We start from the raw sequence: 72,089 nt of genomic DNA, 5'->3' as shown, positions 1-72,089 counted from the left end.
GATCCCAAAGAACCACTAGAAGAAGCTCCAGAAGAAGCTGATCCCAAAGTATGATTCAGAAAAATTTGATGAAGCAAATAGTTCGCGACTGAAAAATTAGTTGTTCTGATACCATCCTAAAGAGCACAGCCGCTACAATATCACTTAGTACTTAGTAGTTGTCATTCTTCAGAAACAATGAAAATAGTAAAAACTGAAAATGTGAAATGGAAAGTATGATAAGATTACAAAGGCCAAAAAATTCGTGTTCAATTGTCAGTTATACAAATAAGCAGCAGGATGAGTATAACCTACACGTTAACTTGTTCCAGTGGTGCTAATTACAGTTCAGTATACCACTCCTTCAGGACATCATGCAGAAAAAATTAGTATAAACTAAACAGCATCAATGAGGACATTGTTAATTCCAAAGGAAAGTGTGCTTTGTTATAGCAAAGACCAGAGTTTCCAACAACAATGAGGGCCACAGAAGCTCCCAAGAGCATAGCCTAACTACATGTTGAACCAACATCTCACTAAAGATCTGTGTCCGCTAATAACAGAGCATGAGCTCACCGTAAACAAATTTTCACATGGTAAATAGACAATCATCTACGTTTACTACAACATTGTCCTGAGTTGTGGTGCTCTCATGGGCCAGCTAGTGAAATATCAATCATATAGGGGCAGGGAGAACAGTTGTAGCATCTGGTATACCTGGATGCAGTACAGAGACGATTTGGGAGTGGCGTCTTCTCCATGCCAAGGACGGTGACGCTGACGTCGATGGTGCTTCTTCAACACGTCATCTTCATAGCCGTAGCACTTGTGTCATGCAAGGAGAATATACTTCAACCCTAAATGATCGCAAGAATCCTAAGAAACACCACATGGTAGCAATAACATATTAGTTTATTTTAAAGTGGCAGAGCATCAAGCTTCTGGAATGAAAAGAGAATTAAGTAAATAGCACAAAATCATATTTCAAAGAGGAAAAGCATCAAGAAGGCAATTTAGACAACACAACAACATGAGTTAATATATTCAAAATGAAATCCTGGAAGACACAAATTGAATTTCACTATACAGTGAAATGTTGGACATAGACAAACATGCAATACTGTAAATTGGGTAAAACTCCAGCATCTTGTGTTTCTTTTTTAGTAGCAGTTTAGTTACCGCATTTACCTCGGCATTCTATCGATGAATCCATCCCAAAAATGGTTGCAAGCTAGCGTGACCTGCATTTCCCTCTTTCTCAGACTGGAGTCACCCAGGAGCATCACATGCGTATAGTTTCATTTTCCATCAGCGATGACAACTTCAGAATGCTATGTAAATAGTAAAAGAAAGATACAAATTAGGGTCTAAATACTCAGCGTTGTTAGTGTTGTGACCGACAGTAGCTAGTTGCATGCAAACGAAATAGTATCAACAGAGGCAAGAGGATACATTTAGTGTGAATACAAATTGATAGGCACAACTATAATCAGAAATTATGTACCATGAGAATCTACATATACATGGGATTTTTCTAAAGATAGTTAACAGTGCAAGCATAGAAGAATCCACCAGAGCAAACTGGTGACCATCAATTATAGCAGCATAAATACAAGATATCTTTGTTTTCAGACATTTTAAGCAGTCCTTGTACAGATACTGTGGCGGCGGAACGGCAAGCAAGATCTAGTAGTATAATTCATGGCTGCTCAAGCAAAGATCGCATCTATTCAAGAGTCCATTGAAAATCTTCTCTGAAGAGATATGATTTCTGAACTCCAGTACAATATTTCTTATCTGAAGAGATATGATTTCTTGTGGTGTTTCATGCTTGTCCCCATCATTTGCTGTTGCCTGGAGCCTTCTTTGTCCACATAGATTTGGCAGGTGAAGATTTGCTATGGGTTAATAACAGAGTAGTAGTGTCAGTTCAGCAGCATAGTTTTGTCGGCATAGACCGTGTGCCTTACTGATAGACAACAAGCATACCTGGTTCAAGCGTGCAACCTTGAGCTCGAAGGTCGAGATCTCGAAAGCCTGCTGCTCGAACAGGTCCGTCAGCTTGTAGGCCACCGTGCCCAGGTGGTCGACGGCGTTGACAACGGCCCTCACCGTGTAGTCCTTCAGGTTGTCCAGCACCCTGATGACAATTAGAGAGTTCAGTTTCATGAAAACATGCCATATTCTCAAGCAAGATTACAACACACGTTTGAAATCACTACACTGTTGACTGTTCATTCACCAAAAATTACCATACAAAATCGACTCTACTCCATGCTTCAGAACTTTGTTCTGCACTGTTAGACACAAGGAGGGTGAACCCCTTTGATATAATTCGAATGAAGTGACAAACTGACACCACATGACTAGGGAACAACCAGAACAAATCCAGTCGCCGGTACATGGTACATAGGCTGTTTGTCGTTCAGAAATCATATCTCTTCAGATAAGCTTTATCCAGTCATACCATGGAATCAGTTGAAAATAATAAAATAAAGACTTTTTAAGAATTTGATTAAAATGAGGGCATATGCATCATGATTAAAGGTTGCTCCCTATACTGTATAAAACTTTCAGTGCTAGTTAATATAATCACATAGCACATTATCCTTCCACTTTCAGGTTTACATTATCAAGAATATTAGTTAGATGGTAGGTGCAAGAACGTGTGCTTGTAAATCAAGGTTCAGGGAGATCACTGTCTGACTTACTGTATTGGAACCAACAAAAGACTGCACCAACAAGAGAAGTTGTGCACCCACTAGATCCCATGGACCACGCCCGCCGGAGAAAGAGAAGCCGCCCCATAGGCAGCACCACTTCATCGTCGATGGCCACCGCGAGGACACCCTTGACCAGAACCGCCCCTACGCACCTCCCCCTTGACGCCACATGCCACACCTCTTTAACACCATCCTATATAAATAGAGTAGCAAAAATCTCAACATTGTGTTCATACATGTGAGTGCCTGGTTGAGTCTCGGAGAGAGAGAGAGAGAGAGAGAGAAAGAGAGAGAGAGAGAGAGATCATACCGGATCCAAATCAACAGGAGCCAGGCTGCGAGAAATCCATCAACGGTGGCTCAGATCCCGCGCCAGCCCGACCAGCCCCTCGAACGGAACGCATCAAGGGCCCCGCCTCTCGGTCCACAGCTCGCGCCGCCGCGGACATCCCGAGCCCCGTGGAGTGCGCCGCCGGCCGCAGGCGCCGCAACGGCGGTGGTCCCGCTCATGGAGTCGTCCATGGCCGCCGCCGCGTGCATCTCCTCATTGACCCCGACTATCGACCACCGGAACGCGAAGAAGAGGGAGGGGCTCGCGACGCAGCAGGGCGGGCCGGTGGAGGAGTAGCAGCAGGGCGGCGGCGGGGCTCCTAGGGCGCAGAAGGAGGAGGAGGAGGTGGGAGGGAGCGGCGGCGGGTGAGGAAGGAAGGAGCGAGGGGCGTGGGGCTGTGGATTGGGGCTAGGGTGAGGAAGGAAGGAGCGAGCGGCGGTGGATGTTTTTTTACCTGGATGGGTGGGGGGAGAGGGAGGGGATAACCCCACAGTTTTTTTACCTGGAAAAAAATAACCCCATCTCTTTGCCAGCAGATGGCAAAGAATTTTTGCCGTCTGCTGGCATATGGAAAAGACGTGGGGCTGGTACGCCGGTACACTCTTGATGGACACAGGATTTGGCAACCTCTTTGCCATCTGCTGGCAGATGGCAAAGATTATTTGCCATCCACTAGCAGATGGCAAAGAATTGGCTGATGGCAACCGTGTTCTTTGCCGTCTGTCAGTTCTTTGCCATCTGTTTTTTATAAGCAGATGGCAAAGACGTTCTTTGCCATCAGCTGGCAGATGGCAAATTCCCTGTTTCCAGTAGTGTATATTGAGTTTCATGATTGTCATTTTGGATACACAAATGCTCTTCCTTGCAAAAACTAACCCATGTAGGTAGATGCACTCAAATTCCAAGTGGTGCTCCCAACTCTTGATGAGCTACATCAACCTTGAGGAACTCACACAAGTTCAACTACATGATCACGATCAACACCACCACCCAAGGTATGTTATTCTATCTTTGAGAAGCTTTACTCCAAGTCATTAGTCAAAGCACCTCAACAAGATCTGAATACATCAAAATGCTTAAATGAAAAATGGTAACCCCATTTTGAGCTTAAATGATGAGTATGACCTATGATCAAGTGATCTCAATTGACTCCTAAGTCAATATACTCTAACATAGGTGACTTTGTCGCCGACCAATTCTAGATGAAGTTCTCTTGTGTTCTTTTCTGTGCTCTTGCATTTTTCTCATGCATATTTGTTTCCCCTTTCAAAAAAACTTCATCTAGATTTCTTTTCTTTTATTTCTGTTCTGCATTCCCTGCATCCAATTATTTGCAAATCTTTCAGTTAATTCCTTGCAAATCCTTGTGAGATCTTTCTTGTCTAGTAAGTTGAGGTGACAAGTGTTTTCTCTGCGATGAACTCGATCTCACCGGTCTGTTGCCTTCGGTCCAACCGAATTCTTTCAGTGCAATCGAAGCACACAACTCGGTGCCACCGATTTCACCGCAGGAAAGATAGCTTGCCACTTGTTCCTGCATTCTTTCTGATCCAGCTCCACTCAATGATTCTTGTCCTCTACCAGCATCACATTCGACTCGCTGCTTTGCACTGTGACTCCAGGACCAAACCCATTTGTAACAAAAATCCAGAAGAACCCTTCTTGGAAATTGATGTCAAAGGGGGAGAGAGAGATCACATCAAAGCTTAATCATTTCTATAGGGGGAGAAAATACTCAGGAGGAGAGAGACCCCAGATGCTTGGTGTTCAAGAGGAGAGAAGTCACATGTCTTCAAGAGGGGAAAGACATGTTCATATTTGATTGATTGCTTTAGCTCTGTTTATCTTCTTTGCTCTGATTTTCTGTTCCCTATCTTCTCCCAATATCCCATGCTAGATTCAGGGGGAGCAAGACATCTAAGGGAAGGAAATCCTTGAATTCATTGCACATCTTTACCTTTGGGGACATGTCTATATCCAATGGGGTACTTAGTACTCACTCTCTACATGTCATCCCAGTCTTAGTACTCTTGTGGTTTGTTTTGTTTGCTCTGGTTAGTAGGTGTATCTGTGTTATCTAGCCTTGTTTACGCAGGTTCATTCCTTCCTAAGCCAACTCAAGACCACAAGGTAAGTATATGCATCACAGTCATGTGTATGAGGATTTCTTGCTGATGTACATACTGTTTGCAAGAAGGACTCATGAGCATGAAGGTACATTTCCTATATTCACACCATTTGCTCTGATGCATATAGCCAAGATACATATAACACATTGCTTACTCTGGCATGCTTATGCATTCACATGCTCCTATATTCCATATTTACATGATTGCATACATGTAGGGGGAGCCTATGCATGTTACATGTCTTTCCAAAGCTTTACTTGTTACTCTCTATATCTTTATCTGAAGACTTGATGTATGTTGTCATCAATTACCAAAAAGGGGGAGATTGAAAGCACAAGTGCTCCCTGGGTGATTTTGGTAATTAATGTCAACATATCTCTTGTTGGACTGATACTTTTACCTAGTATGTTTCAGATAAGTACAACAATGGAGTGGCATGGACTAGAGGATGTGGAACCCCTTCAAGATGCTAAGGACAAAGGATTGGCTCAAGTTCAAAGCACAAGACTCTACATTTCACTTTTAGTGATCCAAGATCACATTGAGTCCATAGGAAAGCCAATACTATTAAGAGGGGATGAGGTGTTGCTTAATGGCTTGTGAGGGAGTCCTGGATTAGGGGGTGTCCGGATAGCCGCACTATCACCTTTGGCCGGACTCCTGGACTATGAAGATACAAGATTGAAGACTTCGTCCTGTGTCCGGATGGGACTTTTCTTGGCGTGGAAGGCAAGCTTGGCGATGCGGATATGTAGATCTCCTACCATTGTAACCGACTCTGTGTAACCCTAACCCTCTCCGGTGTCTATATAAACCGGAGGGTTTTAGTCCGTAGGACGAACAACAATCATACCATAGGCTAGCTTCTAGGGTTTAGCCTCTTCGATCTCGTGGTAGATCTACTCTTGTACTACCCATATCATCAATATTAATCAAGCAGGAGTAGGGTTTTACCTCCATCGAGAGGGCCCGAACCTGGGTAAAAACATCGTGTCCCTTGTCTCCTGTTACCATCCGCCTAGATGCACAATTCGGGACCCCCTACCCGAGATCCGCCGGTTTTGACACCGACATTGGTGCTTTCATTGAGAGGTTCCTCTGTGCCATCACCTTTAGGCCCGATGGCTCCTTCGATCATCAACAACGACGCGGTCCAGGGTGAGACTTTTCTCCCCGGACAGATCTTCATATTCGGCGGCTTTGCACTGCGGGCCAATTCACTTGGCCATCTGGAGCAGATCGAAAGCTACACCCCTGGCCATCAGGTCAGATTTGGGAGTTTGAACTACATGGCCGACATCCGCAGAGACTTGATCTTCGATGGATTCGAGCCACAGCCAAGCGCGCCGCACTGTCGCGATGGGTATGATCTAGCTCTGCCGCCGAACAATGCCCTGGAGGCCGCACCAGCATCCGCTCCGACCCTTAGCTCGAAGCCGACTTCGCCGATCGAGGACGAGTGGCTGGACACTGTCCCGGGGGCTATGATCTCTATGGCGATTGAGCCGAACACCATCCCTGTCCTTTGTAAAGCCCGTGACTCCGAGGTGCCGGACTCCTCTCTGGACTCTGAACCTCCCGCGCCCCTGCCAATCAAATCTAATTGGGCGCCAGTTATGGAGTTCACCGCCGCGGACATCTTTCAGCACTCGCCCCTTGGCGACATCCTGAATTCACTAAAGTCTCTCTCTTTATCAGGAGAGCCCTGGCCGAACTATGGCCAGGAAGGTTGGGATGCGGACGACGAAGAAATTCAACACCCACCCACCACCCACTTCATAGCCACTGTCGAAAGTTTAAACGACGTGCTCAATTTCGACTTCGAAGACATTGACGGTATGGACAACGATGTAGGAGATAACCACAAACCAGCACCTACAAGGTACTGGACAGCCACCCCATCTCACGATGTATACATGGTGGATACACCTAAAGGAAGTGACGACGAGGAACAACGGGACGCTGCGAAGGATAAATCCCTCGAAAAGCAGTCAAGACAGCGACAAAAGCACCGCACAAAGTCCCGCCTCGACAAAGACGGCGGCCATACAGACCCAGCCATAGAGCAGGTCAAAACGGTGGACGACGAACATGCCATTGAACAACCGTCTGAATAGGACAACTTGGATAAACAATCCGTCCCCGGTGAAGATAACAGTCCGGACGATCTCACACCGGACAAGTTGTTGGAGCAGAAGAACCTCCACAAAAGGCTCGTCGCCACTGCGCGTAGCCTGAAAAAGTAGAAGCGGAAGCTCAAAACAGCGGAAGATACACTCAGAATCAGATGGAGCAAAGTACTCAACACCGCAAACAAATACGGTGATAGTCGCCAAACAAAGAGCTACCCGAAGCGCAAACTACTGCCCGAATTCGATGAGGAGGCCTTACAGCCCCCGCAATCAAAGAACAAAGAGGCCGCCCGGTCGGATGGACGACCACATGACAAGCATAGAGCGGCAAGCGGCACCACACACAAGCCAGCACGCGATCTGCATAAGGATTCGCATCAAAGGATGGCCTAGTTAGGTCCATCTACGGGCCAAGAAAGCAAGCTCTTCTAAGTAATGCAACACGCCAAATACCCGGACATCACGGCACACCCAAATATAGGGGAGCCGCACACCCCCTATGTTTCACCGATGAGGTGCTCGATCACGAATTCCCAGCGGGATTTAAACCCGTAAACATAGAGGCATACGACGGAACAACAGACCCGGGAGTCTGGATTGAGGATTACATCCTCCACATACACATGGCTAGAGGAGATGATCTCCACGCCATAAAATACTTACCCCTCAAGCTCAAAGGGCCAGCACGGCACTGGCTTAAAAGCCTCCCTGAAAATACCATTGGAAGTTGGGAGGAGCACGAGGATGCTTTTCGGGCAAATTTTCAAGGGACTTATGTCCGCCCTCCGGATGCAGACGATTTAAGTCACATAACTCAACAACCCGGAGAGTCAGCCCGCAAATTCTGGAACAGGTTCCTCACCAAAAAGAACCAAATAGTCGACTGTCCGGACGCCGAAGCCTTAGCAGCTTTCAAACACAACGTCCGAGACGAATGGCTCGCCAGGCACCTTGGCCAGGAAAAGCCAAGAACAATGGCCGCACTAACAAGCCTCATGACCCGCTTTTGCGCGGGAGAGGATAGTTGGCTGGCAAGATGTAGTACCAGCGACCCAAGTACATCCGAAGTCAGAGATGGAAACGGGAAACCACGACGCAGCAAGGACCAGCGCCGGACAAGGGGAAACAGCCCGAAGAGCACGGCAGTCAACGCCGGATTCAAAAGCTCTCGGCAGAATCATAAAAAACTGCCCCTCAAGGATAACAGCCACGAGCTATCCAACTTAAACAAAATCTTGGACAAAATATGCCAAATCCACAGTACCCCGGGAAGCCTGCAAACCATACCCACAGAGATTGTTGGGTCTTCAAGCAGTCCGGCAAACTCAATGCCGAACACAAGGGGCTCGACACACCAAGCGAGGACGATGACGAACCCCACAAGCAGAGCACCGGAAAACAAAAGAATTTCCCACAAGAAGTCAAAACAGTAAACTCACTTCAAGTGACAAAAGGGAAAATCAGAACGGCGCCCATAGAAATACGCGCCGCACGGCCTATCCCAGCGGAGTCCCGACATTGGTTGTCAAAACCAATCACCTTTGATCATCAGGATTACTTCCGGAAGTATCCGGAACGCAGGATGGACTGCCCTGATATTAGATCCTATAATCGACGGACTCCAATTCACAGAAGTCCTAATGGACGGCGGTAGTGATCTAAACCTGCTATATCAGGACACAATCCGCAAAATGGGGATAGACCCAACCAAAATTCGCCACAGCAACACCTCCTTCAAGGGGGTAATGCCAGGCCTATATGCCCATTGTACGGGCTCCCTACTGCTAGAAGTTGTGTTCGGCTCATCCGACAACTTCCGCCGCGAAAAGTTAACCTTCCATATCGCCCCATTCAAAAGTAGCTATCAAGCACTATTGGGACGTGAAGCTTTCGCCCGCTTTAACGCAATACCGCATTATGCATCTCTTACACTTAAAATGCCCGGTCCACGCGGCATCATCTCATTAAAGGGAAATATCAAGTGTTACTCGAGCACGGAAGAACGTGAGACTGCCTGGACAGTCACACACTAATCCGGCTCCGCTAAACCAAGCACCTGAACAGGTCATTCGGACCCCGGACACGGCTAGACGAGTCCGGCGTAAACATATAAAGGCCTACTAGCCGCACACCCCCGTACAAGGGGCTGCATGCATGTACAACAAGAGACAATAAAGCTCAATTTTATTCGCTTTTCGAATCGTACTCTGTTTATTTAATATAAAGTACATTTTTCGCACGATCTTTCTTCAACTAAGTTCTTCTCTTTTACAGATGAACACCGTGCTACACCCGTCCAGGATACGGCACAACGGAGACACAGGCGCAGACGTGCAGTAGGGACCCGTTGCAAGGATTCTTTTCAGATTAAGACCCTGCGTAAACCTTTTTTACTGTCTCTTGTTGATACACATCCCCCGGTTTCTTGCTATAACCGAGGAGGAGGCTGGCGTTTTGGCATCGGCCGCGTCAGAATTTTTGCGCGTACCTGGACACCAGGGGCTTAGGGCATTGTTCTGCCCGTTTTCATAAAGACCGAATACCTTAGGGAGTGTTCGGCGTCTCGAGTTAGGCCTTATATGCATCAGCTCCGAATCATGTCTTTGGTCAAATGTTGGGTTTGCCCGGCTCCTGTGTTTTGCTGCCTTACGTTCCGTTCTATCGGCTAACGCGGCACCAGGAGAACTACTGCGATTGTGCCCCGGTTCGGCCTGGTGAGCACCTCAGTAGAGAAAGCCGAAAACTGACTGTCATGATATAGCGTGAGACTGGTCAACCACTCGATGACCCACCGGAATGTTTAGAATTCCTCCGCATTAACGAAGGACCGTTTCCCGGTCAGGCACATACGCGCCCCGAATTCGGGAGAGCGCGGTGCCCCTAGGGGCTATATAGTAGCCCCACCATCGAACTCCTATGGCTAAGTGAAAGTGATAAAGCATTATAGTCCGGTTGCCTAGTTTGCTACGCTATCACCTCCTTTACAGGACCAAGACGTTGGATTAAGTGTGAAAATGCGCCTTTTTTGCAAACACCCCCGCACTATGTGCGTGGGGGCTGAAGCCGAAGACTGCCATCTTTCAGGTTATATACACATATACATTAACGGCCGCACAGGAGGTATTTTAATACTTGAACGCACAAGTATAAAAAGCCCTTATATTATATTGAAACATTGTTTCACAAATCATACATGTCATTAGAACATAATATCCTTCGAGCACTGCGTCTCTATTAAACGAGCGCCCTGCAGGACTTCCTCAAAATAGTGCTCGGCAGGTACTCGGCTTCTGTCCGAATCCTGGGATGCAACGTCGGTGGCCTTCATCTCCGCCCAGTATGTCTTGACACGGGCAAGAGCCATCCGCGCACCCTCTATGCATGCTGACCGCTTCATTGCACCAATATGCGGCACCGCACCAAGGAACTGCTGCACCAAGCCAAAATAACTCTTCGGCTCGGGCCTGTTCGGCCACAAATGAGTCACGACATCCTTCATGGCAAGTCCGGACAACCTATTCAGCTCAGCCCATTCGGCCAAACGATCGGTCAATGGAAGCGGACGCTCTGGACTATGGAACTGCGACCAAAAAAGCTCTTCCATTCCGTGATCCTTTTGGCCTCGGAAGTGTTCGGCCGCGTCTGCGGCACTCGCCGCCAAGTCCAGATAAGCATCCTCCGCACCCCACAGCTGGCCCAACTGAGCATACTTGGGATCCGTGAATTTCCTCCGCAGCAGAAAAGGCTTTCCAGCCGCAATATCTTCGGCCTGACGTAGCTCCTCTTTCATAGCTCTCATCGCAGAGCGAACATCCTTGGCCTCAATAGTGGCCTTTTTCAGGTCCTCTTGTTCCGCTCGACCTTCTTTTTCAAGAAGCTCGCAACGGTCGGTAGCATTCTTCAACTTTACGGCCATCTCGGCCATTTCTTTCTTGCTTCGGCAGTGAGCAGCCTGTTCGGCTCTCAGCTCTTCGGCCGCTTTTAAGGCAGCCGCATCACTTTTTCGGGCTTGCTCCTTGGCTCGGGCGAGTTCCGCCCGAAGGTTCTCCATGGCAGCGGCACCATCTGCGTCAAGCATACATGTTGTAAGGCACAGACATTAAGCTACCTTACCGGGTGTCCGCGGAGAAGCTGCATACCTTGTGACTCGTCAAGCCGCTTATTGACAAGCGCGATGTCAGAATCCGCCACGTCAAGTTGCCGCTTTAGTTCGGCAAATTCATCAGTCCGGCTTGCCACCGGACGCTTCGCCACCTACATAGGAAGAGCGCATATTATACCTGGGATTATGATCCTCGGCGCGCTGTCATTTTTGACAACGCACCGAGTCTCAGGGGCTACTATCTATACAGGGCGCATTCTATATGCAAAACTGTCAGAAGGTACATCATTTTGCGTACCTCAAAACCCGTCAGTAAACTTATGACGGCTTCATGCAATCCGCTTTCAGTGGATGAAATCCTTTCAATCACCATACCCATTAGCGCACGGTGATCTTCCGAGATAGACGCTCGCCCGAGCAGATCTTTCAGCTCCTCCGACCGTACACCAGTCGGTGCCGGACTCGTCCGATGGCCTTTTCGAAGGCCGGACGCGGAGGGCTTTGAGGGGACATACGACTACCTTCAGGCCCCGCCAGATTCAGAGAAACCCTCCGTGACAACACCTCAGGGTCGTCCGCCTCGCATGACGGTATGGCAGGCAGAGGCATTTCACTCTCCATCATCTCCGGATCAAGATCCCCTAAAGACGAGCTCTGCTGAGAAGGGCTGAGATCCAAACTACAAAGGAAAAATTTTCGGTTATCTTCAATAAAACAGGGATGTCTGTCATTTTAAGAAAACGCCCCTCTTTACTTACGGCTCGCTGGAGGGCTGATCTCCTTGGGGAAATAGTGTGGCCGGGGCATCTCCCGGCGCAGGACCCTCTGGCGAAGATTTCTTCCCCCGCTTCGAGGCCTTGGTCTCCGGATCTTCAGAAGCGGTCCTCTTCTCCCCTTGGAGGGAGGGATTCTCGATCCCTCCTTTCTTTATAAACTCCTTCGCGGAGGCAGTAGCTCCCCTGTTCCCCCCTTCGCCTTCTTCAAAAGGCGCAACCTCTAGCATCCTGGTTAACACAGGATCCGGCGTGGTCTCAGGGAGGGGGGCCGGACACCGGATCAGTTTTGCTTTCGCTATCCACTCCTATTCAAGGGATGACTCTTTTAAAGGCAAGTTTATGATAAGTATACGGATAGCATGTCCGGGTACAGGACTACTTACTTGAGTATCCGGGCGATTGCAGCTCAGACCTGCGTCCTCGGTCAAGTCCGGACACATTGCTTGTGATCCGAAGAACAGTTGGTACATCTCCACGGGCGTTACGCCCATAAAATGTTGGAGAGCTCGTGGTCCCTCCGGATTGAACTCCCATAGGCGGAGGGGGCGACGTTTGCAGGGCAGGGTGCGACGAATCAGCATGACCTGTGCTACTACGACCAGATCGATCTCTCTCTCTAGGAGATCTCGAATACGGCCCTGCAACAAGGGCACGTCCTTGGACGGCCCCCAGTCGAGCCCTTTATTGACCCATGACGCCAGCCGCGGCGGAGGACCCGAGCGAAAGGCAGGTGGCGCCACCCATTTGGTGCCCCTGGGAGCAGTGATATAAAACCACTCTTGTTGCCATAGTCTGAGCTCCTCTTGAAAAGAGCCCTCGGGCCATGGAGCGTCAACATTCTTGCTTATAACAGCCCCTCCGCACTGTGCCTGCTGCCCCTTGATCATCTTCGGTTCCACTTTGAAGGTTTTGAGCCACAACCCAAAGTGAGGGGTAATGCGGAGGAAGGCTTCACATACGACAATGAACGATGAGATGTGGAGGATGGACTCCGGATCCAAGTCATGAAATTCCAGCCCATAATAAAACATGAGCCCCCTCACGAAGGGGTCCGTCGGGAAGCCTAACCCCCGAAGGAAGTGAGACACGAACACCACGCTCTCACCAGGCTTGGGAGTGGGAATAACCTGCCCTTGGGCAGGCAGCCTGTGCGAAATTTCGCCGGTTAGATACCGGGCGTCTCTCAGCTTTAGCACGTCTTCTTCCGTGACGGAGGAAGGCATCCACCGGCCTTGCAGGTCGGAGCCGGACATCCTCGGAGGTCCGAAGCGCCTGAATCTAGAGCTTTGGGTGTTGGAACTCGAGGCGAGGGGCGGATTCGATTGAGATTGAAAGAAAGGAGCGGGCCTTGGTCTCGTTATAAAGAGGTTGAATACCAAGAGCCCTCCCCGTGACCGTTCGGGACTCGCCTTCGATAGAGGAGGCGCGCCAACGGGCACGACTGGGTTACCCACACCCGTATTGATGAGAATCCCGGAATAAGGGGACACGATCTCTGCTTTGACAAGACGTGCCAAAGAAACCGCCTCGCTAAACACGCTGAGGTGGGACAGTAAAAACGATTCCAATAAAGGCTTGGCCGTGGTGTGACGTCATGCCGCAGAATACGTCAGTAGATTGTATTTGTGTAAAGATTATTCTCTCTACGGTGGTATGTGGAACTTATTTTGCAGAGCCGGACACTATCCTTGTGTTCAAAATCTTCTATGAAGTATTCGGAGGAGGAACCCGCCTTGCAATGCCGAAGACAATATGCGCGTCGGACTCATTGTCATTGAAGCCTAGTTCAGGGGCTACTGAGGGAGTCCTGGATTAGGGGGTGTCCGGATAGCCGCACTATCACCTTTGGCCAGACTCCTGGACTATGAAGATACAAGATTGAAGACTTCGTCCGTGTCCGGATGGGACTTTCCTTGGCCTGGAAGGCAAGCTTGGCAATGCGGATATGTAGATCTCCTACCATTGTAACCGACTCTGTGTAACCCTAACCCTCTCTGGTGTCTATATAAACCGGAGGGTTTTAGTCCGTAGGACGAACAACAATCATACCATAGGCTAGCTTCTAGGGTTTAGCCTCTTCGATCTCGTGGTAGATCTACTCTTGTACTACCCATATCATCAATATTAAGCAGGAGTAGGGTTTTACCTCCATCGAGAGGGCCCGAACCTGGGTAAAAACATCGTGTCCCTTGTCTCCTATTACCATCTGCCTAGACGCACAGTTCGGGACCCTCTACCCGAGATCCGCTGGTTTTGACACCGACAGCTTGCTTGCTCAAAGTGCTTAGTGATATGCTCCAAAGCCCTCAACTACTTTCTCACATCCACATATGTCCCAAACCAAAAGTCAAACTCGGCCCCACCGAAACTTTCTATCCGGCGCCACCGAGTTCTCATGACATAGCCACTACCACAATCCCTAGTCTTTTCGGTCTCACCGATAGGGATCTCGGTCTCACCGAGATGGGATTGTAATCTCTCTGTTCCCTTCGTAACATTTTGGTCAAACCGAGATAAGCGATCGGTCCCACCGAGATTGCAATGCAAACTCACTGTTTCCCTTCCGTAACGTTTTGGTCCAACCGAGATGAGGAATCAGTCCCACCGAGTTTGCCTGACCAACTCTCTGTGTGTCTATTACCAAAATTAGTCTCACCGAGTTTGTGTAATCATTCTCACTGAGATTACGTTATGCCTAACCCTAACCATATCGGTCCTACCGAGTTGACATGTCGGTCCCACCGAAATTCCTAACGGTCCCATTATTTACTAAATCGGTCCGACGGAGTTTCATGATTCGGTCCCACCGAGTTTGGTAAGTTGTGTGTAACGGTTAGATTTTGTGTGGAGGCTATATATACCCCTCCACACACTCTTCATTCGTGAATAGAGCCATCAGAACATGCCTACACTTCCAACATACATTTTCTGAGAGAAAACCACCTACACTTGTGTTGAGGTCAAGATATTCCATTCCTACTACATAAATCTTGACCTCTAGCCTTCCCCAAGTTGCTTTCCACTCAAATCTTCTTTCCACCAAATCCAAATCCCGTGAGAGAGAGTTGAGTGTTGGGGAGACTATCATTTGAAGCACAAGAGCAAGGAGTTCATCAACAACACACCATTTGTTACTTCTTGGAGAGTGGTGTCTCCTAGATTGGCTAGGTGTCACTTGGGAGCCTCTGTCAAGTTTGTGGAGTTGAACCAAGGAGTTTGTAAGGGCAAGGAGATCTCCTACTTCGTGAAGATCTACCCTAGTGAGGCAAGTCCTTCGTGGGTGACGGCCATGGTGGGATAGACAAGGTTGCTTCTTCGTGGACTCTTCATGGGTGGAGCCCTCTGTGGACTCGCGCAACCATTACCCTTCGTGGGTTGAGGTCTCCATCAACGTGGATGTACGATAGCACCACCTATCGGAACCACGGCTAAAAAATCTCCGTGTCTCCAAATTGCATTTGCACACTCCAATCCCATCCCTTTACATTCTTGCAATTTGCATGCTTTACTTTCCGCTGCTCATATACTCTTGGCATGCTTGCTTGATATGTATTGTGAATGTTAAAACTTGTGCAAAACTCCAGTTCAACTTAAAGAAATTAAAAATTGTACTTTTCTAGCTTAGAGTCTATTCACCTCCCCCCCCCACCCTCTAGACACCTCTTCTCGATCCTTTCAGTTTTCATCATATTTCTTGAGTTAATCCCGCTGCATCATGTCATCTTACTTAATGCATTACTCGGTTCTTATGAACTTAATACTCTAGATGCAGGCAGGAGTCGATCGATGTGTGGAGTAATAGTAGTAGATGCAAAATCGTTTTGGTCTACTTGACATGGACGTGATGCCTATATGCGTAATCATTGCCTTGGATATCGTCATAACTTTGCGCTTTTCTATCAATTGCTCGACAGTAATTTGTTCAACCACCATATTTTTTCCTTCAAGAGAGAAGCCTCTAGTGAAACCTATGGCCCCCGGGTCTATTTTCCATCATATATTTTCAGATCTATAAACCAAAAAACCTAAAAATATCTTGCTGCAATTTATTTACTTTTATTTTATTTTACGTTTTAGTAATCTTTTATATCTATCTCTATCAGATCTCACCATTGCAATTGACCATGATGGGATTGACAACCCCTTTATCGCATTGGGTGCAAGTGTTTGATTGTTTGTGTAGGTGCATATATTGGGGACTTGCTTGTGCCTCTGATACGTCTCCGTCGTATCTATAATTTTTGATTGTTCCATGCCAATATTATACAACTTTCATACACTTTTGGCAACTTTTTATATTATTTTTGGGACTAACATATTGATCCAGTGCCCAGTGCCAGTTCCTATTTGTTGCATGTTTTATGTTTCGCAGAAACCCCATATCAAACGGAGTCCAAACGGGATAAAAACGGACAGAGAGTATTTTTGGAACATTCATGATTTTGGGAAGAAAAATCAACGCGAGACGGTACACGAGGGGGCCACGAGGCAGGGGGAGTGCCCCTGACCCTCGTGGGCACCCCGTAAGGCGGTTGATGCTCTTCTTTTGCCGCAAGAAAGCTAATTTTTGGAGAAAAATCTGGGCAAAGGTTTCAACCAATCGGAGTTACGGATCTCCGGATATATAAGAAACGGTGAAAGGGCAGAATCTGGGAACGCGGAAACAGAGAGAGACAGAGAGACAGATCAAGTCTCGGAGGGGCTCTCGCCCCTCCCACGCCATGGAGACCATGGACCAGAGGGGAAATCCTTCTCCCATCTAGGGAGGAGGTTAAGGAAGAAGAAGAAGAAGAAGAAGAAGAAGGGGTCTCTCTCCCTCTCGCTGCCGGTAGCGCCGGAACACCGCCGGGGGCATCATCATCACCGCGATCTACACCAACACCTCCGCCATCTTCACCAACATCTCCATCACCTTCCCCCCTTCTATATTCAGCGGTCCACTCTCCCGCAACCCGTTGTACCCTCTACTTGAACATGGTGCTTTATGCTTCATATTATTATCCAATGATGTGTTGCCATCCTATGATGTCTGAGTAGATTTTTGTTGTCCTATCGGTGATTCGTGAATTGATATGATTGGTTTAATTTGATTGTGGTTATGTTGCTGTCCTATTGTGCCCTCCGTGTTGCGCAAGCGTGAGGGATTCCCGTTGCAGGGTGTTGCAATACATTCATGATTCGCTTATAGTGAGTTGCTTGAGCGACAAAAGCATAAACCCGAGTAAGGGGGTTGTGGCGTATGGGATAAAGGGGACTTGATACTTTAATGCTATGGTTGGGTTTTACCTTAATGATCTTTAGTAGTTGTGGATGCTTGCTAGAGTTCCAATCATAAGTGCATATGATCCAAGAAGAGAAAGTATGTTAGCTTATGCCTCTCCCACATAAAACTTGCTATCGGTCTAGTAAAGTAGTCAATTGCTCTCCTACCACCACTTTTCCACACTCGCTATATTTACTTTGTTGCTTCTTTATCTAAACAGCCCCTACTTTTTATTTACGTGATCTTTATTATCTTGCAAACCTATCCAAGAACACCTACAAAGTACTTCTAGTTTCATACTTGTTCTAGGTAAAGCGAACGTCAAGCGTGCGTAGAGTTGTATCGGTGGTCGATAGAACTTAAGGGAATATTTGTTCTACCTTTAGCTCCTCGTTGGGTTCGACACTTCTATTTATCGAAAGAGGCTACAATTGATCCCTATACTTGTGGGTTATCAAGACCTTTTTCTGGCGCCGTTGCCGGGGAGTCATAACGTGGGGTGAATATTCTCATGTGTGCTTGTTTGCTTTATCACTAAGTAATTTTTATTTGCTGTTCTTAGTTGTTTTCTATCTTTAGTTATGCGTAGGAAACACAAAATACCAAAAAAATTAGTTGTACCTACTACACCAATGGTTGAAGAACCACTCAAAATCTGTCACACTCCTAGAGCTTTTTACTTTGATCATCTTCGATCTCTTTGTGCTCGTGCTGGAACGCCAACTATCTTAGTTGATGGCAAATATTTAGATGAGCATGCTTGTTATGTGCGACACCGTATATCTGAAAAAGGGAAACTTTTACTGGATCAAATTCATCGTTTGCAATGCTATGCTTGGAATTTATGTGAAATATATGATATTACTTGTTGTTCTGAAAACCCTAAGAAACACCTTCCCTACCAATGTGAGTTTAGTGATAATGGAATCATATCTTCGTATGCTAAGGGTGTTTATAATTACTATGATGTTCAACAAATTGAAGAATTTGTTGCTTTTAAGGGTGCTTATGAAATTGCTTCTTTGATTAAAACGTATGAGGCTACTCTTTACAAATCTGAAAATTTTGCCATACTTAAATATTGCTATTATAATTATGCTTCTAATGCCTATGTTAAACCATATATTGAGGACTCCTCCGCTGTCCAAGAAGAGACTAATATTTTGCAGGAGTCTATGGAAGAAGAAATTGATGAAACTGTGAGCTCATTAGATGAAAAAGATGATGAGGAGAGCGAAGAACAAAAGGAGGAAGAGCAGATTAGCTACCCGTGTCGACCTTCTAATGAGAGTAACTCTTCAACTCATACATTGTTTAATTCCCCTTCGTGCTTACCGAAGGATGATTGCTATGATGATTGTTATGGTCCCGTTGATTCTCTTGAAATACCCCTTTTTGATGATGCTTGCTATGCTTGTGGCCAAGATGCCAATATGAATTATGCTTATGGAGATGAACTTGCTATAGTTCCTTATGTTAAACATGAAATTGTTGCTATTGCACCCACGCATGATAGTCCTATTATCTTTTTGAATTCTGCCAACTACACTATATCGAAGAAGTTTGTGCTTATTAAGGATTATATTGATGGGTTGACTTTTACCATTGCATATGATAATTTTGATGAATGTGATATGCATGTGATTGCTGCTCCTACTTGCAATTATTATGAGAGAGGAACTATATCTCCACCTCTCTATGTTTCCAATATGATAAAATTGCAAGAAACTGCTTATACTATGCATTGGCCTTTACTATATGTGCATGAATTGTTTTTTTGACATGCCGATGCATAGGAAGAGAGTTAGACGTCGTTGTTGCTTGATATATGTTACTTTGTGCTCACTAATAAATTACAAATCATTGTTAATTAAAATTCGCTTTGATATACCTTGGGATCCGGGTGGATTCATTACTTGAGCACTATATGCCTAGCTTAATGGCTTTAAAAAAAGCGCTGCCAGGGAGACAACCCAGAAGTTTTAGAGAGTCATTTATTTCTGTTGTATGCTTTTATAAAGTTTATATAATAAAAACAATGCGCCAAGGTTCGCCTTTAGGATGTTTACAATGCTTGTTGGTTTGTACAGTGCAGGACAGAAACTTTGGCTGTAGTGCGCGATTTTAATTTTTTTACTAGAACGTCAAACGGTTCTGAAACTTTTTGCACTATCTTTCTGTACAAATTGTTTATTTTTACTAATTTTGGTAGAATTTTTGGAATAACAGAAGTATGGTGAATGTTCAGATTTCTACAGACTGTTCTGTTTTTTATGCATAGTTTACTTGTTTTGATGAAACTATCAATTTCTATTAGTGGATTAAGCCATGGAGAAGTTATATTACAGTAAACACAATGCAAGAAAAATATGAATTGGTTTGCAACAGTACTTAGAGTAGTAATTTGCTTTATTATACTAACGGATCTTACCGAGTTTCTGTTGAAGTTTTGTGTGGATGAAGTGTTTGATCGAGGAGGTCTCGATATGAGGAAAAAGAAGAGAGGCAAGAGCTCAAGCTTGGGGATGCCCAAGGCACCCCAAGTAAATATTCAAGGAGACTCAAGCGTCTAAGCTTGGGGATGCCCCAGAAGGCATCCCCTCTTTCTTCAACAAGTATCGGTATGTTTTCGGATTCGTTTCGTTCATGCGATATGTGCAAGTCTTGGAGCGTCTTTTGCATTTAGTTTTCACTTTTCTTTTATGCACCATGCTGGTATGAGATAGTCCATGGTTGATTTATAGAATGCTCATTGCACTTCACTTAAATCTTTTGAGTATGGCTTTATAGAATGCTTTATGTGCTTCACTTATATCATTTGAAGTTTGGATTGCCTGTTTCTCTTCACATAGAAAACCGCCATTTGTAGAATGCTCTTTTGCTTCACTTATATTTGTTAGAGCGTGGGCATATCTTTTGTAGAAATAATAAAACTCTCGTGCTTCACTTATATCTATTTAGAGAGATGAAAGGAATTGGTCATTCACATGGTTAGTCATAAAATCCTACATAAAACTTGTGGATCACTGAATATGATATATTTGATTCCTTGCAATAGTTTTGCGATATAGAGATGATAATATGTGGGAGGTTCTAGTAAATGGTTGTGTTTAGTAAGGATATTGGTGTTAAGGTTTGTGATTCCCAAAGCATGCATGTATGGTCTACTAACTATGTAACCAAATTGGCACGCATTGTATTTTGATTGTTTATCTTTGCGTGAAGGTCGGGGGCGCGCGATGGTTAACTCCTACCAACCTCCCCCTAGGAGCATGCGTAGTAGTACTTTGCTTCGAGGGCTAATAAACTTTTGCAATAAGTATATGAGGTCTTTATGACTAATGTGAGTCCATGGATTATACGCACTCTCACCCTTCCATCATTGCTAGCCTCTTCTGTACCGTGCATTGCCCTTTCTCACCTCGAGAGTTGGTGCAAACTTTGCCGGTGCATCCAAACCCCGTGATACGATACGCTCTATCACACATAAACCTCCTTATATCTTCCTCAAAACAGCCACCATACCTACCTATCTCGGCATTTCCATAGTCATTCCGAGATATATTGCCATGCAACTTCCATCATCATCATATACATGACTTGAGCATTCATTGTCATATTGCTTTGCATGATCGTAAATAGCTAGCATGATGTTTTCATGGCTTGTCCGTTTTTTGATATCTTTGCTAAGCTAGATCATTGCACATCCCGGTACACCGCCGGAGGCATTCATACAGAGTCATATCTTTGTTCTAGATATCGAGTTGTAATATTGAGTTGTAAGTAAATAAAAGTGTGATGATCATCATTATTAGAGCATTGCCCCAGTGAGGAAAGGATGATGGAGACTATGATTCCCCCACAAGTCGGGATGAGACTCCGAACTTTATGAAAAATAAAAGAGGCCAAAGAAGCCCAAATAATAATAAAAAAGAGGCAAGAAGCCTGCCAAAAAATAAAAAAAATGAGAGAAAAAGAGAGAAGGGGCAATGCTATCCTTTTACAACACTTGTGCTTCAAATAGCACCATGTTCTTCATATAGAGAGTCTCTTGAGTTATCACTTTCACATACTAGTGGGAATTTTCATTATAGAACTTGGCTTGTATATTCCGATGATGGGCTTCCTCAAATGCCCGAGGTCTTCATGAGCAAGCAAGTTGGATGCACACCCACTTAGTTTTCAGTTTGAGCTTTCATACACTTATAGCTCTTAGTGCATCCGCTGCATGGCAATCCCTACTCCTCGCATTGACATCAATTGATGGGAATCTCCATAGCCCGTTAATTAGCCGCGTCGATGTGAGACTTTCTCCCTTTTTGTCTTCTCCACATAAACCCCCACCATCATATTCTATCCCACCTATAGTGCTATATCCATGGCTTGCGCTCATGTATTGCGTGAGGACTGAAAAAGCTGAAGCGCGTTAAAAAGTATGAACTAATTGCTTGGCTGACACCGGGATGAGCATGAGGGGTACCTTGTGTTAAGAAAAGGGAGCATAAAAGACTATATGATTTTGTAGGGATAACGTTCTTTAGCATTGATATTTTGAAAGACATGATTGTTTATTGGGATGCCCTAAGTATTATTGTTTTTATGTCAAATGATAGACTATTTCCTTGAATCACTCGTGTCTTAATATTCATGCCATGATTAGATTACATGATCAAGATTATGCTAGGTAGCATTCCACATAAGAAGTTATCTTTTTTACCATTTACCTACTCGAGGACGAGCAAGAATTAAGCTTGGTGATGCTGATACGTCTCTGTCGTATCTATAATTTTTTATTGTTCCATGCCAATATTATACAACTTTCATACACTTTTGGCAACCTTTATATTATTTTTGGGACTAACATATTGATCCAGTGTCCAGTGCCAGTTCCTGTTTGTTGCATGTTTTATGTTTCGCAGAAATCCCATATCAAACGGAGTTCAAACGGGGTAAAAACGGACGGAAAATATTTTTGGAATATTTATGATTTTGGGAAGAAAAATCAACGCGAGACGGTGCCCGAGGCGGCCACGAGTTAGGGGGCGCGCCCCTCACCCTCGTGGGCACCCCATAAGGAGGTTGATGCTCTTCTTTTGCCGCAAGAAAGCTAATTTTTGGAGAAAAATCTGGGCGAAGGTTTCAATCCAATCGGAGTTACGGATCTCCGGATATATAAGAAATGGTGAAAGGATAGAATCTGAGAACGCAGAAACAGAGAGAGACAGTGAGACAGATCTAATCTCGGAGGGGCTCTCGCCTCTCCCACGCCATGGAGACCATGGACCAGAGGCGAAACCCTTCTCCCATCTAGGGAGGAGGTCAAGGAAGAAGAAGAAGAAGGGGGGCCTCTCCCCCTCGCTTCCGGTGGCGTCGGAACGCCGCCGGGGGCCATCATCATCACCGCGATCTACACCAACACCTCATCCATCTTCACCAACATCTCCATCACCTTCCCCCCTTCTATATTCAGCGGTGCACTCTCCCGCAACCCGTTGTACCCTCTACTTGAACATGGTGCTTTATGCTTCATATTATTATCCAATGATGTGTTGCCATCCTATGATGTCTGAGTAGATTTTCGTTGTCCTACCGGTGATTCGTGAATTCCTATGATTGGTTTAATTTGCTTGTGGTTATGTTGCTGTCCTATTGTGCCCTCCGTGTCGCGCAAGCGTGAGGGATTCCTGCTGTAGGGTGTTGCAATACGTTCATGATTTGCTTATAGTGGGTTGCTTGAGTGACAGAAGCATAAACCCGAGTAAGAGGCTTGTGGCGTATGGGATAAAGGGGACTTGATACTTTAATGCTATGGTTGGGTTTTACCTTAATGATCTTTAGTAGTTGCAGATGCTTGCTAGAGTTCCAATCATAAGTGCATATGATCCAAGAAGAGAAAGTATGTCAGCTTATGCCTCTCCCACATAAAACTTGCTATCTGTCTAGTAAAGTAGTCAATTGCTTAGGGACAATTTCACAACTCCTACCACCACTTTTCCACACTCGCTATATTGACTTTATTGCTTCTTTATCTAAGAATACCCTACTTTTTATTTACGTGCTCTTCATTATCTTGCGAACCTATCCAACAACACCTACAAAGTACTTCTAGTTTCATACTTGTTCTAGGTAAAGCGAACATCAAGCGTGCATAGAGTTGTATCGGTGGTCGATAGAACTTGAGGGAATATTTGTTCTACCTTTAGCTCCTCATTGGGTTCGACACTCCTACTTATCTAAAGAGGCTACAATTGATCCCCTATACTTATGGGTTATCAGCCTCCTACTGGATTGATACCTTGGTTCTCTAACTGAGGGAAATACTTATCTCTACTTTGTTGCATCACCCATTCCTCTTCAAGGGAAAAACCAACGCAAGCTCAAGAAGTAGCATGGTGCAGCCCTATCATTGAGATTATATGCATGTGGATGACATGGTGGTGGTGCTGGTGGTTACACGTAGTTCTGATTTTGACCAACCTCATCCTCGTAATTGCCCTCGTAAATGTCCTCCTCCTCAGTCGTAGCAGCAGCAGTGGCGGCACCAGAATTTTTTCCTTCCTCAAGAGGAACACGCCTCGATCGGTGGAGGGTTGGATCACGACATGGAGACTGTTGTTGTTGTTGCTATTGTTGTTGTTGTTGTTGTTGTTGTTGTTGTTGTTGTTGTTGTTGTTGTTGTTGTTGTTGTTGTTGTTGTTGTTGTTGTTGTTGTTGTTGTTGTTGTTGTTGTTGTTGTTGTTGTTGTTGCTGCTGCTGCTGCTGCTGCTGCTGTTGTTGTTGTTGTTGTTGTTGTTGTTGTTGTTGTTGTTGTTGTTGTTGTTGTTGTTGTTGCAGCGGTGCAGCAGGTAGAGGTAGACGCACAAGCACTTCAGCGAACTTGGCATCCAACTTGTTGTCAATTGTATTCTCAATGTTATCAATCCTCTCTAATGCCTTGCCAAAACTAGTCATCACGTCTTCTACCTGTTTACCCATCATTTCCTCGAATTTATCATGGAGCTCCTTATTCCTTATATTCTCCCAGTCTAGCTCATCCGCTTGTGATCCTGGCATTGGTTAGTAGCAAGAGAAACACACAATAATATGATCCTACAGACTACTAGGAAGTGGCGGTGGTGTTGTGGAAAGTCACAACTCCGTCAAGCAAATCTCAAATTCTTACCAGTTCTTACCAAGCAGCAGGTGGTGATTGGCAACCGTTGTAGTCAAAACTCTCAAAGCTTGGATAGAGCGATTACCAGGGAGAGTCAAACGCACGACGTAGATGTATGTGGAGATGGCAAGACTTATAATATGGGAGCAAAAAGGGTCCGCAATAATCAATTTAGAGATGCAAAGTTGAATAAACGCTCAACGATGGTACTATGTTGGTCCTAGGCTAGACCGTGCTAGAGACGCGAGCCTAGAACACTACCAATATCATGGCGCGACACGTAAACAAGGGAGGAGCACACTCTAAATCTTTTTTTTTCATTTTTTGCACTTTCTTCCCTCTTTTTTTTGGTTAACAATAAATTTGTTTTCAAAAAAGTCTACAAATGATCTAAAAACTGCCTAGCCAAAATTTCCAAGACTTAGTTTTTTTTTAAATGGAACTACTTTTCTTCAATGAGTGGCACGGAAATTGGGGAATCCGACTTGGTCATGACTCGAAGTATGGCATGATCTAGAAATCAAAACCAAAGAAACAAATACTGGACTCGGACTAGGAATGATGGCGGAGATGAATCTGGTGGAAACTTGGACTAATGGCGGATATATGTAGGACGGTGGAACACGAACTGGTGGTGAATCTGTGATGGAGGTGGACTCGGATTAGTGTGATGGCGGTGGATATGTGGTATATGGCAGCGGTGATGACGATGGTGGTATATGGAAGTGGTGACGACAATGGTGGTATATGGCAGCGGTGATGATGATGGTGGTATATGGCAGCGGTGATAACGATGGTGCGGCAGCGGCATGACAACCTATGAATAGAAATCAAAACTCTAAGGGACTAGACGCTAAGACCAGCAACTTGACACGACGATGCAACCGCAAATTCAACAAAGCAAATACAGAAAAGATTATGCAAAGGCTCGGACTGGTTCAGATATGATAAACTAACCCTAATTTTTTTGGCTTTTTCATGGACTGTAGGTATGAAGAATAGACTCAATCTAAACTATGAAAAATGGAAAATCTGACCTAGAAACCTATAAATCTTATACCACTTGATAGAGGCAAAGGTGTCACGTCTTTCGATGAGATGGTGGCTATCATTGGTGGAGTAGACTTTGACGATCCGACTACGAACGTGCAAGGACGTCGCACCTTAGCAATCGCTAAACCAACTACGAGAGGTTATTGACCATGCGGGAGCATGGTCAACCAGACCACGGAGGTCTATTTCCTGCAAGCAAACAAAGAACAAGCAAGAAACAGAAATTGCAATCTGGATATTGCGAATAAAAGAGAAAAGCTTTACTGATCAAGTGGGGTTCTGCGACATCTTGGTCTGGTCGTTGAACATAAACGAAGCACATGAAGTTGCAGCTATGGCGAACTTCTAATCTAAACAAAGCCCAAAGTCTAAACGACGCCCTAAGGGATATATATATATATAGAGAGAGAGAGAGAGGAAGAGGGGGGATTTCATGACCCCTTGGAGGAGGGGCCCAAAACCAACCCTAACTCTAGTTTCTCCACACATACGGACTCTAAAAACAGCCTATACTCAAGTATTTTGAAATTTTATGGGCTTGGCCAAAAAATAAGGCGACACAACACCTATAATAGCCTCTGGACAAAATTTAGGAAGTGGCGTCTTGTATATTTCATCCAAGCCTTCATACACTCATTATGGTGGCATCAAAGTCATGAAATCATCACTTGACAATCCAGTCTTGTTCCCCTTGTGCATGCCATCATCTCCATGCTTGATCTTTCTCCAGTGTTCATCCCTCTTGTCCATGCTAGGCCCTTAATTTGAAAGCAAAACAAATGTATCCAGTTTAGGCAGTATCATATTCTCATGAACATTAGAATCATTACCAAGAAACGAAAGTACCTGATAATTTAATTGGCGTGTGCAAGCTCTAGTAATTGGTCCAGTATATGTAGCAGTAGGGGCTGTGGGTGTAACAATAGTATTGATATCCTCATCACTATTTGATGGTTGTCATGCTTAAACTTGGTTTTTCGGCATAGTGGCTGGATATTGTCATGAATATGCTTTCCTTGGTAAGATTCTTAATTTTCTTCAATGGGAGGAGATTATAGGAATTATAAGTCATCAAGAGGTATTCGACAGGGGGGGGCAATTTCGCCATACCTTTTCTTGTTAGCAGCAAATGGCCTTTCCTGCCTCTTAAAATCAAGAAATCAGTCATCCAATTTGTGCAGACTTCAGGTGGCGCCTCATCCACCACATGTTAACCACCTATTCTTCGCAGATGACAGCCTGCTATTTTTCAAAGAAAATGGTGATGGGGCGAGAGTGATGCACCAACTATTGGATATTTATTGCATGGCTACTGGACAACATATCAACAATGATAAGTCATCTATATATTTTAGTAAGGGTTGCCCAGGAAATATACGTGAGGAAGTGAAAGGAATATTGCAGGTATCCAATGAAACATTAAATGTGAAATATCTTGGTATGCCATCTCAGGTGGGAGTTTAAATACCTAGTGTCTTAAGTATCTTATTGGTTGTTTATGGAGTACAGTCCAAGGTTGGACTGAGAAAACCATGTCCACTACGGTAAAGGAGGTTCTGGTGAAACTGTAGCACATGCAGTCCCTGTGTATTCAATGTCCTATTTTAAACTACCATGGGGGCTTTGTGAACACCTCAATATGTTGATTAGGAAATTTTAGTGGGGCAGTAAAGAAGGACAACAAAAGCCAATTTTGGGTATCATGGGAGGTGAACACACAACCAAAAGGGGTGGGTGCCTTGGTTTCAAGGATTTTGAGCTTTTTAATCTGGTGTTGCTCGCAAGGCACACGTGGCGCATCCTACAAAACCCTGAAACCTTGAGTTCGAGAATTTTGAAGTCTCTGTATTTCCCTTCCTCGTCTATTCTGAAGGCAGAAGTAGGAAGCCACCCGTCCCAGGTTTGAAAGCTATACTGGAAGGGAGGGACATCCTTTTGCAAGGATTTATTCGATAGATAGGCAATGGTGAAACAACAGAAATATGGAACCACAATTGGTTACCTAGACCTGCGATAATGAGACCATATGGACGTGTTGTGGCTGATCCGCCTCATTTTGTGTCCGAGCTGATTGATCCCACGACTACCACGTAGAACAGAACACGGGTTGAGAGGTATTTATTCCTATAGATGTCTTGGTTATACTGAACATTCCTTTGTGTACAAGACATACCAGTTTGCGGCTGGGCATGGAATCATTCCTTTGTTATACAAGAAACATGCGAAGAATCAGTTTGCGGCTCGACATTGAATCAGTTTGCGGCTGGGCATTCCTTTGTGTACAAGAAACATTCCTTGGTTATACTGAACATTCCTTGGAATCATGTTTGCGGCAGGTCCGCCTCATTTTGTGTCCGAGCTGATTGATCCCACGACTACCACGTAGAACAGAACACGGGTTGAGGAGGTATTTATTCCTATAGATGTCTTGGTTATACTGAACATTCCTTTGTGTACAAGAAATATCAGTGATGTTTGGGCATGGAATCATGCGAATAATGGGCCTTTTCAGTTCCATCGGCATATAAAATGATGGTTGCCACCAAATTTCTTAGGGAAGCTTTCCTAGAGGATAGAGCTGGATCGACTAACTTGGGACAGGAGGAGGCATCATGGAAATCATTGTGGAAGACACAAGTCCCAGGAAATATTAGGATGTTCTTATGGAGGCTGGCCAAGCATTCTTGCCCCACGGAGGATGTATGTTGTCATCATAATATGTCTACAACAAGCACTTGTGCCTTGTGTGGGATGGAGGACTCGTGGTGCCATTCTTTAATAGAGTTTTCAGTGTCAAGATCCATTTGGGCATTGGTCAACGATGATATAGCAGAACACATGATGGCAACCGATGAACCAAGTGTGAAACAATGGCTATTTACTATGATGGATTCACTATCCCATGAAGCATTCATGAGACTAGTGGTAACTTTATGGGCTACCTGGTGGGCAAGGAGGAATTTCGTACACGAAGAAGTATTTCAAAGTCCACTATCTACCCTATCTTCATTACAAACTTCATATCAGAACTTGGAGTTGTATCATAGAAGACCACAAATCAGCCACAGCAAGCGAGGGAAGTTCCGTAGGGTCCTGCTCGTATGGTGGCACCACCTACAAGATTTGCGAAAATCCATATTGATGCGGGCCTTGCTAGATCAGGAATTGGTGGCTCTGCGATAGCTGTTTGTAGGGATTCAGATGGAAATTATATAGGCTCATCTTCATTAGTGACTTATGGTGTTTATGATATGGTTACGCTCAAAACAACTTGTTGTAGGGAAGCACTATCTTTGGCCAAGGATCTTTTTCTCCATGACATTCTGATCACTACGGATTCAAAGCAACTTGCAAGGGACATCCAAAAGGGAAGCTTTAGGGTGCATGGTTGCTACTTCTTGAGCTTGCGATGGTTTTTCCCTTGAAGAGGAAAGGCTGATGCAACAAAGTAGAGATAAGTATTTCCCTCAGTTAGAGAACCAAGGTATCAATCTAGTAGGAGACAACGCACAAATCACCAATACCTGCACAAACAATCTAACAACTTGCACCCAGCGCGATAAATGGGTTGTCAATCCCTTCACGGTTACTTGCAAAAGTGAGATTTGATAGAGATAGATGAAACTAAACAAAAGATAAAATAAATATTTTTGGGTTTTCTGGTTTATAGATCAGAAAGTAAAAGATTGCAAAATAGTAGATCGAAAACTTATATGATGGAAAATAGACCCGGGGGCCATATGTTTCACTAGAGGCTTCTCTCAAGATAGCAAATAATACGGTGGGTGAACAAATTACTGTCGAGCAATTGACAGAAAAACGCAAAGTTATGACGATATCTAAGGCAATGATTATGAAATATAAGCAGCACGTCCGTGTCAAGTAGACCAAAACGATTCTGCATCTACTACTATTACTCCACACATCGACCGACTCCTGCCTGCATCTAGAGTATTAACTTCATGAAGAACAGAGTAATGCATTAAGTAAGATGAAATGATGTAGAGGAATAAACTCAAGCAATATGATGTAAACCCCATCTTTTTATCCTCGATGGCAACAATACAATACGTGCCTTGCTGCCCCTACTATCACTGGGAAAGGACACCGCAAGATTGAACCCAAATCTAAGCACTTCTCCCATTGTAAGAAAAACCAATCTAGTTATCCTAACTAAACCAATAGTTTGAACAGAATTACAAAGATATCAAATCGTGCATATACCAATTCAGAGAATATTCAAATAATATTCATAGATAAGCTGATCATAAATCCACAATTCATCAAATCTCGACAAACACATCGCAAAAGAAGATTACATCAGATAGATCTCTAAGAACATCGAGGAGAACATGGTATTGAGAATCAAAGAGATAGAAGAAGCCATCTAGCTACTAGCTATGGACCTATAGGTCTGAGGTAAACTACTGACGCTTCATCCGAAGGGCAATAGAGTTGATGTAGAAGCCCTCCATGATCAAATCCCCCTTCGGCAGGATGCCGGAAAAGACCCCTAGATGGGATCTCACGGGTACAAAAGGTTGCGGCGGTGGAAAAGTGTTTTGGTGGATGCTTCTAGTGGTTTGGGGACATATGTGAATATATAGGATGAAGAAGTAGGCCAGTGGGGTCACGTGGGGCGCACAAGGCAGGGGGCGCGCCCTACCCCCCTGGGCACACCCTCCCGCCTTGCTGCCGCCTCATGGCTCTTCTGACTTGATCTCCAAGTCTCCTGGGTGTCTTCTGGTCCAAGAAAAATCATCGTGAAGGTTTTATTCCGTTTGGACTCCGTTTGGTATTCCTTCTCCATGAAGCTAAAAAGCAAAGAAAAAACAGAAACTGGCACTTGGCTCTAGGTTAATAGGTTAGTCCTGAAAATAATATAAAATAGCATACTAATGCGTATAAAACATCAAAACAGATAATATAATAGCATGGAACAATCAAAAATTATAGATACGTTGGAGACGTATCAATAGTCAAATTATTGCTAAAATCAATATGCGAACTTCAAATTTTAATTCTAATTTTCTTTTTAAGGGTTGGGCATCAAATGGCGAAGCCCATTCGCTTGCTAAATTTTCTCACTCGTTAGGTCAGGGGCGCCACATCTTGTTAGGCTAACCCCATGACCCTATTTGTACCCCAAACATTGCGAACTTTGAGTAATAAAGTGTTGGGATTCCTCAAATAAAAAAGCTCTTAAAGCCCTAAAAAGTCAAACGGTGCTAAAAGGACCATGTTGGGCAAGCCTTAATGCCAACTTTGAGGATCGGCTTCATTCCTTGGCGAGTCGAGGGTCAGCCCGGCCCTTTTATTCGCCTATCGTGCGGGGCAAAAATCTATGCTCGCGGTCCAGCCTTAAAAGCACAGCCTGTATGGCCAGGTTTGTTTGTGCCAAGCATTTCTTTATCTCAAAAAGGCCCTGAAGGGCCTAAATATCTACATTAATAGAAAGCTCAACAGAGATAGTACAAGTATAGGCAAGGATTCCATAAAATGAGAAACTATACTTTAGTCCTTGATTTTAACAAGGACCTAAACCTGAAAAACTAAATTGCAATCAGGCCCAACAACACATCTACTCAGATACAGCCTCAATGCCAACACTCGATGCGTCGTGGCCACCATGACTATTGATGCTCGTCATGGGCCCAAGTTAATGTAGCTCCTGCCTCTCATAGGGATTCCATGCCGGGAGGAATTTGGTGGCCGACATTCGTCCAAAAGAGGCAGAGATGCGGCGGAGACCGGCAACCTCCAAGTGACGTAGCTCACCCGAGAAATCCAGCTCTACTAATCTGCTCCAACACAATCAGCAAGCTCCAAGATCACCTTACTCATTGTCTCTTCATCTGCCACCTTGGTGACCTTGAGTGTCGAGAGAAAGGGGAGGGGACTTCTCCAAATCATGGAACTCGAGCTTATTGAGGAGCATGCCGACGAAGAACCATCTAGTATCAACCATCACATCACCTCCACTATCATGATGAATGCCGCCGCTAGCCACCAAGTGTTGCTCGAGAACACTGGAAGGGTAAACGGCAGAACACCTAACTCCCCGAGGGAAATATTAACCTAACTCTACAACACATAGGGATGCATCAGGCACCTCATCCATCTCCCTTCTTGCTAGCGTTGCCGATAGAGGGGATCGGGGATCATACTTTCCCAAGATCTCTCTCTCTCTCTCATGATGGGTCGATCCACTCCCAACCGGGCAGAGAAGAAGGGAAATGAGAAAATAACCTCACGGCACCGTTGGTGCTTGACACGTCAGGATATACCGTGTGAACTGGATCTTTTTTTTCGAAAAATCATCCATTTTATTAATAATGTGCAATAGTGGAACAAAGAACACCAAAACTAACAAAAAGTGCAATCAGGTCCATGGAGCACCTAGCGGCGCATACAAGCACGGGAGCGAGTACTCCCTCACCAGAGACTTGCAAGACTTGTTGTAGTAGCCAACCGGGAAGTTGTCGTTCTAAGGTCCTAAAGGACCAATGCACTAGAAAATCAACCGTCACTTACGATGAGAAGCATAAACGAAAAGGGTCATATATGGAGAAAACACCAACGAAAACGAGGATTGATCGGATCTAGACGGATCCACCGGAGACAAAACGCCAACTGAATCCAAGAAGACTTGCGAGAAACACACCTCCACACGCCCTTCGTCGGTGCTACTCACATCGTCGAAGCGAGGATTTGGCGAGGGGGCATTATTCCGACTTCCGTACGCTACCGCCCAAGCAACACACTCAAACCACCTAAAACAAGGAAGATATCCCTCCCACCAGCAAGGGGAGGGGATACGCTGCACGTCCAACACACAAGTGCCAGTGGAACCTGGATGACGGACGAGGGCGGCAAAAACCCTAACTTTTCTTCTAGTCGCATGTGGAGAAAGAGATTTCTTAGTTGTGTTTGTAGTGGCGCACTCAGCTTTAGTTTTAACATTAAATTTGTCTTAAAAGTCAACATATACTCATACAATATGTATACAGAAAACAATTCAAATCGCCAGACCAAAAACAACATAGTGTCGTCCGCGTCCATCATGCGCCACGCGTCCCCGTTCCCCTCCCATGCCGTGTGCCCTATTTTTATAAATATCTCAACACATCCCCCTTCGGCGCCGCTTGCCCTATTTTTAGAAATATCTCAACACATCCCATCCCCTACCTATCATCTCTCGTCCTCGTTGCTCTCTCATTTCCCCGCCCTGCCAACGTATGCTTGTTGCCGCCACCACATGCCATTGTTGCAAGTGATAATATAGCCCGCCGCACCCACCATTGGTGCAAACATGTGCCTGTTGCAACCTCACACATGCAGACGCACCCCCTGAACCATCGTTGCCGCAAGGGCAGTTAAGGTGCTACAAAGATCGGGGCACCGGATGCAGCTAGGAACCTTGAACTACTATGTTACAAGAGCAACGCCACTTTAGGTGCAGTTGTTGCAACCCTCAGTGCGGCAGTGACCAGTCTTGCAACCCAAAGAGCCACTCTACAAGGATGCCCGTTGCCACCATCGTCGTTGTTGCAATCTTCGTCTGCAGCAGCCATCATTTGCTGCAAGTTAGAGGCGAGTTGTGCAACGTTGACAATTGTTGCAGAGCATGCGTCGGTGGTTGCTGGGGGTGGACACCGGCGCTGCAAGGCCGGTGCGCCGCCGACCGTGCTATTGCAAGGTAGGCGCTCGAGAGTGCTGCAATCACATGTTTCACATGGTGCTTCGGGAACGGCTCGGTGCCGGGCGGGCGGCTGGAAAGAGAGATGCTAGACTTACGGGCATATTCTCACGGGATTTCAGTTACGGACTCCAGTGGAGAGTTGTGGTTGGAGAAGATTAGGGAGGAGTGGTCCCACAAGCTAAAATCAGGGGTATTGGTTGGCGAGGCAGTAGTCCATATAACCAGTCCGTGCAAGAATTCCGTAAGCGTAGGATTTTCGGGCTGGAAATGGTGCTGCAGGCCGGGGTGCCGACGCTGCGAGCGACGATGGGCACTGCTGCCAAGTGGAGACGGGCTGATACGAGGGGCGAGCGATGGTGTTGTGTACTTGTGTACTTCTGTGGGTAGACCGGGGCTGCAAGGCGCCGTGTCGCTCTCGCTCCTGCGAGCCCGCATGGTCTTCCGACGGTGCTACGGGGCGAGTCGGCGGTGCTACCAGGAATTTTTTGGTGCATTTGGGAGACGAGGAAGATGATGCTGCTGCCACCGGTCGAACGGCTACGCACTCGGGATCTCGAGCTGACCAACCCCCCTGAAATCAGTGGGCTTGCATGTTAGCCTAAAATGAGTCAACTGGATGGCGGCCGCAGGCACAGATCTCGCCGCCGGATCAAGTGCGTGCCACCGTGGTGATACAAGATCGATTATCATTGTTCCATTATGTGTTAAGCTTACACACTGACCATCTGACAGATACTTCACTACTGTACTCGCGAGAACAGTTAGCATAGACAAATAGCACGAGCCCGGCGGCGTTGCAAACAAAAAAACAACGAAACCAAGAGCGTCACATGATGAACAGCTATCCTACCAGCTCATCCGCTGACCTTTAGCTAGATTTATAAGTACCTGCCATGGTGTATGTTGGAATATTAGGCAAGTTCATGATTAATTCCAGTAAATAATTCATGACTAGAAGAGATACTAGCATGCAATAATCTAGCAAACTAGAAGAACAGCAAGACATGCATAACAGCAGCAAACACGTAACAATAGCTGTAGAAACAGACATGAACAGAAGATGTTGGACGTACTGATCGTTAGCTATTATGGGTGCGACAGTGTTGATGACGATGTTGGCGATGATCTGCTGCTGACGGCGATGAATACGACGATGAGTAACACCGCCCGACTTGGACGGAAGACGACCCGTGATGATGAATTTGAGCAGTCGCGCACAACGCTTCCCAAAAATCTAATTCGTCCTCTCCTGGTGCAGGATCGCAAAGACGAACGGTTCCGGAGACCTGCTCTCCCACGCGCCGATGCACGCCGGCGTTTGGGATGGAGTAGACTACGATGGCGGCGCAAGTTGTGAGATGAGGCAAAACCCTAGGTGTTTTCCGATGTGTCTATGGCAGCAGCCGTTAGCTGTATATATATTAGGACCAGAGGCGGTATTGTGTCGCGACCACAATCCCAAACCGACTCGGTTTCTAATTCGTATACTTATCAGACAAGAAATCAAAAACTTGTCTGCCAAGACATAAAAATAAAACGACAAAAGGAAGCTGCGCTCCTGCAAGGAGACGAACCGGATTTCGGCGGACCATTCACGCGCATGTCGCATGTACGTGCCGCCCCGCCCCCCCCCCCCCCCCCGCCCCGGCCAGGCAGGCGAGCCGAGGTGAGCGAGCGCGCGCGTGTGGTTTTCCCTTTCTCTTCTCACACACCACTTAATTAGAGTGGTGGAGAGAACCCACTATATAAAGAGGTCCAACTCTTCTTCAACTTTCAAGGTGGGACTAAACTTAGCACCACCACTTGTCATTTTACACATGGGCTTTGAGATTTCGGAAATTGCTATGGGCCTAGCCCATTAATTCTAACAATCCCCCACCAGATCTCAAATACCCATTTAGAGATTTGCCTTCTCTCACCACTTGTTTAATATACCAGTGTTTCAGCAGAGACTGTTAAGTTGAACTTCTGCCTAGAACTTTAAGCTACATCCATTCACAACTTGACAATGGACTATGCCTTGAATTGCTAGTTTTGTGTGAACAGGTTTCACTCAAAGTCTTAACCAGTACCTGACCGCCAATAGGCTACCCCGCGGTTCGGAGCTTATACGTCATACTCCCTGGTCTCTTCGTGAGTTTACTAGAGATCACCCAAATCTCATAGACTGCGACGTTTACAGTCAGAACTCATATAGGTGTGTTCTTTCAAGACTGCTCTGTAGGACAGCATCTTTGCTAATTATAGCCAATAGAACCACATTAAGGCATGTTGCCGACCTGCCTTACAGATCTGAGCCTTACAGCTCTGAGAGTTTTGCATCTTCACTTGGAGACGATCATAAGTTATTACTCTCCTCAGTTAACCAATAGCTTGTTCTTCTCAGATCCTAATTCACGGGATCTCCGATCACAAAGGTTGGGTTACTACTATGGTGTAACATCTATGGGTCTCATACACATCTCCCTCGATGCAATATCTATCACATTTCGTGATAGTCCCTTTGTAAAGGGATCTGCCAGGTTTTTGTCTGTTTGTATATACGTAACAGTTATTACTCCGGAGTTTCTCAACTTCCTGACAGACTTCAAACGTCTTTTCACGTGTCTTGATGACTTTGCATTATCTTTAGAATTGTTCACTTTAGCGATAACCGTTTGGTTATCACAATTCATAAGAATATCCGTTACAGGTTTTTCAACAACCGGCAAGTCCATCAAGAGCTCACGCAGCCATTCTGCCTCAATAGTAGCTGTGTCCAAAGCAGTTAATTCTGCTTCCATAGTTGACCTCGTCAATATGGTTTGCTTGCAAGACCTCCATGACACTGCGCCACCACCATGAGTAAATACATACCCACTTGTTGCGTAAAGTACATCAACATCGGAGATCCAATTTGAATCACTATATCCTTCTAGCATAGCAGGATGCCCTGAATAAGTAATTCCGTAACTCATAGTACCTCTCAGATAGCGCAAGACCCTTTCTAGTGCATGCCAATGATCATCACCCGGGTTGGACATGAACCTACTCAGTTTGCTCACAACAAAAGAGATATCTGGTCTTGTAGTGCTAGCTAAGTACATGAGTGAACCGACAATTTGAGAGTATCTTAATTGATCTCTCGTTTCTTTCTTGTTCTTTCTGAGTGTCACGCTGGGATCATAAGGTGTTGGAGAAGGCTTGCTATCCATAAAACCGAATCGATTCAAGACCTTCTCAACATAGTGAGATTGAGTTAATGTAATCCCACTCTCATCCTTAATAAGTTTGATGTTTAGAATTACATCGGCTTCTCCCAGATCTTTCATGTCAAAACTTTTTGATAGAAAAGACTTGACCTCATTAATTGCATTAATGTTTGTACCAAAGATCAGTATGTCGTCCACATACAAACATAATATGACACTATTGCCCCCACCATGGCGATAGTAAACACACCTATCAGCCTCGTTAATGACAAATCCTGCAGAAGTCAAAGTTCTTTCAAACTTCTCATGCCATTGCTTAGGTGCCTGTTTCAGACCATACAAAGATTTTAACAACTTGCAAACCTTTCTTTCTTCACCCTTTACCACAAACCCGTCAGGCTGATCCATATAGATCTCCTCTTCCAACTCTCCATTGAGAAAAGCTGTCTTTACATCCATTTGATGAATGATAAGACCATAAGAGGCAGCCAAGGAAAGTAACACTCGAATGGTGGTCATTCTAGCAACGGGTGAATAGGTGTCAAAGTAATCTTCGCCTTCTTTCTGAGTGTAGCCCTTGGCCACTAGCCGCGCCTTGTACTTATCAATAGTACCATCAGGCTTTAGCTTCTTTTTGAACACCCACTTACAGCCCACAGGTTTACAACCATATGGTCTATCAGTTAGTTCCCAAGTTCCATTAGAAAGAATTGAGTCCATCTCATTATGAACAGCTTCTTTCCAATCATCTACATCCGGAGATGCATATGCTTCTGCAATCGTCTTGGGTGTGTCGTCCAGAAGGTATACAATGAAATCATCACCAAAGGATTTTGCAATCCTTTGTCTCTTGTTCCTTCTAGGAACTTCATTGTTATCCTTCTCAAGGACTTCCTCATGTGATTGTTCGAAATATTCATCAGTTGTACTAGATTCAGGAATTATCTCAGAAGAAAATCTAGCAATGCTATGCATATCTTTCATAGGAAATATGTTCTAAAAAAATGTTGCATCACGAGATTCCATTATAGTATCAACATGCATATCAGGTACTTCAGATTTTACCACTAAAAACCTATAAGCAATGCTCCGTTGAGCATACCCTAGAAAGACACAATCCACTGTCTTTGGTCCAAGTTTGCGTTTCTTAGGAATAGGAATATTGACCTTTGCCAAACATCCCCAAGTGTGCAAATAAGAAAGTGATGGTTTTCTCCCAACCCACTCCTCATAAGGGGTTTTCTCTTTATTATTGTTGGGAACTCTATTCAGGACATGACATGAAGTCAATAGAGCCTCCCCCCACCATGCCTTAGATAAACCAGCAGTGTCTAACATGGCATTCACCAAGTCAGTCAATGTGCGGTTTTTCCTCTCGGCCACTCCATTTGATTGAGGTGAATAAGGAGGCGTCCTCTCATGAATAATACCATGTTCCTCACAAAATTCATCAAAAACTTTTGGAAAATACTCTCCACCACGATCGGACCTAAGACGCTTGATCTTTCTCTCTAGTTGATTTTCAGCTTCAGCTTTATAGATTTTAAAGTAGTCTAATGCTTCATCTTTAGTTTGCAACAAATAAACATAGCAAAATCTAGTCGCATCATCAATCAAAGTCATGAAATATCTCTTTCCACCTTTTGTCAACACACCATTCATCTCACAAAGATCAGAATGTATGAGTTCTAGAGGTGCCAAGTTTCTCTCCTCGGCAGCCTTATGAGGCTTTCGAGGTTGCTTCGATTGCACACAACTATGGCACTTAGAACCTTTGGCAACTGTGAAGTTCGGAATTAAACTCATGCTGGATAGCCGAGATATTAAACCAAAATTAATATGACATAAACGAGAGTGCCAAATACTTGCATCATCATTAACACTAGCACAAATTTGGTTTATTGACTTAGTGCAAAAATCTGAAAGAGAAAAGGGGAACAAGCCTCCACACTCATAGCCTTTTCCTATAAATTGTCCAAATCTTGACACTATTACTTTATTGGACTCTAAAACTACCTTAAATCCATCTCGACATAGAAGGGAGCCGCTAACTAGATTCTTGTTCATAGTAGGGACATGCTGCACGTTCCTTAGTTGCACGATCTTTCCCGAAGTAAACTTCAGATCCACCGTGCCAATGCCACGAACAGAAGCATGTGACCCATTCCCCATTAGGACGGAAGAATCCCTTGCGACCTGATAAGAAGTAAACAGGGAGATGTCAGCACACACATGAACGTTAGCACCCGAATCAATCCACCACGAAGATGATTGAAATACTGAAAGCACAATAGGTAAATTACCATACCCATCAGTATTGCTAGCGGTCACCATATTGACAGTCTTGGAGCTTGTTTTCCCTCTGCGGTCTGCACGTTCAGGGCATTCCTTGGAAAAGTGTCCAGGCTTCCCACAGGCGTAGCACTCTAGCTCAGCCTTGTTGAACTTCTTCTTCTTGAAGGTAGTAGTCTTGGTAGGCTTGTTGAAAACAGATTTGTTCTTCCCTTTGTTCTTGTTATGTGGGTACCTCTGCACCATGTTAGCAGTAGGATGAACCTCACTTCCTTTTTCAGTGGTATCTTTAGCCCGAGCTTTTTCTTCAACATCAAGAGATGCAACCAGACTTTCAAATCATATCTCCTGTCTCTTATGCTTCAGAGTTGTGGCGAAATCCCTCCATGAAGGAGGCAACTTTGCAATCATGCATCCAGCCACGAATTTGTCGGGTAGAACACATTTAAGGAGTTCAAGTTCCTTCACAATGCACTGTATCTCATGAGCTTGTTCAACCACAAAACGATTATTCACCATCTTGTAGTCATGAAAACTCTCCATGATGTACAGTTCACTGCCTGCATTTGTTTGCACCGAATTTTGCATTCAGTGCATCCCACAGAATTTTTCCGTCGTTTATGTGCATGTACACATCACACAGACGGTCAGCAAGAACACTCAGAATGCATCCCACAAACTTAGTATTGGCTTCCTGGAATTTTCTCCGATCTTCGTCGGTCATTCCCTCTGGAGCATCAACACTAGCGTGGAAAACTTTCAGAGCAGTAAGCCAGAGCGTGGTCTTCACCTGCCACCTCTTAAAGTGCACACCGGTAAACTTATCCGGCCTCAGTGCATCAGCGAATCCAGCCATAGTTAACTCAGGAAATTGCCTAGAATTAGGTTTTTGGATTGTTGGAATATTAGGCAAGTTCATGATTAATTCCAGTAAATAATTCATGACTAGAAGAGATACTAGCATGCAATAATCTAGCAAACTAGAAGAACAGCAAGACATGCATAACAGCAGCAAACACGTAACAATAGCTGTAGAAACAGACATGAACAAAAGATGTTGGACGTACTGATCATTAGCTATTATGGGTGCGACAGTGTTGATGACGATGTTGGCGACGATCTGCTGCTGACGGCGATGAATACGAAGATGAGTAACACCGCCCGACTTGGACGGAAGACGACCCGTGATGACGAATTTGAGCAGTCGCGCGCAGCGCTTCCCAAAAACCTAATTCGTCCTCTCCCGGTGCAGGATCGCAAAGACGAACGGTTCCGGAGACCTGCTCTCCCACGCGCCGATGCACGCCGGCGTTTGGGATGGAGTAGACTACGATGGCGGCGCAAGTTGTGAGATGAGGCAAAACCCTAGGTGTTTTCCGATGTGTCTATGGCCGCAGCCATTAGCTGTATATATATTAGGACCAGAGGCGGTATTGTGTCGCGACCACAATCCTAAACTGACTCGGTTTCTAATTCGTATACTTACCGGACAAGAAATCAAAAACTTGTCTGCCAAGACATAAAAATAACCCGCCCCGGCCCGGTGAGGCGAGCACATGTGGTTTTCGCTTTCTCTTCTCACACACCACTTAGAGTGGTGGAGAGAACCCACTATATAAAGAGGTCCAATTCTTCTTCAACTTCCAAGTGGGACTAAACTTAGCACCACCACTTGTCATTTTACAAATGGGCTTTGAGATTTCAGAAATTGCTATGGGCCTAGCCCATTAATTCTAACAGTGTATGCCAAGAAGCATCACATATCAGAAGCCAAACCGGTGGGCTCGACCGACGGCTCAGAGCATCAGCTGATGGAGATCACCAAGGTCGACCTCCGCGGACTGGAGCCTGGCGGCCCAGGCTGGGGGGAAGCACGGGACGCGGTGACCGCGTCCATGTTTGCGCACGGCTTCGTCGTCGTCGCGCACGACGCGCTCGGCCCGGAGCTCCGTCAGGGGCTATTCGGTCGCGCCATGCCGGAGATGTTCGCGCTCCCGGTGGAGGCCAAGCAGCGGAACGTCTCCGCCATGGGGCCGTTCACAGGCTACATCTCAAACATCCCCGGCATGAACTGGGAGAGCCTGTGCCTCTCCGACGTCACCGATGCCGACCGCGTCCGTGACTTCGCCGACCTCCTGTGGACGCATGGGAACCCTGCCTTCTGGTAACCATGGTCACCTTTTTTCTAGAATGATCTGACTCAATGAGGCTACCATCATTGCTCCGCCGCGCGGTTGTCGCCGATCCATTTTGACCTTCTCACCGTGTCCGTCCATGCGCAGCGACACAATTGTGTCGGCAGCCAAGAACGTGTTTGAACTCCAGCGGACGGTGGAGAAGATGGTCCTGGAGGGCCTCGGCGTCCAGGAGGAGCACATCGACGCGCACTTCGACGCGCTGGCCCACTCCGCCCGGCTGTCGCGCTACGGCGTCCCGCCCGATTCGCGGACCTGCATGTCCCTGCAGGCGCACTGCGACGACAGCGTGACCACCACGATCGTGCAGCACGGGGTGGAAGGCCTGGAGGTGCAGGCCAAGGACGGGAGCTGGCTCGCCGTGCCGCCTGATCCGGCAACGTTCGCCTTCGTGGCCGGCGAGTTGTTGACGGTAAGAGGCACGCGCGCCCTTTCTCTATCATGTCTGATCGTGTGCGCGCGCGCATCTCCAGTTCTGACGCCACAGGGATGTCACCGCCGTATATGCCGCAGGTCGTGACCAACGGAAGGGTGCCGCCGTGCCTCCACCGTGTCAGAACGCCGAGCAACCGTGAGCGCCTGGCAGTGCTGTTCGTCTGCCGGGGGAAGAACGGAGTTGAGCGCGATGGACGAGGTCGTGGACAAAGACCACCCTCTGGTGTACGGGCCGTGTAAGAACGACGACTACACCAAGTTCCGGCACTCGGAAGAAGGGCGCAAATTCACTGATCCATTGAAGGCTTTCTGTGGGGTAGAGAAGGATGGAGGATCGCCCATGGAGTGATCGAACTCGCAAGTCAATTTCACTTCGCCTCACCACTCTCGAGTGAGGTAGCCTGTTAGACAGGTAATCCGTCAAGGAAAGAGCATTTATCTTTGAGTGTGAAGTTAGTCAAAACCTGCAGTTACGTTGTTGTACAACAGTTTTCTAGTTTTTATTTATCTTTCTTAGTTTCTTCTTTGTACGCCCTCCCCTCCCCCCCCCCCCCCCCCCCCCCCCCCCCCATCTGCGACAAGTGAGTACCACATTTAGGACACAAATGTACCCATTTAAGAAAGTTAATCAATGACACAAAGTAGAGAACGGACGTTTGGCTCCCGGCCTCCATGGAGGCCTTTTACTGAAAACAAATCAAAATTCAAACTTTTCTGTTTCAAAAATATCTGGAAAAAAAATTGCAAGTAAACAGGGAGGTTATGCGTATGTGTATAAAATTCAGGATGAAAAGCGTTGAAATGTGACCTGTACAAAAAATACAAATTCATGGTCTCGGAGGATGAATAGTATTACGTGTTAAAAAGCCTCAGATTTGTCTTTTTTGCACAGCCCTCATTTCAACATATTTTGCCCTGAAAATTTACACGCGTGTGTGTTATGCCTTCATGTATATCTGTATTTTTTTTAGAATTTTTTAAACACAGAAAATATGAAATTTGACGACATTCAATTTTTTCAAAATCAAGCTCCATGGAGCTCGGCCTCCAAAGACAATATTCGCACAAAGCACTCATTTTTACCAGTTACTTCCAAAGTAGTGATTTAAACGCTCTTGTATTTCTTTACGGAGGAAGTACATTTTTCTGAAAAATCACACCAAAGTATTGTTAGGTAATGTAATGTTCATAGGTACAAGAATTGGATGGGGGGAGACACAAACACACATGGCAGCTTGATATGGTAGCATGCCTATACCTAACATAGTAGCTTGCTTAGCGAGATTATGAGCTTCAACACTGAAGTTTCTGCGTTCGTAAAACAAAATGGCAGGACATAAACCAATCTTCCAGTCCGCAATCTCCCTGATGATAACACTATGAGGGCCACCAGTTCCTTCTTCAATATCTTCTACCACGCCTTTGCAATCGGTGCCGATGTGAATGTTCCTCAGGACAAGATCATATGCGAGTGCCATAGCTTCCCTACAAGCAAGAGCTTCGAGTAGAGTGGGATTCGTCGTGCCTTCAAAAACAATCGCCGGGGATCCAAGATATGCACATGTTGTTCTCTGCAGATTGCCACTGTTGGTCCCCTTTCACTGTTGCTTGATATGGCGCCATCCATGTCAATTTTCATATAGTTGTCTGGAGGGGGGAGCCAGTGGGGCGCAGCTTCAACTCTGCCTCTAGCAGTACTATGATCTTTTGCCATAGGTTTTGATGAAGCTTGAACATCATTGATGTAAGAATCGATAAAAAAATTGATGGGGGCTCTAAAAAATGCATTCATGGATAGCATTCCTCCCCGCTTACCAAATCGCCCATAAGATGACAACCAGCATGGTGAAGCATCCATGAGATAGTGTTTCATGCATCTCAAAGATCCAATTTCTCACACTCGGTTCTCTATTTTCTGACATGTGCTCGATCAGGTCCTCGTGGGAGAGTGCTCAGACGCAACGAGACATAGTGCAACTCAAGAGGGAGTGGCTCCACAAATCTTTAGCTTCACACAAGGCACACGAATTGATTTGGGACATACTTCTGTGTTGCAAGACATTCGTCGACGACAGAGAATGTCGCACCAATCTCCATAGAAATACATTTAGCTTTGAAGGGACTGTAAATTTCCACACCGAGGTCCAAGATTTAGCCTCCCTGCCATTATCCGAGGATCCGTTCCTACCCTCTAGCCAGTTCTCATGGTCATCTTCATATTTACTAGAAGTTTGTAAACCCAACGAACAAAGAATTAGCCCTTCTGATTAGGATTCCAAGCCCAAAAATCATCAACATTTCTAGTGCACACTAAGATCTTGAGAATCTATTCGATAGAAAAAATATTTTGAGTTAATTGCCTGTTCAAGGAAGTTGTTGCTAGTAATTAAGCTCCGACAGCAGTTGAGGAGGGTCTTCCACTAGCTATAAGATTGGCCTCAATGGCACCTATTGACGGTGCAGTACACCAGGGGTGGCTTGCCTAGGGGAAGTCCGGCAATAGACCCGGGGCTTGTACGGCCTGAAGGGAGCTCGATGATAGGAGGGATCTCGGAGGCCCTGCAAGAGCTCGGTGTCATCTTCGAGTGCAAGCCAAGCAAGGCGACAGCTGGAGGTCGGTTAGATTCATGTGTAAACCCTAGCCCCTATCATATAAAAGGCAGGGCTAGTGACTAGCCAGAGCCATCTACTCTCATAGAAACATACTTCGTTAGCCATACATCATCTCCCATTGTAACCCTCACATGAGGTACTCCACAATGAATACAAACCAGAATTAGGACGTAGAGTGTTACCCCTCCAAGTGGCCCCGAACCTAGGTAACTTCCTCCTGTGACCTCTATTTTGGCATTTTTCGGTTGCGTTTGCACCCTACCGATGGTTCTACTTACCGTCGCATGTTTAGGATCCAGTTATCTGACAATATGTTTGTTGCTTGCCATTTCTCCTAATTATTCCATTCCATGCTTCATAATATCCCTTCCCTCCAAAATTGCATGGCATATTTAAGAAGGGCGAGATCCAAGTTCAGTAGTAAGGATGGAACCTTCAGGAAAGTACACCAATTTCAAAATCCTCACACTTAAATATGATGGTTCTTCTGGATTATCCATGATTATCTTGCAAGAAGATCAATATTAAAAATCCCGAGGTCCCTGTAACCCAAACCTCCCAAATACTTGGGCATTGTGATGAGGACATCCCTACCACAGTTACACCCATAGCCCCTGCTGAGGGAGTCCTCGATTAGGGGGTGTCCGGATGACCGGACTATGACCTTTGGCCGGACTCCCGGACTATGAAGATACAAGATTGAAGACTCCGTCCCATGTCCGGATAGGGACTTTCCTTGGCGTGGAAGGCAAGCTTGGCGATACGATATAAAGATCTCCTCCCATTGTAACCGACTCTGTGTAACCCTAGCCCTCTCCGGTGTCTATATAAACCGGAGAGGTTTAGTCCTTAGGACAAACAACAATCATACCATAGGCTAGCTTCTAGGGTTTAGCCTCTCTGATCTCGTGGTAGATCAACTCTTGTAATACCCATACCATCAATATTAATCAAGCAGGAGTAGGGTTTTACCTCCACCGAGAGAGCCCGAACCTGGGTAAAAACATCGTGTCCCTTGTCTCCTGTTACCATCCGCCTAGACGCACAGTTCGGGACCCCCTACCCGAGATCCGCCGGTTTTGACACCGGCATTGGTGCTTTCATTGAGAGTTCCTCTGTGTCGTCACCAACAGGAAGGATGCCACACCCCGTCTTTAAAGACAGCACGGTTGCTAAAGAAGCTTTGGTTGTCGGCCAAACTCTCCGGCTAGGCAGGTTTTTGATGACTGCCTGTTCGGCCGCCGCACCGGCGATGACCTCTCGGGTCAACGAAGGCAATCTCCAGGTCAGCTCGGAACTTGCCGAGCAGCTAGATCCGATGGAGCTCTCTTCCCTAAACGAGCTCTTGGATCGCATCGCCGCCCTGGAAGTCGCTACAGATTATGGCCAGATTGGGCTTAAACCCGATCAGAGAGAGATCGACTCTCCCCAGGTCACCCACCACGTTGAAGTGGTGGAAGAACAACGCGGCGAATCTTCGCCCATCCTAAGGACCAGATGTGTCCAGACTCCCGACCCCTCCAAGCCGGATATCCGCAGAGGGGAGGATGTCTCCCAAGCCCTGAACCTAAAGCTAGGCAGCAGGCCTGATTCATTGAATAACGTCCAAGAAAACAAGCTTCCGGATTCGGAAATTTGTTGGCCCCTGAGTCTTAGATCGGGCGAGGTTCCGGATTTAAATCCCAGTCTGAAACAAAAGGGCGCATTATCGCCAGGCACCTAAGCCAAACAGCAAAAAACGAAAACCCTCTATAGGGTATGGGACCGTACTAGAGGGATGGCTCAATGGACCCTGTAAAATTCATAGTTCAGGGGAAGTCGCACCAACTCACAGCCTTAGAGCATGTTAGATACTCCGGCAGGTGGCCAGGAGTGGCGAGGAGCTTCTAACTCCAGAATCCGCAGAGCACCACCCTAGAAACGCCAGTACAGTGTCAACAGTCTTCGAGACCTTCACATCGAACAATGCAAGGAAGCGAGCGCTCCACAGCCTTGCCGAAGTCTACCAGGTAGCAACAATAAATCCATGGAGTGACACGGCTATTACTTTTAATGCCAGCGATGAACCTAAATTCCGGTCAGCCCGAGCACCAGCCGCATTGGTCCTTAGTCCGATAGTGGACGGCTTCCGGCTTACAAAGGTACTCATGGACGGCGGCAGCGGATTGAACCTCATCTATGAGGAAACACTGCGAAAAATGGAAATAGACTAGAGCCGCATTGAGAGAAGCAACACAACCTTTAGAGGAATAATCCCCAGCCGGGAAGCATGCTGTTCAGGGAAAATCACACTGGACGTAGTGTTCGGCACGCCGGATAATTACAGATCCGAGGAGTTCACATTTCAAGTGGCCCTGTTCAGCAGCGGATACCACGCTCTGTTAGGGCGAGAAGCATTCACAATTTTTCAAGCTATACCCCATTACGGGTACATGAAGCTCAAAATGCCCGGACCCAACGGAATCATCACTCTTGCTAGTGATCCGGACACAGTGCTCCGCGCCGAAAACAAGACAGCCACACTGGCCCTCGAGGCACTATCCAAAGCCCTGGCAGCTGAGGAACTAACTGTGTTGCGGTCCATGGTGGACAGGGACGACGCGATACTCGACAAAAGATCCAAGTCCACCTCCTTCAAGCCGGCAGACGAAATAGTCAAGTTCCAAGTCCATCCAACAGACACCACAAAAACGGCCTCCATCGGGGCACAACTAAAACCCGATGTCGACGCCGCACTCAGAGAATTCCTACGAGAAAATTGGGACATTTTTGCCTGGCATCCTTCAGACATGCCTGGAATCCCACGTAGGCTGGCCGAGCAGAGCCTGAACATCCTCAAAGGATTCAAGCCCGTTAAGCAGACTCTTCGGCGTTTCTTCAAACCCAAGAGACAAGCCATGGGAGAGGAGCTAGCAAAACTACTGGAAGCTGGATTCATCAGAGATATAAAACATCCGGATTGGCTAGCAAACCTGGTGATGGTACCAAAGAAGGACAAATCTTGGCGCCTATGTGTCGACTTCAAAGACCTAAATTAAGCCTGCCCGAAGGATCCCTTCCCCCTCCCCTGAATTGATCAAATCATCGACACCACTGCAAGACACGATTCATTGTGTTTCCTCGACTCATACTCTGGCTACCACCAAATCAAGATGGCAGAGTCAGACCAAGCTGCAACGGCATTCATCACCCCATACGGCCCATTCTGCTTCAACACAATGCCCTTCGGGCTCAAAAACGTCGGCGCAACATATCAGCGCATGATTCAGACATGTCTGGCCAACCAGATCGGCAAAACAGTTAAAGCATACGTAGATGACATGGTCATCAAATCCAAACATGTCGAAACTTTAGTAGACAACTTGAGGCTCACGTTCGACAATCTCTGAGCATATGACATTAAGCTCAACCCAGAAAAATGCGTTTTCGGCGTACCAGCCGGAAAGCTCTTGGGCTTCATTGTATCCGGTAGAGGAATTGAGGCAAACCCAGCCAAGATCCGAGCTCTGTCGCAATTGGATATCCCAAAAGACCTCAAGCAAATACAAAAATTAACCGGATGCGTGGCGGCTCTAAGCCGCTTTTTCTCCCGCTTAGGAGAAAAGGCATTACCCCTTTATCGCCTCCTGCAGCGCACCGAACACTTCGAGTGGACGGATGCCGCCATGGCCGGACTCGAAGAAATCAAAGCCATACTGGCAACAAATCCGGTCCTGGCCACGCCCAACACGGGCAAACCTATGCTATTATACATCGCGGCAACCCATCAAGTTGTAAGCGCGGTGCTCGTCGTCAAACGAGAAACGGACGCACACAAGTTTCCTCTCCAAAAACCGGTTTACTACGTGTCCACTGTCTTAACCCCATGCAAGTCCCGGTACCCACATTATCAAAAGATAGCATACGCGATGTTCATGGCATCCCGGAAGCTGCGACACTATTTCCAAGAGTGTTCAATAACAGTGGCATCCGAAGTACCTCTTAATGATATTATAAACAACCGCGACGCAACAGGCCGGATTGCCAAATGGGCCATTGAGCTCCTTCCGTTCGATATAATTTACAAGCCACAGCGAGCTATCAAATCGCAGGTTTTGGCTGACTTCATCGCCGAATGGACCGAAGCCGAGCTCCCTAAAGAGTACGACGCATATTCCAACTGGATCATGCACTTCGATGGCTCCAAAATGCTGGCTGGCCTGGGGGCTGGCGTCGTTCTGACGTCCCCTACAGGAGATACAGTCCAATACATACTCCAGATAATGTACACGGACTCCAACAACGCAGCCGATTATGAGGCCCTTCTACATGGTCTCCGGATGGCAGTCTCCATGGGCATTCAGTGCCTAGAGGTCCGTGGGGATTCAAACCTCGCGGTATCCCAAATAAATGGAGACTTGGACACCAAAGATCCGAAAATGGCAGCTTATCGCAACGCCGTCTTAAAGATGTCAGCCCGGTTTGAGGGGCTCAAATTTCACCATATAGCCCGGGAGAACAACCAGGCAGCAGACGTGTTGGCACGCATCGGTGAAAAGCGCGATGCCGTCCCTCCCAACATCTTCCTAGAGAGGCTTTTCAAGCCATCCGTAACATGGGAGGGAGAGTCCGGAAACAACAGCTCGGACACAGCCACACTACCCCTCACCAAACATTCTAACATAGTTGGTGGCTCTGCCAACGAAACAACACCGTCAGCCCACACAATAATGGCAGTCATTGCCCCGTGGACAGAACCATTCCTAGCCTACCTAACTAGGCAGGAACTTCCCGAGGACCAAAATGAGGCCCGCTGCATAGTGCAGCGATCTAAAGCCTACAAAGTCCATGAGGGAGAGCTTTATAAGAAGAGCAAAACTGGAGTCCTGCAAAGGTGTATCTCTGAAGAAGAAGGGAGAAATCTTCTGGCTGAAATTCATGCCGGACTTGGCGGGCACCATGTTGCAGACCGGGCCCTTGTAAGCAAGGCCTTCCGTACCGGATTTTATTGGCCGACGGCCCGGGCAGACGCTTAGGACTTAGTGCAGCTATGCGTTGGTTGCCAATTATTCGCTAATCAAAGCCACATGCCACCTACCGCCCTACAAACCATACCCATCACCTGGCCTTTTGCAGTCTGGGGGCTTGACATGGTTGGACCCCTTAAAGGAGGAACCCACAAGAAAAAATATCTACTGGTCATGGTGGACAAATTCACCAAATGGATAGAGGCCAAGCCCGTAAAGATGGCCGAATCCGGACCGGTGATAGACTTCATATCCGGGGTTGTACACCGTTATGGCGTCCCCCACAGCATCATAACTGACAGCGGCACAAATTTTACGGCCGACGAAGTTAAACTCTGGTGCAAAAACATGGGCATCAAGCTCGACTACGCTTCAGTCTATCACCCACAAACTAATGGTCAAGTCGAATGAGCCAACGGTCTTATTATGAGCGGCATCAAACCCAGACTAGTGCGATCCCTCAAGGAATCAAACACGCACTGGGTAGAGGAGCTTGACTCCGTACTCTGGGGGCTGCGGACCACGCCGAATCACACTACTGGATTCACACCATTTTTTATGGTATACGGCGCCGAGGCAGTTCTGCCCTGCGACATAATACATGACTCACCTCGAGTGCGCATGTACGAAGAAAGAGAAGCCGAGATCGATCGGCAGGACAGCTTGGACGCATTGGAGGAGGAGCGCGACATGGCAAAAGCCCATTCCGCATTCTATCAACAGCAGGCTCGAAGATACCAAAGAAGAGAAGTACGGGCCAAAACTTATAACATTGGTGAACTAGTTCTGCGTCTGCCGGACAAGAAAAAGGACAAACTAAAGCCCAAATGGGAGGGTCCCTTCATAATCAACCAAGTACTGACTGGCGGAGCGTACCGTCTGCGAAACGCATCGGACAACCGACTCGAGCCGAACCCATGGAACGCAGCACGCCTACGAAGATTCTACGCCTAGCGCCGGACTCCGTGTTCGTCTCCTTCCTCTATCCCTTTTTTTTATTTTTTCACATTAGCTGTCTGGCATTTCTCTCCTTCTCCCTACCTTTTTTTTTCTCTTCTCCCAAGCCCTTAGGGGCTTGCTTGCGCATCGTCTGCACATACTTGACGCGCCACCCGCGCTCATCATACCTGGGGGCTTCTTTATCAGAAGTTTATATAAACGGGCCTCATGCCCAAAACATGTGTTACACTTCCGCATGAACCTTTTATACACCATTATATGCATTGATATGACTTAAGTTTTGGCCAAGCTGGGTTGCCTGGCTCCTGTGCTTACCCCTACGTTCCCGTTCGTTCGGCTAGGTGGTAAAGGGAGCACCTCTGCGATTGTTACTGCCGGGTCAGACGGATGTGTACCTCAGACTGGGTGAAGCCGAAAGCTAGCGTTCTTAAGGGAATATTCGGTCGGTGAACTAAAAGATGATTTTTCTTGTTTATTTATCTTCCCCCAGATGCTTTTCTGCTCCTTTTAGCAGTTTGGACATGCACTTTAGGGCATGCCTCCCAGGGAAAGGAACCCCTAACGGAACTATTCTCCCTGGAAGATGTTTCTTACTAACCATGTAATATAACATAACTAGTTGGGCACTTGTCTGCTAGAGCAATTATGACCCCTACGCCTTGTCTCCATGCATATGCCACGACTCTTACATAATCGAGAGGGTATTCGGACACACTCCGGACTATAGGGTCCAGAGGTCAAAGCGAAAAGGTCCGCAATGACAAACGATCTACAATCCGGCTAGAAGGCATTTTTCATGTCACTTTAAATTACAGAGTCAATCCGACTCGGTATATTCTTCTTCAACACCATCCAACAGGCGGTCTAATTTACAGTCCTGTTGAGAATACTTTGCAGCCAGCTCTACCTGGCCATATACTAAACTGGCAGGGATCTCCTTTTCGTCCGGACCCATAGGGCCGACCTCGGCCATGTGGTTCGGGTCCGCCTTCATGTACCGAGTCTTCACCATGGCCCAGGCCTCCCTGGCACCTTGACGACAGGCCGATATCTTCCACAACCGGAAGCGCTGCTGCACTCCCTCAAGCTTCTTTGCAAGCTCCCCAAGGCCTTCGGGCATGGAGAGGGATGGCCACATAGCCTGGACGACACCCTGCATTGCCTGCCGAACTCGTTCATGCAGTTGCAACAGCTCGGGAAGAAGGTCCCCCGTTGAACCGGGCATTGCCTCCGCAGGACGACCTGTCAACATACCTACAGACATAGCTCTGTCAATCGACTTCCTCGCCGAATTTTTTTTCGAGAATTCGTTCAAGCACTTACTAAAAATGCCACGTTGAAGTCGCCGATTCTCCTTTACGGAAGCAGACAGCTGAATACGAACATCCTTTAGTTCCTCGCCCAGCTGGGTATTGGCATCTTGGAGGTTATTTTTCTCTTGCCGCACCCTTGTAAGCACCTTCTCACCGGCCTTTAGCTGGCGCAATAGTTGTTGCCTGTTCGGATCTAGTCCGACGCCATCTGCAATACTATTGTTAGACTTATACACACGCCGCACTTCACAAACTACTTATCTTTCGAAATATATATTGCCGGAGGGGGTCTCTGTGGCTCCCCCTGCGGCGGCTAGTGCGGCCTCAAGTTGGGCCTTGCACTCTTGAAGCTCCTGGGACAGGTGGGTATTCTTTTCTGTAAGATCATGCATAACAAATGATCCTTAAATCAGTTATTCTAACTATTTTAAGTCTGGGGGCTACTGGCATATATAACTGTCAAAATTCCTCACACGTATATCTTTCACATACTGCTCCGTGGCTCTGGCTAGACCATCTTGAGCGGCACGGAGGTGCGCATCTCCCGAACTAAAGGCATTCAATGCCTCTTGGGAGAAACATGCTTCACGAAGAATTGTCCGGTGACGCCTGTGATTCATGGCGCTCTCCACCTCAGATCTGGTGGCGGACAATCTGTCGGCATCCTCCGTTGGAGGAGCATCCGACGTGCGCCTTGTGTTCGTCTCCCCTTCCGGACCTGGTGTTGGAGCCTGGCTGGCGGAGGCTCGATTGGCAACCTCTCCGGACATAGTCCGGCGAGCGCTCTTTTTCCTGAAAAATCACGAGCATTAGCATGCCTTCCAGGAATCTCTCCTTGAAACACGGTGGCGCGCCATACCGTTGCAGCGACGTCTCGATCCGCACTGCACTTCTTTTCCGCCTGCTGGGCCGAGCTGCCCCTTGTTGGCCAGCCGCCGCGGGCTCAGCTTCCCGCCTCAAAGGTACCTCCTGCGAGACACCACCGGTATGCGGTGATCAGAAATAAGCATGGATGGGTCATGGTATCAGGGCTTCAGTCACGATTACCTGGGAAGCTGGAACTATTCCGAGGTAATCGGCCGTAATGGCGACCAAAGCATTGTCGATGCTAAGTTGGTGGAACACCCCGTCGATCAACTCCACCTTTATATCCGGATCCTCTTCGGAGGCCGGATCGAGGGACCGTTCCGGATCCTCGGGTTGTGGAGGCGGGCTGTGTATATCCTCTACAGCCCGGCACAGTTCCTGCGCCGAAATCACAAAGTGAGATACTTAACAGTGGGAATGGGGATCGGATGAGCAAAAAGAAATTTCCGCTTACCCAGCTTCGAGGATTGTTCATAGAAAATCCGTTCAATGGACTAACACGGAGAAAATCCTCCTTTTCCCCTTTGTACAGGCCGGACAAGATCTTCACCAGATCAGCGACCGATCCCGGCCCCTTACGACCATGACGGGTGGCATCATCCTCCCTGTTGAAATCCCACATGGGGTGGCCCCTATATTGGAGCGGCTGCACCCCCCGCATAATGCATGTGGCCATGACCCCAATCATGGTCAATCTGGAATGAGCCAATAATCTTATTCGGCCCATCAGGTACAGGACGTCCCTGTCGTTCTCCCGTTGAGGGCTCCACGGATGCCAACTTAGGCGTTTCTTCAGAGGAGCATTATTGAACTCCGGGAGGACGATCCGAACTAGATCCGGTAGCGGGGCGTCTTCTATATAAAACCATTTCGAAGGCCAGTCTTCGGACGCCTTCTTCGGGGTTCCGGATAGATATCCGGTCCCGGCGATGCGCCATAGTTCGGCTCCGCCCACTTGATATATTGACCCCTCATGAGAACGGGGTACGAGGCAGAATAATCTCTTCCACAGCGCAAAATGAGCCTCGACGCCCAAGAACAGCTCGCAAAGGGTCACGAAGCCCGCAATGTGCAGAATGGAGGCAGGCGTAAGGTGGTGCAGCTGGAGGCCGTAGAACTCCAGGAGCCCCCGGAGAAACGGATGTATTGGAAATCCGAGTCCTCTTATTAGATAAGGGACAAAGCATACCCGCTCTCCTATGGAGGGATTGGGGACGCTCTCCGCCTGTTCTCCGCCCTTGTAGGTGGCGAGTCCGGCTCGAACCGGAACCATGAAGGCTGGGGGAAGAAATCCCTCGGTTTGGAGCGCCACTAGCTCGCTGTGCGGGACTGAGCATCTCTCCCAATCTCCAGGCTGAGGACTGGGAGCGCGAGAGGAGGAGCCGCGTCGACTGTCCATGATGGAATGGATTTTTGTCAGAGGCGCTCCGATGAATACTCGCGAAAGGAAGATGGTATGATTCGGATCTAGATCCTCGTCTCTTTTTATAGGCGGCTCATTTGCGCAGCTAGGGGGGAATGTAAAAATACCCTGGCTTTCTCGACACATGGAAAATGGCCTTTATTGGGCGTGGAAGCCAAGGAGCGCAACATTTATCAGAAGCCGGACACTATTCTACAAGTATATGGAGCTGAAGAAGAACCCGCCTTGCAATGCCGAAGACAATTTGCGCACCGGACTCGTCATCATTGAAGCCTGGTTCGGGGGCTACTGAGGGAGTCCTGGATTAGGGGGTGTCCGGATGACCGGACTATGACCTTTGGCCGGACTCTCGGACTATGAAGATACAAGATTGAAGACTCCGTCCCATGTCCGGATAGGGACTTTCCTTGGCGTGGAAGGCAAGCTTGGCGATACGATATAAAGATCTCCTCCAATTGTAACCGACTATGTGTAACCCTAGCCCTCTCCGGTGTCTATATAAACCGGAGAGGTTTAGTCCGTAGGACAAACAACAATCATACCATAGGCTAGCTTCTAGGGTTTAGCCTCTCTGATCTCGTGGTAGATCAACTCTTGTAATACCCATACCATTAATATTAATCAAGCAGGAGTAGGGTTTTACCTCCACCGAGAGGGCCCGAACCTGGGTAAAAACATCGTGTCTCTTGTCTCCTGTTACCATCCGCCTAGACGCACAGTTCGGGACCCCCTACCCGAGATCTACCGGTTTTGACACCGACACCTGCTATTACACATATTGGAACACTTGCTAGAGCTCGCACATGCCAATTAGATTATAAGGTATTTTTGTTTCTTGGTAATGATTCTAATGTTTAGGAGAATATATGATGTTGCCTAAATTGGATACATTTCTATTGTTTAGGAATGAAGGGCCTAGCATGGACAAGAGGGGGGGGGAATTGGAGCATGATCAAGCGTGGAGATGAAGACATGTGCGGGGAACAACAACGAAGTTTCTAGTGGAGTTTTCGGCATTTGAAGCCACCGTGATGACATACAAGGACCTGGACGAAATATACAAGACGCCCTTTCATAAATTTTGTCCGTAGATTTCTATAGGTGTTGCGCCACCTTATTTTTGGTTCAGTCCCATGTATTTTTGAAATACCTTTTCATAAGCAAATTTTAGAGTATGTATTGTATGAGAAATGACTCGGGAAGGATTTTAGTCTCACCTTGCCAAGGGTGAATGGAATTCTCTCTCCTTTCCCATATAAATACAATCCTTAGGGTGTCATCTAGACTTGGATTTTTTTAGATTATAGTTCGCCATAGCTGCAACTCGCGTACTTCATGTGTGTCCAACAATCAGGCCAAGCCGTTCATCCCACTTTCATCAATAATTTTTTTATCTTAATTCACAATATTTAGATTGCAAATCATAGTTTTTGCTTGTTCTTCGTTTGCCTGCAGGACTTATACCTTCATGGTTAGGTTGATCATGCTTTGGTGTGGTGAATAACCTCTCATAGTTAGTTTAGTGATTGCTAAGAGACGATGTCTTCGCACATTCATAGTCGGATTGTCAAAGTCTACTCCATCCAAAACGGTAATTACTCCTCATGGCAACATCGGGACACCTCCGCCTCTTTCACATTGTCATGACTTCCTAAGAAACCAATGCAACATTCCTTTCGCCATGTTTACTGTCCCACCAAAATATCTGGATGAGTGTGCTAATGTGTTCACATAAACCCTATTGAACCTCAAAACATGCCAAGGAAAAAATTGGTATGACTTGAGTCACTAATTTGATCAAAACTTCTTTGCCGCCTACGATAATAAATTTTCTATCCATCCTTTTATTTTCTCCTAAATATGGTTAGTAAGATATTTGAATGTCCCTTTTTTGGAGAGCCCCACATCTGTTGGCATCCCTAGATATCTGTAACTCAGTGACTCATTAGGAACTTGCAAATTACCTTTCACCTCATCACGGTCAATCTGAGGATAACCCTTAGTGAAGAATATAGAGGATTTATCGCGGTTTATCCTCTGGCCAGAAGCCCAACAGTAAGTACCCACTAGGTTAGAGACCTCCTTTGCGCCATTAACACTTGCTCTGAAAACAACACGAAATAACTGGAGCGGCGAAAGCCGCCACTCATGACATTTTGTAAAAGTATAGAAATATTTATGAAAATGTGGGGACACATTTTAAAATTGTACAAATGATTTTTTAAATTACAAGGACATTTTAAATAAAATGCACGAACAATTTTAAAACATACATGATTTTTTAAACATAATTACATAAACTTTTTTTGAAATATTTTCTAAAATCTTATGAACACTTGAAAATGCACTAACACTTGTAAAAATTGTAGAAAAACAAATTAAAACATTTTTGTTTAAAAATATGCACAAACGCTTCTCAAGTTCTATAAATAACTTTTTAATGCTTCAGACTTTGGATTATTAGCATTCAATCTCTTGTCATCACTTGATGAAACCTCTACTTCAATGAAAGCTCCTCCTACTACTACTCTTCTTTATCTTACTCACTCAAAGTTTCAATGAACATTTTTTTTACTCTAGCCTCTTTGACAAAGATAATAAGAACAAAACTTTTTGACATTACATGATTATTTTAAAAAATGCACAAAATAGTTTTTTAGTTCTCAACAATATTAAAAAATACATGAGCACATTTTCAAAGGATGCAGTCATTTCATTTAATAATTATTATTTTTATTGTTTTGTTGTGCATGAGGAAATTGTTTATTACACACACAAGATTACTATCTAAGCAGGTTATAATATACATCTTTATCATAAAATTGAAAAATATATTTACCAAATGGGCCAACAAAATGTCGTCCACTAAGTCAGTGATGCGGGCGGCCTGCACTATTTCCCGTGAAAGCTATGACTCGATTGTACCGATTCCTATTAGGAATCGCCCATGGGCGGACGATTATCAAACCGCCCATTAGCGCAGGTTGCTCGCTGCCGCTCATATCACTGTACGTTCGTTGTGCTACAATTTTCTTTGGTTTATTTTTATTTTTTGTTTTTTGCCAGTACACCATTTTATTTTGTTTTTCTTTGTTATATTTTGGTTTTCTTTGGTTTTTCTTTGTTTCTTTGTTATACTTTGGTTTTCTTTATTTTCTTTGGTATGTTTGTCAATTTTTCTCGATTTGTCTTTTTAGCACATGTCTACTTTTTTGATCAGTGCATACTTTATATTTTTTAGTGCACATGTGAAACATTTTTATTGATACACGTCAAACATTTTCCAAATACATGGTGTACATTTTTTTAAACATACCTGTTTTGAACACTTTTTGAATACATGGTAAAATTTTATAAATACACGTTGTACATTTGATTAATGGCAACAAACATTTTTCTAAACTATGTGACATTTTTTTACATTGTGTAAACATCCTCAGAAATTTTACAGACCTTTTTTCTAAACACATGAATATTTCTTTAATGTGTCACATAAATTTTTAATGGGAAAAATATTTCTGAACCTATGCACATATTTTTTGACATTGTGCACACATTTTTAAAAATGCCACGAACAATTTTTTGAAACATGGGAAATTTTCTTTAAATATCACGTACAATACTTTTTTAATGGTATAAAACATTTTTATACATTACGCTCTCTTTTACACTGTATACACATTTTGAATTTCTCATACTTTTGTTTGAACCAAGTGAACATTTTTTACAATGGATAAACATTTTTCAAAAAAGATGCAAAAATTTATTTGAAACGCATGAACATATTTTTCTAATTGTAAGTATGTAACATACATTTTTTTAATGGTGCAAAACATTTTTCGGGAATTACACGGTCATTTTTTTACATTGATAGCATTTGTAAGAAAATGTGACATACACATTTTTGGAATGTGTAACATTTTCTGAATGTTCATATATTTTCTTAATGGTAGAAGCGTCTTCTAAAAGTGAGGCAAACATATTTTTTTGTACACTGGATTTACATTTCTTTGCACTGCATTTACTACTTTTTCATTGTATATGTATTTTTTAATATAAACAAAAGAAAAAAAACACGCATGATGTCAGCATGATGGTACTATGTTATAATTGTGTCGGCCCACTACCAGCTAGTTGTAGGCGACGCTAGCGTACACACCGCTCACTGTGAGCGGCACATAGCCGCTCCCAGTATTGTCCGCGAGTAGCGGGGCATAGTATCCCCCGTATGTGCCGACTAACTCATACCATAGCATCGAAAAGTAGTAAATCCAATTTGCTACCCATTGTGACTGTTCCACAACCTCTGCCAACGAGTTCGGTCCAAGTGTTACAGAATAGGCATCGCGTAGACATAGAGGAAGTAGTTGATCAACAGAAATTATAGAAAGTAAAATTGATACAGAAAAGTAGGGGTGGAGCTCTTTATTATTCATTCATGAATTGTACGTACAATACAATGAGGGCTCTCCTCTTTATGAAACAAGGGGTGAGGGGATAAATGTCTGATGTCTTGCAAGTGAACACTTATTTAATTGTACCCTTTTCAAATTAAAAATATCGATCTTACAGGGAGCACAAAAATGGTCTTCGCCTCTCCTAGAGGTTTATTAGAACGCGCCACCAAGTTAATTATGGTCCAAAACAAAAAGGCAATGTTGAAGTTGAAACATTGCAAGGGTTTCGTGGCTTGAACTAAGTGCGTAAAAGTATGTTAAAGAACAAGAGAGTAATAGAAAATGATGGAATCCGCAATAGGGCTAAGGCGTTCTTAGGAAATCCAGAATCATCACTGGTATACTTTCTACTTAATTATGCTAATGCATAATTCTGGGTTGAGATAACTAACCCACTTTATATGATTTTATAAGTGGTGGACCTAAGCACAAGCATGTGCATACATGCGTAACCCCGTCTCACACACACCACCACTGTTTCTCCCATGCGGGAATTGGTTGGTTGCGTTTCATCCCAAATCTAAGGCACTTTTCCGAGTGGGAGAGCGTGCCTTATTTTCCAAAATTTGGGTTACCATAGTGAGTGTGTTTTGACAAAACAAGCATTCCATTCTTTTGCGGGTTATCTTAAGAGCTACAAGATGGATATCTATTTGGTGCTCCTCAACGTGTGGAGTATCGAGCGCCTATAGCCTTTGGGTGCAACATTTGGAGGTTGTAGCACGGGATACATTCATTTGGTTTGGATGTTGGTCCAATAATAAGTTAGGTATATGAGTAATGTAATCTTGTTATTGACCGATTGTGTCGGACCACTTTTTTGAACCCTACTTTAGTAAAGATGGTTGTGTGCATCGTATAATACTGAGACCCAAGGTTCAACCTCCTTTTTGAAAGAGTACCTTCATGCCTAGATATCAAACAACAAAAATACAAAGTACTAGGGTGTTAATTATTCGCAAGATTAAGACTTTACCATGTAATCATGGTGCTTTATCGGTTCTTTTGCCGATACTCACCGCTAGGGTTAGAACTTGAGCCGACTTACCTTGTCAATCGTTAAGATAATGAGTTAGCTTGGATCGGTTCATTAACATAAGATGTTTATATTAAACTTGATTTGATCCATGTAACTAGCGAGTTAGCTTGTTATATTTGTGAATATTAAAGTATAAGTATTTCAAATGCAATAATGTGTAAAAGTATGTTTACGAACACATATTTTTGTAGAGACACCGTATATAACATAGAGAGACCCACACGACCACACTCACACCACCACCCTACACACACACTCACTCACGCGACGCACACCGAAGGCTGGATCGGAGTTGTGGAGCGGCTCGGATCGTTAACATAAGAAACACGGATTCAGACTCGACTCACTCGGGTAAACTCGCGAGTTAGCTCGCTGAATACCAAAGCGTATTAAAAATACAACAATCTACACAAAAATATTTATAGACTAGTTTTACATGAACATAGACGGCTGTGATACGGCCTTTCGAACCGTTGGATCTTAGATCCAACGACATCTGAGTAGTTGTTGTATCTGCGCGTAATTTTAAGACTTGGATGACTTTTTTACAAAATGTTCAAGAGCTCCCAAAAGTAGTTTGATCTGAGATCCGATGGCTCCCAAGAGCTCGTATCATGGTATCACCTAACCGATGGTGGCACCTGAAATTTCTCCGAACATAGACGCACACGCCCCACGCACTCACACCAACACACACACGGCATCTACTGGAGATTGGATTATGGAGATTATAACATAGATGCACATGTGCGCGCACTCACTCACACCTCCACACAAATGCATCTCACCGTCTATTTGGTGCCCCCACTGAGAAAATAATCCATATCAATGAGACACGAAAGCATCAAATATGTGATTTGATCCCTCATAGGATAGAGATATCATCACCTCCATAATCATCCAAACACTGATTAATCATAAAAGTTAATATTTATGCCAAAGACGAATAAAATGCATTCTAGAAATAATAACAATCAACAACCATATTTTTATCTATCTCATGTTCCTTCTAATAATCATATAACAAGCTAAACAAACAAATTGTTAGTCCGTATTAAAACTTTTTTTTGACGTAATAGTCCGTATTAAAACTTGACTTAACTCTAGTAAACGAGTCGGAGATGGGACGAGCCAAGTCACCAGCAACCACATGTTTAGCTCACGGATCGGCTTGAGTGCAAGATGAGTTCGAGACAGCCCAAGTCACGAGCTACTACTGTTTGATATTTTCTGCGGCCCTACTGCCTGTCATCCTTGGTGGAGTACCAATTGTAATTATTATTATTTTTGAATTGTTTCGTTTGCTTGCCATATGTGTCACATGGAGATTGTAATTGTAGTTAGATTAGACAAAATTAAAGAGTTCGAGTCGAGTCCTTTTCCCCTATCATACAAAAGGAATGTCAGAGAAGTTATAGTACTCTAACTTGTCTTCTTTCAATCCAAATGATTAAGGTTAAAATGAACTGAATTAATTTGCGAATTGTAGATTTATTGTGTACATTTATAGTAATTACATACAAATAAATTGATGGTGAAATAAAATTAATTTTAAATTATTTATATCTACAGTAAATACCAACAGTAAACAACATGCTAACAGCTTCTAACTTTTCTTTTTCCTTTTACACTACACTAGCACTATAAAACCATGATATTCCTTCTCTAAGTTAGAGGATCGGGTTCCCCCTGGTGGGGCGGCTCCGGAGGTGCAAAATCTAGCCCCGTGAGTCCATTCTCCCGTCTTCCACTGGCTGCCGCTGGCACCGGCACCGGTGGTGGTGGTGGCGCCCGGCCATCGAGGCAGCTGGCGAGGTCGGCGCGCCCTAGCGGGCCTCCCTCACTCGGGGGAGCGATGTCAAGCAGACGGTGCGATGGGTCTTTCAGGTGAGGTCGCGCGTGGCGAGGAGCGCATGTTGAGGCAGAGCACGATCGTGAGCTTGCTGTGGAGGTGCAGGCGCATGGCGGTCTTCTTGGTGGCATGCTGGAGGAGGCTGCACGCCCGGGTCAGGGAGGCGGCAGATCTTGACTAGGAGTGGTTGCGCAAGCGGCATCCGGGAGGTGCTGCAGGGTGTGTGGTGTCCCTCCTGCCAACACTAGCGTGGTTGCCGAAGGTAGCACCATGGGAGTTGGAGGTTGCAAGGGGCTGGATCTGAGTAGGTGAAGCACATCGGGTGTTCGCTCTGTGCGTCATGGCATTGGTGGCACTAGGGGTCGGGTCTTCTCGCGGACAGCGGAGTCTGGCGCTCGAACTAGCGACTCATAGCAGAGAGCATCGTCCGGTGTTGTGCGCGTTCGTGTCCTGGCTGCGCATTGTGGTTGCTCTTCGTTTGCGGGTCACATGGTCGTGGCCGTTGCGAGGCTGTCCGCTAGGAGTTCGTCTGACAAACTAGTGCTTGGGGTGTCGGCGGATCCTGGTTGTGCTGTAGTTGGATGTTGAGCTGGAGTTGCATTTTCCTCGGCCGTTCGGGAGGGTGAAAGATGGACTGCGTGCCCTCAGCCATGCAGGGTGTCAGTATTCCATGATCTTGCAGTCACGATGGCGAGGTGTTGCGGCGACAACAGTGTGATCCAACACATATGATGTGGCCCCAATTCCTCGCGAGGGGTGGAAGGTGTGCGACGTTGTAGATGAAAATCCTGTCCATCTTCGGTCAGTGCGGGAGGCGATGGCGCCCGTGGGTGCCGTTTCCCTCCTTTGAGGCGTTGCTAAGGTGCATCGGTATCTCCTCTTGTCTGTTGGGTTGTTATCTCCGGGCGAAAGCCTAGGTCTTGGACCGGCGAAGGCGGCGTCTTGGCATCATTACTCTGTTGGGAGCATCACGTTTGGAGACATGGCTTGAAGGTTCCGCGTGCGGTTCTTCAGTGTGTGCCACTGATTCGGGTAGAGGTTCTTGGGTGCAATATACGCTGATGTTGGTGTGTCCAAGACGGTGGTTTTCTCGGTATCTACCAAGTCCCGCCACTCACTCGCTATCTTCTTTAGGCAATTGTGGGTGATTGGCGCGTCGGCAAGGAAGTCCCGTTGAAGTTGTTGCGCTTCGCGGTGATCAGTGTTGGTCGAGACGTGACTTCGATGCTCTGATCAGGGTAGATTCCTTTGCGTTGTGTTTGTAATGTCTGTGAAGGCTTTTCTTCGGATTAGCACGGGCTTAGTCTTTGTACTACACTTGTTCACATGAGAGGTAGTCTCTTGTAATTGATTTTTCCTTCTAAATAATATGATACCCCATTATACTCTTGAGAAAAAATATTAGTTGAAATCAAGTTTCCTCAAATTTAGACGAAAGCAAGCGAGTCGACAACAATTTTTAGATGGCATCCTTAAAGCAGCCGGCTGCTAGTGATCACAGAAGGGAGAAGCTAGAACCAAAGTTTCTAAAAGTAAATGTGGATGCAACTTTCTTTGGAGAGGAAGGAGCTGGAGCTACACCAGCCGTCATTAGAGAATTTTTTTGAACCAAAACCATAGAACAATTGTCCTATAATTATATTAATAAAATAAATACAAATACAAGTGTGATATACAAGGCGGTCAGCCAACTCCAGTTTTGTGGAACCCGAAAGGCAACATGTCAACTAGTTTAGAAACTGTTCAGTCCAATTGACAAGCAGCGTTTTAAACTTGTCTTTGATATGATGTTGCAGAAGCAAAAGGTCTGCCTTAAAAGCCCTTCTCCATGCCTGAATGGAAGGGGCCTGCGCATTGAAAATTTTCCCATTGCGCTGCATCCAGATGTGCCAACAACCCATGATCAAGATTTCCATAGCAATGTTTGTAGGAAAGGCTTCTGAGAGCAAAATTATTTCATCAAAGATTGAGATGCCTCGTTTTCTCTGCCCTAGGATAGAGATCCATTAGTCATGAGCGAAATCAGAGTCGTAAAAAAGGTGCAGGATTGTTTCTTCAGTGCTGAGATGGCATGTATCACATTCATAAAAGGGCAGATGAAAGGATTTCCTCTTTAAGAGACTCCTGGAATTTATTCTGTCATGCAAGATGACCCAAAAGAAAATTTTGTAACGTAGTATGGTTGCATTCTTCCAAATCTTCCTGAAGATTATGGGTGGGTTGTGGTTAGTCTCAGACAAGCACTTGTAGAATTTGATGGAGGAAAAGGCAGATCCCCAGGAGTAACTCCAGCTATCATGATTATCAGAGAGTTGAGTATTTTGAAGAATAGACTGAAGTTCTTGGAACTGTTGTAGTGCTTGGATGGAGAGAGGAGTGTGAAAATGGTCCATTGGGTTATCCAGCTGCAGGAATTCATGCACTAATAAGTCTGCTCTGTGTGAAAAAGAATGGAGCTCTGGGTATTTATGCCGAAAAACATTATGACCCCAATTATCCTACCAGAAACATATAGAATTTCCTCTACCAACTACTCCTTTAGCCCAATGCTTGAATAGAGGCACCCACTTGATAATCCCTTTCCACCAAAAGGAGCCCACTGGTCCGGGGCTGAGGATACCATTGGGATAATAAGATTCCCAAATAAGATTCACCCAGGGTAAGTTTGCATGGTTTAAGAATTTGTGGATGTGCTTCATCAGGAGGCATTTATTATGAGTGGTGATGTCTAAAACACCTAGACCTCCTTGAGTTTTGGGTAAACACACTTTCTCCCAAGCAATCAGAGCAGGACCACATCCTTACGTACCATATTTTCTCCAAAAGCACAGTCTGAGGAATTTATTGATTGGATCAACAATGCCAACAGGTAGGGACAGTGTGCTCATGAAAAGAATTGGTAAGCTTGTGAAAACGGACTTAATGAGTGTGAGCTTATCCCCATAGGAAAGCAAAGTGGAGCATCTAGCAAGTCTTCTGTCAATTCTTTTGATGATGGGAGCAAAATCTTGCAGCTTAGGTTTGTGCAGACTGAGAGGTAGACCCAGGTAGGTGAGAGGGAGACTGCCAATAGCACATCCCAAAGTGTTGGCCAGAATTTGCATCTTGTGATCTGGAGTGCTAATTGCAATCATGGCAGACTTGTCAAAGTTTATCTGTAGGTCAGTCTAAGCAGTGAAGTGCATCAGGAGATTCTTGAGCTGCTCTAACCGAATTCTGCATGCAGGCATAATTAGGATTGTGTCATCTGCATATTGAGTTAATGGAAAATCAGGACAAGGGTGTAGCTCAAGAGGTTTTGAAATGAGGCCTTCCACCATAGCTTTATTTAGTATAGACTAAAGCAAATCAGCAGCAAGTACAAACAACAGGGCTGAAAAAGGATCTCCTTGTCTAACACCTCTTTTGCAGAGAAACTGCTTTCCAGGCACACCATTGAGCAACACTTAGGAGTAGCCAGAAGCAAAAATCATATCCATCCACATGAGCCACCTAGGTCCAAAGCCTCTAGCACCCAAGATATCTTTGATGGTCTGGTATTCAATCATATCAAAGGCTTTCTCAAAGTCTAATTTAAGAAAAATCAGCTCCTTATTAGAAGACTTGCACTGATAAAGGTATTCAAATGACCAGGCCAAGCAATCTTGGATAGATCTTCATTCCAGGAAACCATATTGATTTGTATGAACCAGCTTGAGGATTACTGTCTGCAATCTATTGGCAAGTAGCTTGAGGATTACTGTCTGCAATCTATTGGCAAGTAGCTTGATGATAATCTTTATGGAACAGTTGAGCAGAGAAATGGGCCTGGAATCATTTGGGGTTACTGGAGCATCCTTCTTGGAATGAGTGTGATATAAGAGCTGTTGATACTCTGTAAACTGATTTTTCCTTTGAAGAAATCATCAATCAATGCATATAAATCTGGAGAGATGATGTCCCAATAAAATTTAACAAAGTCCATGTTGAAGCCATCTAGTCCAGGGGCTTTATCATGAGGAAAGCCCTGAACCACTTTATCAATCTCATCTTTGGAGAAAGGTTGCTCCAGGAATGAAAGATCAGTATCATGGTCAAGCAAAGAGTCCAGCTGAAGGAGATTGAAAGTGGGTGTGGAAGTGCTAAGCCTTTTCTTGAAAGCATTTAGAAGAATACCAGCCTTAGATTATGCTCCCTACAAATATTACCATCCTCATCTTGCAAGCTATCAATGTAGTTTACTCTGTATTTTAAAGTGGCCTTAGCTTGAAAAAACTTTGAGTTTGCCTCTCCAAATTTGACCCATCTAATGGTGCCTCTCTGCTGCCAATAAATCCTTTGCCACTCTATGTTGGAAATATGCCCTAGAGGCAATAATAAATTAGTTATTATTATTATATTTACGTGTTCATGATAATCATTTATTATTCATGCTATAATTGTATTGATAGGAAACTCAGATACATGTGTGGGTACATAGACAACACCATGTCCCTAGTAAGCCTCTAGTTGACTAGCTCGTTGATCAATAGATGGTTACGGTTTCCTGACCATGAACATTGGATATCGTTGATAACGTGATCACATCATTAGGAGAATGATGTGATGGACAAGACCCAATCCTAAGCCTAGCACAAAGATCATGTAGTTCGTATGCTAAAGATTTTCTAATGTCAAGTATCATTTCCTTAGACCATGAGATTGTGCAACTCCCAGATACCGTAGGAATGCTTTGGGTGTGCCAAACGTCACAATGTAACTGGGTGCCATAAAGGTGCACTACGGGTATCTCCGAAAGTGTCTGTTGGGTTGGCACGAATTGAGGCTGGGATTCGTCACTCCGTGTGACGGAGAGGTATCTCTGGGCCCACTCGGTAGGACATCATCATAATGTGCACAATGTGACCAAGGGGTTGATCACGGGATGATGTGTTACGGAACGAGTAAAGAGACTTGCCGGTAACGAGATTGAACAAGGTATCGGCATACCGACAATCGAATCTCGGGCAAGTAATATACCGCTAGACAAAGGGAATTGACTACGGGATTGATTGAATCCTCGACATCGTGGTTCATCCGATGAGATCATCATGGAACATGTGGGAGCGAACATGGGTATCCAGATCTCGTTGTTGGTTATTGGCCGGAGAGTTGTCTCGGTCATGTCTACGTGTCTCCCGAACCCGTAGGGTCTACACACTTAAGGTTCGATGATGCTAGGGTTATAAAGGAAGTTTGTATGTGGTTACCGAATGTTGTTCGGAGTCCCGGATGAGATCCCGAACGTCACGAGGAGTTCTGGAATGGTCCGGAGGTAAAGATTTATATATGGAAAGTTGTTGTTCGGGTTCCGGGAAAAGTTTGGTTTTTTCCGATATTGTACCGGGAAGCGTCCGGAAGGTTCCGGAGGATTCCGGAGGGGTTCAGAGGTCCGGAAAATGTTCCACCACGTCCAATACAGCAGCATGGGCTGTAAGGGGGCGCCCTAGCCTTAATGGGTAGGGGCACCAACCCCCCCCAAGGCCCATGCGCATGGGAGAGGGGAAACCCTAAAGGGGAGGGCCTCCACTTGACTTGGGAGGCACTCCTCCCCCCTTGGCCGCCGCCCCCAACCCTAGATGGGATCTAAGGGGGTCGGCCCCCCTCTCTCCCACCTATAAATAGTGGAGGGGTGGGAGGGCAGCCGCACCCCAAGTTCTGGCGCAGCCCTCCCCTCTCCCAAGTCCTCCTCCTCTCCCGCGGTGCTTGGCGAAGCCCTGCAGGATTGCCATGCTCCTCCACCACCACCACGCCATCGTGCTGCTGCTGGACGGAGTCTTCCCCAACCTCTCCCTCTCTCCTTGCTGGATCAAGGCATGGGATACGTCATCGGGCTGCATGTGTGTTGAACCCGGAGGTGCCTTCCGTTTGGCACTAGGATCATCGGTGACTTGGATCACGACGAGTACGACTCCATCAACCCCGTTCACTTGAACGCTTACGCTTAGCGATCTACATGGGTATGTAGATGCACTCTCCTTCCCCTCGTTGCTAGATTACTCCATAGATTGATCTTGGTGATGTGTAGAAATTTTTTGATTTCTGTTATGTTCCCCAACAGTGGCTTCATGAGCTAGGTCTATGCGTAGATTCTATGCACGAGTAGAACACAAAGTAGTTGTGGGCGTTGATTTTGTTCAATTTGCTTACCGTTACTAGTCCTATCTTGATTCGGCGGCATCGTGGGATGAAGCGGCCCGGACCGACCTTACACGTAATCTTACGTGAGACAGGTTCCACCGACTGACATGCACTTCTTGCATAAGGTGGCTAGCGGGTGCCAGTCTCTCCCACTTTAGTTGGATCGGATTCGGTGAAAAGGGTCCTTATGAAGGGTAAATAGCAATTGACATATCACGTTGTGGTTTTGCGTAGGTAAGAAACGTTCTTGCTAGAAACCCATAGCAGCCACGTAAAACATGCAACAACAATTAGAGGACGTCTAACTTGTTTTTGCAGGGTATGCTATGTGATGTGATATGGCCAAAAAGAATGTGATGAATGATATATGTGATGTATGAGATTGATCATGTTCTTGTAATAGGAATCACGACTTGCATGTCGATGAGTATGACAACCGGCAGGAGCCATAGGAGTTGTCTTAATTTATTGTATGACCTGCGTGTCATTGAACAACGCCATGTAATTACTTTACTTTATTGCTAAACCATTAGCCATAGGAGTAGAAGTAATAGTTGGCGAGACAACCTCATGGAGACACGATGATGGAGATCATGATGATGGAGATCATGGTGTTATGCCGGTGACGATGATGATCATGGAGCCCCGAAGATGGAGATCAAAAGGAGCAAAATGATATTGGCCATATCATGTCACTTTTTGATTGCATGTGATGTTTATCGTGTTTTACATCTTATTTGCTTAGAACGACGGTAGCTTAAATAAGATGATCCCTCATTAAAATTTCAAGAAAGTGTTCCCCCTAACTGTGCACCGTTGCGAAAGTTCGTTGTTTCGAAGCACCACGTGATGATCGGGTGTGATAGATTCTAACGTTCACATACAACGGGTGTAAGCTAGATTTACACACGCGAAACACTTAGGTTGACTTGACGAGCCTAGCATGTACAGACATGGCCTCGAAACACAAGAGACCGAAAGGTCGAGCATGAGTCGTATGGTAGATACGATCAACATGAAGATGTTCAACGATGATGACTAGTCCGTCTCACGTGATGATCGGACACGACCTAGTTGACTCAGATCATGTAATCACTTAGATGACTAGAGGCATGTCTATCTGAGTGGGAGTTCATAAGATGAACTTAATTATCCTGAACATAGTCAAAAGGTTTTTGCAAATTATGTCGTAGCTCGCGCTTTAGTTCTACTGTTTAGATATGTTCCTAGAGAAAATATAGTTGAAAGTTGATAGTAGCAATTATGCGGACTAGGTCCGTAAAGTGAGAATTGTCCTCGTTGCTTCGTAGAAGGCTTATGTCCTTAATGCACCGCTGAGTGTGCTAAACCTCGAACGTCATCTGTGGATGTTGCGAACATCTGACATACACGTTTTGATAACTACGTAATAGTTCAGTTAAACGGTTTAGAGTTGAGGCACCAAAGATGATTTCAAAACGTCACGGAACATGTGAGATGTTTCGAGGGCTGAAATTGGGATTTCAGGCTCGTGCCCACGTCAAGAGGTATAAGACCTCCGACGATGTTCTTAGCCAGCAAACTAAGGGAGAAAAGCTCAATCGTTGAGCTTGTGCTCAGATTGTCTGAGTACAACAATCACTTGTATCGAGTGGGAGTTGATCTTCCAGATGAGATAGTGATGTTTCTCCAAAGTCATTGCCACCAAGCTACTAGAGCTTCGTGATGAACTATAACATATCAGGGATAGATAAGATGATCCTTGAAATATTCGCGATATGTGACACCGCGAAAGTAGAAATCAAGAAGGAGCATCAATTATTGATGGTTAGTGAAACAACTAGTTTCAAGAAGGGCAAGGGCAAGAAGGGATACTTCATGAAACGGCAAAACAGTTGCTGCTCTAGTGAAGAAACCCAAGGTTGAACCCAAACCCGAGACTAAGTGCTTCTGTAATAAGGGGAATAGCCACTGGAGCAGAATTGCCCTAGATACTTGGTAGATGAGAAGGCTGGCAAGGTCGATAGAAGTATATTGGATATACATTATGTTAGTGTGTACTTTACTAGTACTCCTAGTAGCACCAGGGTATTAGATACCGGTTCGGTTGCTAAGTGTTAGTAACTCGAAATAAAAGGCTGCGGAGTAAACGGAGACTAGCTAAAGGTGAGCTGACGATATGTGTTGGAAGTGTTTCCAAGGTTGATGTGATCAAGCATCGCACGCTCCCTCTACCATCGAGATTGGTGTTAAACCTAAATAATTGTTATTTGGTGTTTGCGTTGAGCATAGACATGATTGGATTATGTCTATCGTAATACGGTTATTCATTTAAGGAGAATAATGGTACTCTGTTTATTTGAGTAATACCTTCAATGGTCTTGCACCTAAAATGAATGGTTTATTGAATCTCGATCGTAGTGATACACATGTTCATGCCAAAAGATATAAGATAGTAATGATAGTGCCACCTACTTGTGGCACTGCCATGTAAGTCATATTGGTATAAAACGCATGAAGAAGCTCCATGTTGATGGATCTTTGGACTCACTCATTTTGAAAAGTTTGAGACATGCGAACCATGTCTATTGGTGTATATGCATGAAGAAACTCCATGCAAATGGACCATTCGGACTCACTTGATTTTTGAATCACTTGAGACATGCAAATCATACCACATGGGCAAGATGGCTGAAAGCCTCGTTTTCAGTAAAATGGAACAAGAAAGCAACTTGTTGGAAGTAATACATTTTGATGTGTGCAGTCCAATGAGTGCTGAGGCACGCAGTGGATATCGTTGTGTTCTTACTTCACGGATGATTTGAGTAGATATTGTATATTTACTTGATGAAACACAAGTCTGAATTATTGAATGGTTCAAGTAATTTCAGAGTGAAGTTGAAGATCATCGTGACAAGAGGATAAAATGTCTATAATATGATCATAGAGATGAGTATCTGAGTTACGAGCTTTGGCACGCAATTAAGACATTGTGGAAATTGTTTCACAATTAATACCGCCTGGAGCACCATAGTGTGATGGTGTGACCGAACATCATAGTTGCACCCTATTGGATATGGTGCGTACCATGATGTCTATTATCGAATCGTTCATGGGTTAGGCATTAGAGACAACTGCACTCACTTTAATAGGGCACCACGTAATTTCGTTGAGACGACACCATTTGAACTATGGTTTGGAGAAACCTAAGTTGTCGTTGCTTAAAAGTTTAGGACTGCGACGCTTATGTTGAAAAGTTTCAGGTTGATAAGCTCAAACCCAAAGCGGATAAAATGCATCTTCATAGGACACCCAAAATAGTTGGGTATACCTCCTAATTCAGATCCGAAAGCAATAGGGATTGTTTCTTGAATCGGGTCCTTTCTCGAGGAAAAGTTTGTCTCGAAAGAATTGAGTGGGAGGATGGTGGAGACTTGATAAGGTTATTGAACCATCACTTCAACTAGTGTGTAGCAGGGCACAGGAAGTTGTTCCTGTGGCGCCTACACCAATTGAAGTAGAAGCTTATGATAGTGATCATGAAGCTTCGGATCAAGTCACTACCGTACCTCGTAGGGTGACAAGGATGCGTACTACTTCAGAGTGGTACAGTAATCCTATCTTGAAGGTCATGCTGCTAGACAACAATGAACCTACGAGCTATGGGGAAGCGATGGTGGGCCCATATTCCGACAAATGGTTAGAAGCCATGAAATCCGAGATAGGATCCATGTATCAAAACAAAGCATGGACTTTGGTGGACTTGCCCGATGATCGGCAAGCCATTGAGATAAATGAATCTTTAAGCAGAAGACGGACGTGGACGGTAATGTCACCGGCTATGAAGCTCGACTTGTGGCAAAGAGTTTTTCACAAGTTCAAGGAGTTGACTACAATGAGATTTTCTCATCCGTAGCGATGCTTAAGTCTGTCGGAATCATGTTAGCATTAGATGCATTTATGAAATCTGGCAGATGGATGTCAAAACGAGTTTCCTTACCAGTTTTTGTAAGGAAAGGTTGTATGTGATACAATCAGAAAGGTTTTGTCGATCCTAAGGATGCTAAAAGGTATGCTAGCTCCAGCGATCCTTCCATGGACTAGAGTAAGTATCTCGAGTTGGAATATGCGCTTTGATGGAATGATCAAAGATTTTGGGTTTGAAAGTTTATGAGAAACTTGTATTTCCAAAGAAGTGAGCGGGAGCACTATAGAATTTCTAATGAGTATATGTTGTTGACATATTGTTGATCAAAAATGATGTAGAATTTTTGGAAAGCATATAGGGTTATTTGAAAAGTGTTTTTCAATAGAAAACCTGGATTAAGCTGCTTGAACATTGAGCATCAAGATCTATGAGGATAGATCAAAAATGCTAAATGGTACTTTCAAATGAGCACATACCTTGACATGATCTTGAAGGTGTTCAAGATGGATCAATCAAAGAAGGAGTTCTTGCCTGAGTTGTAAGGTACAAAGTTAAGACTTAAAGCTCGACCACGGCAGAAAAGAGAGAAAGGACGAAGGTCGTCCCCTATGCTTTAGACGTAGGCTCTACAGTATGCTATGATGTGTACCGCACCTGATGTGTGCCTTGCTACATATCTGGCAAGAGGGTACAAAGGTGATCAAGGAGTGGATCACCAGATAGCGGTCAAAATTATCCTTAGAGGAATAAGGATATGTTTCTCGGTTATGGGGGTGATAAAGAGTTCGACGTAAAGAGTTGCGTCGATGCAAGCCTTAACACCTATCCGAATGACTCTGAGTAGCAAACCGGATACGTATGGTGGAGCGACCATTTGGAATAGCTCCAAGTGGAGCGTGGAAGCAACATTTACAATATGACCTAGAGATTTGCGAAGTACATACGGATCTGAATGTTGCAAACCCGTTGACTAAAACCTCTCTCACAAGTAAAACATGATCAAACCCCAGAACTCATTGAGTCTTAATCACATGATG

General features: G+C 45.3%; 1 pseudogene; it reads left to right on the top strand.

The window, feature by feature from the left end:
* The first annotated feature begins 40,610 nt into the window (after positions 1 to 40,610).
* On the top strand, positions 40,611 to 41,805 carry LOC123134497 (2-oxoglutarate-dependent dioxygenase AOP2-like; annotated as a pseudogene).
* The last annotated feature ends 30,284 nt before the right edge of the window (positions 41,806 to 72,089 follow it).

The sequence above is a fragment of the Triticum aestivum genome, chromosome 6B, assembly GCF_018294505.1.
Source record: "Triticum aestivum cultivar Chinese Spring chromosome 6B, IWGSC CS RefSeq v2.1, whole genome shotgun sequence".
NCBI classification, from domain to species: Eukaryota; Viridiplantae; Streptophyta; class Magnoliopsida; order Poales; family Poaceae; genus Triticum; species Triticum aestivum.
This window is presented reverse-complemented; position numbering and strand designations above follow the sequence as displayed.